We start from the raw sequence: 72089 nt of genomic DNA, 5'->3' as shown, positions 1-72089 counted from the left end.
CTGTAGCAGGCATCGTCCGATAGGACTTGTAGTCCCATCGGACGACGCCTGCACACAGAGACACACACAGCAATGACGCCTGCAGCAGACCCCAGCACGGCCAGCGGACCCACCGCACCGCCCGGCGTAGCCCCACAGCACATCCCGGCGCCGACACATGCCGGCGCAGGCACCGGCAGATGCCGGCATCACGGCACATCTCGGCGCCGACACATCCCGGCGCAGGCACCGGCACATGCCGGCACCACAGCACATCCAAGCATCACGGCACATCCAAGCATCACGGCACATCCCGACGCGGCACAATGGCAAATCCAGGCACAGCACCACGGCACATCCCGCAGACTCCTCTGCGCCCACCCATCCCAGAACACAGCGTTCACATCCCTATCTACTACCTAGCCCTCTGCTGGATGTCCTCATATGAACTCGAGCGTGGGAACTTTTCACAGGCTCCAGTTCATGAGGACATCCAGCAGAGGGCGCATCACCGCAACTCAAGGTAACTACAGGTCACCCTGCTTTCCATTCATTCCCCTGGTTTTTACAGGCAGGTGCAGCTGCATTAACAGGCTTCTGCTTGTAAAATTAGTTAACCCTTTCAGATGGATTTGCAACGTGGGACAGAACGACAGAAGGTATGGAATATTGTTGTTTGTTTTTTTTTTACTTTGTTTCAGGTGACAAGGGTCTTCAGGTGGATTAAGAGTCTAATAAAATATTACAACAACATCTGTCTTTATTTAATTAAAATACTTTGTAATAATGTGTGTTTTCTTAACCATTTCATACTATTGGATTAATAATGGATAGGTGTCATAATTGACGCCTCTCCGTTATTAATCTGGCTTAATGTCACCTTACAATAGCAAGGTGACATTAACCCTTCATTACCCCATATCCCACCGCTACACGGGAGTGGGAAGAGAGTGGCCAAGTGCCAGAATAGGCGCATCTTCCAGATGTGCCTTTTCTGGGGTGGCTGGGGGCAGATGTTTTTAGCCAGGGGGGGGGGCAATAACCATGGACCCTCTCCAGGCTATTAATATCTGCCCTCAGTCACTGGCTTTACCACTCTGGTGGAGAAAATTGTGCGGGAGCCCACGCCAATTTTTTCCGTGATTTAACCCTTTAATTTAATAGCTAGAGGGCCCAAATTTTGCACATACACACTACTAACATTATTAGTGTGGAATATGCAAAAAAAAAAGGGATATGAGATGGTTTACTGTATGTAAACCATGTCTCATATCCTGTCGGGTTTGGGAAGGAGATAGCAAAAGCCGGCAATTGAATTGCCGGCTTTTCTCTATAACACCGTTGCGTATTTCTTGCAAGTCACACTGCTGGTTCGTGAGTAATCCATATTTTTCTCGCCCCCATAGACTTTCATTGGCGATTTTTTTGCGCAATACGGTGACAAACGCAGCATGCTGCGATTTTCTACGGCCGTATAATACAGATCCGTAAAATACGGCTGATAGGAGCTGGGCCATAGAGAATCATTGGGCCGTGTGTAATGCGTATTTTACGGACGTATTTTCTTGCGCTCATACGTCCGTAAAACTCGCTAGTGTGACGCCGGCCTAACTGTCCTAAAACCTCTGCCAAACCCGTCACATTTTTGCCCTATGTAATACATTTGTGGTCTTCCCTAGAAATATTAGACACTTTCCCATTCATCTATAAATTAGCTTAATAAACTTGGAACTAAATTAATTAATACAATTGATAATTATCAACGGCTCATTCACACGTTATATTTTCTTATACTAGTGATGATGATATTTTTATTTCTATAGCGCCAACATTTTCTGACCACTTTACAATTAAGCAGGGACATGAACAGACAATAAATATATCACAAAGTGACACAGATCAGCAGGTACAGGAGGAGTGAGGGTCCTGCTCGCAAGCTACAATCTATAAGGAAATAGGGTGGGATGTGCTATCCGTGCTTTTCACAGATAACACTTGTGCCTAAAATAGTGAATGGGGCAGTTCACATGTCCGGGATTGTTTGTAGTCCATACAAAATCATGGAGATATGTTCCATACTGATCCAAACGTCAGAACAAAATTGTCAATGCAAGTCTATGGGTCTGTGTAAAAATCGAACAGAACTGTCATCTTAGTGATGTCCGAGTCCGATCTAAACGTCAGATCAAAATACACATATAGCTCAGCCGTGAGACCACCATCGATCCTGGTCAAGTATCCAACATCTTTGGCTGTGAGGCTATGTGCACACGTCAGGATTTCTTGCAGAAATTTCCTGACCAAAACCGGACATTTTCTGCAAGAAATCCTGTGCGTTTTTTCATGTTTTTCTCGCATTTTTTGTGTGGATTTTTTTGCAGATTTTTCCGGGGGTTCCAAATGCAATAATATGGTGGGAAATCCGCAAAAAATCAGCAAAATTAATGAACATGCTGCGTTTTTTACCGCGATGCATTTTTTTCGCGGGAAAAAAAAGTGACATATGCACAAAAATTGCGGAATGCATTCTAAATGATGGGATGCATATGTATGCGTTTTTATAGCGAAAAAACGCAAAAAATCCGGAAAGTGTGTACATACCCTGAAACAACCCCATATGATCAGGTTTCCTCTACCAAAACTTGACAGTTCCTTCAATGATTGCAGCCATTGGCCCCGTTTTCCCTTGTTTCTTCCAGACCCATTTGCACCCATCAGAGACTAGTCTGTTGCCTTTCATCTCATCGCTCCAAATCACCCATCTTCAATCTTATACTGTCCATTTGTCATACGTTTTTGCAAACTCAAGCCAACGCTTCTCATCACAATAGTGAAGTTGAAGTCTCTCACCTTATTTGCAGCTTCCAGACTTGTGTAACGTCTGCAGGACAATTGATTGATTTTTGTATGGTTATCCTGAGGAAGGAGTCGGTGGAATCTGAAACGCATCAACAATAAACAATACATTTGTGTATAAGACAGCCAAGATGATTGTCTATAAAATGATGGGAGTCTCACGTTGGAAGCAGTAGTGGATGGTGAGATATGGAGCCTGAAAGTCAAAAGGTCAAAACATTGTTACTCTTTTGCTCGTCAGTGTGTTTGTCTTAGGGTATGTGTCCACGGGCCGTTTTACATCCGGAATAGCAGCGGATTGAACGCTGAGCAGAGCCGCAGCATTCAATCTGCCGCGTCCAGATGTTACAGCATAGTGGAGGGGATTTTATGAAATCCCGTCTCCACTATGCGTGCTAATACGCACCCGGCGGCCCTGCGATTCCGGACATGCGCCGCGTCTTTTTAGATCGCAGCATGTCCGTTTACCTTGCTGCGCCGCTGCAAGGTAAATCACAGGGCCCTATGTGTGGGGTGCGATGATGCCGGATGTGTGCAATGAACACATCCGGCATCATCGTGTCTCCAGAAGGGGGCGGGGCTTAGGGCAGAGCGAGTTTTCCGCTCCGTCCAAAGCGCCGGCCATCCTGAACGTGGACACGCACCCTTAGGATCTTCTTGTGTTTTTAGGGGGTTGATTTGTGGTCTGTTTATTTTATACTTATTATTGGTAATTTTTTAAATATATTTATTTGTGTTAATAATTTTTGATATATTATATTACTACTATATTTTTAATACAGATTGTTATATGGAAAAAAATACATTGAAGAAAAAAAACCTGATATAAACAATAGGTCATTTTCTCATGAGGCCTTCAGCGTAACCTCATTATAATGTGATATTTGCAGGTGATTCATGTTTCGTCCTGAAGGTTTAGAGCTGGAGTGGCCTCTGCTGGTAACACCTAGTACTGCACAACAGATGGAAGCATTTTATTGGTTTCGCCAGTAGGTGTCAGTAGCGCTCAGTGTAACGGCATCACAGAGAGATAAGGAGACGTAATATCAGAATCTGGGGAGATAGTGAGAAAGTACAGGAGGAATATATATATATATATATATTTACATTTTCATATTTTGCATAGTTCATTATTTTTACCTTCCAAGCAGCAACCGAATAATAATTATTGCAGATGTGACTGAGGGTTAATAATGATCTGGTGAAAAAAGAAAAAACAGCTCCGACTCTAGGGGCATTGTAGCACGGAAGCCAAGGGATCAAATGTAGAAACAATTCAGCGTCTTAAAATGTCGATGTTTATTAGAGAACTAAGTACAAAGTTCAATGCATAGTATTTACATAGACAGTCTTGAATGTTTGCATTGAATTTTCTAATAAACATCACAATTTTAAGAAATTGGATCTTTTTCTACATTAATAATGATTTCCCGATCTAAAATGAATATTTTCTGTGTGTATAAAAAGTGGTTGTCACGCTGTGTTGTCCAGCCTGCTCTCCATTGTAGACTCTACAACGAGGGCTATGGACGGGGCGATCCGCACCGCTGATCGGCATGGGGTCTCTTAGGCCGCGTCCGACCTCCTCCCACTTCAGGACCACTGGTTAGTTCTGAGGTCCCCCAGGGTCACAAATACCGACCTGATGTTGACACCCCAATCGGCATAGCACAGGGCAGCCCAGAACACCTGGACTCAAGCGCTCCAGCACTCAGCCTCCCTGGTAACTAGGATTACAGGCGCACGCCACCGCGCCCGGCGATTGTCTAGTGCTGCTATTACTGACTAGAGGCTGCAAGGAGCCGTGACGTCATCGGGAGCCACAGCGCCATCTAGTGTCTGCAGGATGAACCTGCCATAAAGTCAGTAACATAAGTCAGTATACCGCTGCAACATGGTCACAAATCACAGTAACATCAGAAATAACCTCAGAAATACTCTGACACCGGAGTCTGATACTTGATTCTGATACCTGACTTTCACATATCAAAGTCACAAATGAAAGTCAAACCTCAGAAATACTCTGTCTGATACCGGAGTCTGATACTTGACTCTGATACAGGAAATTAGTAAAATTAGTAAAATTAGCAAAAATTAGTACCTGGGATCACTTGACCTTGTGGTGCAATGGTAAGGCCGACGGCTGTAGTCTCTAGACGCAGGATCCATTTTTTGTCGGCCGGATCCTTTTTTTTTTCCGCCGGATTGGTTTTATCTTTCTGCCGGATCCGTTTTTTCCACCGGGTCCGTTTTTTTCCGCCGATCCGTTTTTTTTTTGCCGAATCCGTCGTTTTTTCGCCAGTCGGTTTGTTTTTGCGCCAGATCCGTTTTTTTTCGCCGGATCCGTATTTTTCCGCCGATCCGTTTTTCCGCCGGATCCGTATTTTTCCGCCAATCCGTTTTTCCGCCAGATCCGTTTTTTTTTCCGCCGGATTCGGTTTTTTTCCGCAGATCCGTTTTTTTTTTGCCGAATCCGTTTTTTTTCCCGCCAATCTGTTTGTTTTTCCGCTGGATCCGTTTTTTTCCCGCCGATCCGTGTTTTTTTGCCGAATCTGTTTTTTTCCGCCAATCGGTTTGTTTTTGCGCCGGATCCGTTTTTTTACACCAGATCCGTTTTTTTTTTCGCCGGATCCGTATTTTTCCGCCGAATCGTTTTTCCGCCGGATCCGGGTTTTTTTCCGGCCGGATTCGGTTTTTTTCCGCAGATCCGTTTTTTTTTGCCGAATCCGTTTTTTTTTTCCGCCAATCTGTTTGTTTTTCCGCCGGATCCGTTCTTTTCCGCCGATCTGTGTTTTTTTGCCGAATCCGGTTTTTTTCCGCCAATCGGTTTGTTTTTGCGCCGGATCCGGGTTTTTTTACCCCAGATCCGTTTTTTTTTCGCCGGATCCGTGTTTTTCCGCCGATCGGGTTTTTTTTGCCCCGGATCCATTTTATTACAAGCCAGATCCGTTTTTTTTTCCGCCGGATCCGTTTTATTTTTCTGATCCGTTTTTTTTTGCCGACTTTGTTTTTATCCCGTCAATCCGTTTTTTTTGTGCCGGATCCGGGTTTTTTTTACGCCGATTCGTTTTTTTTTTTGCCGAATCCGTTTTGTTCCCGCCGATCGGGTTTTTTTTGCGCCGGATCCGTTTTTTTACAAGCCAGATCCGTTTTTTTTTCGCCGATCCGTTTTTTTTACCTAATCCTTTTTTTTCGCCGATCCGTTTTTTTTACGCCAGATCCGTTTTTTTCCGCCAGATCCGTTTTTTTTCCGCCGATCCGTTTTTTCTTTTTGCCGAATCCGTTTTGTTCCCGCCAATCGGGGTTTTTTTTGCGCCGGATCTGTTTTTTTGACAAGCCAGATCCGTTTTTTTTCCAATGGATCCGTTTTTTCCGACGGATCCGTTTTTTCCTGCTGATCTGTTTTTTTTTGTGCCGGATCCGTTTTTTTCCCGCCGGATCCGTTTTTTTCCGCCGGATCCGTTTTTTTTCGCCGGGGATGTGCATGTCTTCAGTGCCATCTCACAGATCTGCGGAGCATCATTTCTCTCTGTAAGTTATACCTTGATTCAACTTGGCCAAGTGTTTTTGCAGTACCATTATATCTCCATCCATGATTTCTCAAGCACTTTTCCAAAATTGTGTAGTCAAGCTAAGTGAATTCACTATCTACCTTTCTGTTATTTCATAAGCAGTTGCGATGATCGGCATCTTCTCTGAAGTACTGATGAAAACACAATCATTTTACTTCTTTTCAAGAACAGGTTAGTGCTTCTCTTGATTTCTGTTCTAACTTGGCTTGTCCCATGACTTCTATCTCACGAATGCTACAAGGGGTTTTCCATTCTCTCCCAATGATGTAGCAGCATGTCTCCCCAGTGTCAGACCGGGGTGTTTAGAGCCCAATAGACGAATGCGAAGGGTCACCCCACAGCTGCAAGAAAAGATTTTCTTTTTGCTCTTATGCTCAAGGACCAAGTGTTCTACCATCTGAAGTTGCCTGCACTATTACAATATATTTTTGGATTCCATACGGCAAACAGCATAATAGAAAAGAAATCTAAATGGCTGATTCTCCTTTTGGTTAGTGACGTCACATCTGTGAAAATATCGAATCAAAATTATTCAAAAAGTGATACACACTATATAATCATATAATTAAAAAGTAAAGGCTGTGACACCAAAAAATGAGCTCTCACACAGATCCGGAAATATAAAAAAAATATATTAGAATATGGCAATGAAACAAGCAGAATAAAAATGTTCCCACGTTTAGTTTTTTTCTAGTAAACACAAGTAAAGCTCTACTTATTGTTGTGCTGCTGTAGTCATACTGACCTGGAGAAGGACGTCAAAGGGAACCTGTCGGCAGGATTGTGCACAGTAACCGACACACAGTGTCAGGTCGGCAGCGTCATACTGATTACAATGATACCTGGTGATGAAATCTATCTTGTTGTTTCTTAATCTTTATTCTCAGTTTTGTGGTGCTGATATGCTCGAGTCCTAAGACGGGGTTCATGTATGTGGTGCTCTGATTAGGTATTCATAATGCAGACTGCTGACAGGTCACTGATCCCTTGGCGATCCCCGACAGCTGCTACTGCGCAAGCGGCGCCATATTTGATGAGGATTTTTAAAATCTTCTCTAGTAAGATGGTGACGCTGGCGCATGCGCAGTTGCAGCTATCGGATCTCTATACAAACCGATAGCTGCTATTGCACAGGTGCCCCAAGTGCCACTGACAAAATTGATATTTTATTTTTGCTCAAGGAAATCTGCAAAAGGGATTAAGTGCACAGTAACCATGCGATTATGCTGCAGTGCAGGGGCCAAGGCTGGCATCTGCCTGCAAAAGCGTTTCTTTTTTTTATTCACTATGTGATTGTATTCATTATGGAAACTAGGGGGCGGGTCAGTGAGGGATCAGTGACCTGTCAGCATTTTGCATTATGAATAGCTAATCAGAGCATCACATGAAGACCCCCACAGGCCGCCCCGAAGCACAAGCATATCATTAACTCAATACTGAAAATAAAGATTAAACAACAACCACAAGACGGATTTCAGCACCAGGTCTCATTGTAATCAGTATAATGGCGCCGACCTGACACTGTGTGTAGTTTGCTGAACACAATCCTGCTGACAGGTTCCTCAGAGCACGTGGGGAACGGCATTAAAATAAAAGCCATAAAATTGTGACAAAATTGAATTTTCAAATTGCACCCCATTTTGCTTTTTTTTCTGCTTTCCACTTGAACCTAATATTAAGTGCAGCCATTAGAACTTACAAATTGTCCTGCAAAAAGATAAGCTGGTCATAAAACTATATGAATATATAAAGCTATGGCTGCGAGAATGGCGGGAGTGGAAAGCGATAAACCAAAAATATAAACTTTTGTTATTTTCCCCTTTTTTTCTCAAACTTCCTTTGTCCCTTTTTTGCTTCTTAAACGGGCTGCTTCACATTAATAAATGATATTGACTGTGTACAGAAAGTAAATCTATGGCACTTACTAGTATTTTGTAATTGTCCACATTGCCTCCTTTGTTGGGTTGACTCATCTTTCTATTGCAGTATACACTTCTCATTTCCATGGTTACAGACTACCCTGCAATACAGCAACACTTGCATTAGGCTGCTTTCACACTAGCGTCGGTACAGGGTCGTCGCACTGCGTCGGCCCGACGTACCGACGCATACTGTGAAAAAAATGCCCGACGTGGCAGCGGAAGCAGTCTTACGACGCTTCCGCTGCCCCATTGCAAGGTCCGGGGAGGAGGGCACGGCGTTTCGGCCGCGCATGCGCGGTTGGAAATGGCGGACTAGATGCACAAAAAAATGTTACATGTAACATTTTTTTGTTGCGGCGGTCCCCAAAACACGACGCAACCGTCGCATGACGGTTGCGACGTGTGGCAATACGTCGCAATTAGTGTTGAGCGATACCTTCCGATATCGGAAAGTATCAGTATCGGATTGGATCGGCCGATAATCAAAAAATATCGGATATCACCGATACCGATACCCGATACCAATGCAAGTCAATGGGACCAAAATATCGGAATTAAAATAAACCCTTTCTTTCCTTGTAGGTTCATTCTACATGAAGGAAAACAGCTAAGAATAATGTAGGATGTATTGGGGGAGGTGGCGGAGACATTAAAGGCACAGAGGTTTAGCCCAATCAAATAGAATAGCAGAAATTTTAAAAAAAATTTAAGACGTTCGGAGTTACAAACATATTGACCATGTTAAGATTTTTTTTAATTTGTCAGATATTGATCTTTCACTACTTCCATGCCCTTCACCTTCTTTTTTACTTCTCCCACACTTTCTTCTTCATCATCCTCAGCAGCATCTTTGACATCAACTTCTTCTTCACCTTATTCATCTTCTTCTTCATCTTCTACCTATTATTTTTTTTGTTACATTCTTCATATTCTTTTTATTAAACTATTATTCTTCTTCATATTCTACTTCTTCATCATATTCTTATTTGTGACAGGCATTCCTGTAGTTGTTGTCTATAAAAGTTTGAAGATTACACCTTCCGTTCTGCCTGTCACAAAAGAGTTACATTTGTCTGCGTTCAGTTAGGCCTGCAGCATCAGGCTTTATCCAGGGGCACCACGAGGAGGAACGGACTCACCCCCATACACTGCTTAGTCTTCTTCTGCTTATAATTTAGATAATATCTTTTGCTCTGATGTTTAGTCTTATGCTTAATGTTCTTCTGCTCTTTGTTCTGCAGCGTCTTGTTCTTCTGCTTCTCGGTCTTCCGTGTCGTCGTCTCCAGGGTCGTCGTCTCCGGGGTCGTTGTTGTCATCGAGGTGGTCTTCAGGGTCGTCGTCTCCAGGGTCGTCATCTCAGGGGTTGTTGTCTCTGGTGTCGTTGTCATCTTAGGGGTGGTCTTCAGGGTCGTCGTCTTTAGGGTCTTGAACTTGGAAATGTAGCAGAAGGTACATGAAGGCTGAGAAAATGCCGAGAACCAGCTGATGGAACTGGAACCCGGATGGCTACCCAAAGGTCCAAGAGCCAATGGAACTACCGAGGACCAGCTGACGTTACTGGAACCCGGTTAGTAAGCAGGATGTACCCGTGCCAGAAAGCACTACCAAGGACCACCTGACGTTGGTGGAACTCGGATACCCAGAAGGAGGCACCTAAGCCAAAGGCTCTGCCTGGAACCAGCTGACAGTACTGGAACCAGGATGGGGGCCTATTCAAGATTGTCATCCTACAGCCCCTAGCGGTGTTGGAGCCCAGGGTCAGCAGGAGGAGCAGAGTGCAGGCCGAAGCCTGCACTGGAGGCACTTTAATATCTGATGGAGTGTCAGCGTGGCGGTCGCAGGACACATTGTCGGTTACACAGCAGGGGAGCAGCTGACGTTACTGAACTCCACTAACACAGGAGCAATTGTTTTTCTCAGCACTTCCAGGCAGCAACTAGCGGTGTTGGAGCCCAGGGTCAGCAGGAGGAGCAGAGTATAGGCTGAGGCCTAATTGGAGCAAATTGAAAGTGAACCTTTAAACCCCCAGGCGTTAGTAACTAGAAGAGCCAGCTTGACTGTGCTCTCGCATCCGATGCAATATGCCAGTGTGACGTCGGCCTTAGGTCATTAGCAGAACAGAGGGAACAGGTAGGGTGATAGACAGACATACATTTTTTAATTTTATAAGATATTACTTTACAATATGTTATTAAAAGTAATTAATATTTGTGGCTTGAGGTGGAATGCTTTTGTGTAACACAGCAAAAAAATATATTGGATAGATCTGAAACTGCATGCAAACAATATTTTCAACTCAATTTTATTTTCCACGCGTATTTTTACTCTTTATAACACTCATTGTGTTGTAAGACACACATAGTGCAGTACCTCATGCCACTGGGCGCATTCAGGATGTATACATCGAGAAGTCAGGAAGAAAATAAGGAGGGAGGAAGCTTGCGCACTACACTGCCAAAACATGAACCAAAAATATCAGTCATGTGACCCTATGGGACATCCTGCACCTGCAAGGGAGATATCAAGACCGTCATATGACATGACGGTCCTGATAAATGTTCCCCCAACAGTGTATTATGAAATGTACGGAGACAAGAGGCTGGCCTACATTACAATTAACAGGAGAAAACTGTGATGAGTTATGAAAAAGGTGGAAAGGGTATGCAAAGATTTTAAAAGAAATAGCAAATCTAGGTTTATACATATTTGTACAACAGTAACAATAAACTTTACCTTGATTTTTTCCAGCACACAGCAGCACTCCCTGCCATTATCGGCCTAACCGACCGCTGCGCTCTGCAAAATGTCTTTCGACTAACCTCTGCACTAATCCGTACCTCCCACTCCCGACTCCAAGACTTCTCCCGTGCTGCGCCAATCCTCTGGAATGCTCTACCCCAACATATTAGGACCAGCCACAACTTGCATAGTTTTAAGCGCTCGCTCAAAACAAATTTGTTCAGAGCGGCCTGTCACGTTCCCTAATCAAACTCATTTTATGTTTGTGTGTGTGTGTAGCCCATTCACTATCTCCATCTACCCCCCACCCCCTGAAGATGGCTGGACCATCATTGTAAATAAGCTTCTGTACGTTGAATCTCCCCACCTCATTGTAGATTGTAAGCTCTCACGAGCAGGGTCGTCTTATTGTGCTTTATTACTGTATTGTTAACGTTGTTACCTATGACTGCTGTGTTTGAAACTGTTAAACTGTAAAGCTCTGCGGAATATGTTGGCGCTATATAAATAAAGATTATTATTATTATTATTATTGGCAGTGGAAGTTGTTAAAAAAGGGTTTTAAGTGCTTGATGGACACCTAATTTTTAACTTGGAGCATGTACATTAGGGTCCTGTTTTGCACATGTACTGAATGGTAGAACACTTGATCCTTGAGCATAAGATCAAAAAGAAAATCTTTTCTTGCAGCTGTGGGGTGACCCTTCGCATTCGTCTATTGGGCTCTAAACACCCCAGTCTGACACTGGGGAGACATGCTGCTACATCATTGGTAGAGAATGGAAAACTCCTTGTATCATTAGGCCGGTTTCACACGTCAGTGGCTCCGGTACGTGTGGTGACAGCTTTCTCACGTACCGGAGACACTGACTCACGTAGACACATTAAAATCAATGTGTCTCTGCACATGTCAGTGTGTTTTCACGGACCGTGTGTCCGTTTGAAAAACACGGAGACATGTCAGTGTTCGTGGGAGCGCACGTATCACACATCATTAAAGTCAATGGGTCCGTGTAAAACACGTACCGCACACGGATGCTGTCCGTATGCCATCTGTGTGTCCCTATGGGAGGTGGAGCCGCATATTCATCACTGTAATGAGCAGCACTATGTGACCGCTCATACAGGACAAGCTGCGGCGCTGAGAGGACGCATCGAGGGAGCTGGGTGAGTATTTTATTTCCAGCGGGCGGGCGCACAGTAGGTGGGAGGGGGTTGGTTACAGGGTACTTTATTTTAACCGGAAAAAAAAAATAAAAAAACAATGATTTTTCATTCTTTCTCTCCAGCGAATGCTGCTGGAGAGAAGAAATGAATAGCGGCTTCAGCACCCAAAGCAGGGGACAGCGCTTACTGTAGCGCTGTCTCCTGCACGGTTCGTGTGCCACACTGATGTGCCACGTGAGCTCACGGACACACGGACACTGATAACTCCGGTACCGATTTTTCCAGTGCCGGAATTATCTGGACGTGTGAGACTGGCCTTAGTGAGATAGAAGTCATGGGACAAGCCAAGTTAGAACAGAAACCAATAGAAGCACTAAACTGTTCTTGAAAAGAAGTAAAATGATTCTGTTTTCATCAGTACTTCAGAGAAGATGCCGATCATCGCAACTGCTTATGAAATAACAGAAAGGTATATAGTGAATTCACTTAGCTTGACTACACAATTTTGGAAAAGTGCTTGAGAAATCATGGATGGAGATATAATGGTACTGCAAAAACACTTGGACAAGTTGAATTAAGGTATATCGTACAGAGAGAAATGATGCTCCGCAGATCTGTGAGATGGCACTGAAGACATGCACTTCCCCTGCAGAATCAGATCGTGTAGGACACTCCCATAGTTCCTGTTTTTGCTGCCCAGAAGGACCACGCCTCGCAGACTGTGGACAGTGGATTAGTGAGACCCCTAGTGGTCATGAATTTGCAACCAGTTCTTGGGTGGATGCAAAGAAAACAATTGTATAAAGTCATTTGAGCATTAGACCCTTTCCTATGACTTTAAGTAAATGTACAGTCACTTGGAATTAGATATATAGTAAATCAGTGGCTCCCACCCAATTTCTTTGGCCATGTGATGTAAATACACAGCATGTCTGAAACTATTTGCTAACAAGGCAGGGGGATAAGAATGTCAGATATTAACCCCTTCGCGACATCCGCCGTACTAGTACTGCGCTGCCGGCACTGCATTTGTGCCAGCCGCAGTACTAGTACGGCGGACCGATCACCGCGGTCTCACGCTGAGCGCCGCGGTGATCGGGTGCGGGTGTCAGCTGTATATGACAGCTGACACCCCGCAGCAATGCCCACGATCGGCGCTATCGCCGATCACGGGCATTTAACCCCTCTGATGCCGCTGTCAATAGTGACAGCGGCATAGAGGGGGATCGCGCAGGGACGGGGGCTCCCTGCGCTCTCCCACAGGAGCAACGCGATGAGATCGCGCTGCTCCGGTGACCTGGAAGGAGTCCCCGGATCCAAGATGGCTGCGGGACTCCTTCCGGGTCATTTACTGACCTGGCTTGCCGGCGCCTGCAAGAGCTGCTGAGAGCAGGCGCCGGCAAGCCTCTGCCCTTGTCTGTGAGATCGGTGATCTGACAGAGTGCTGTGCACACTGTCAGATCACCGATCTGTGATGTCCCCCCCTGGGGCAAAGTAAAAAAGTAAATAAAAAAAAAAAGTCCACATGTGTAAAAAAAAAATTAAAAAAAAAATCCTAAATAAAGAAAAAAAAAAAAAATATTCCCATAAATACATTTCTTTATCTAAATTAAAAAAAAAATCACATAATAAAAGTACACATATTTAGTATCGCCGCGTCCGTAACGACCCCACCTATAAAACTATATCACTAGTTAACCCCTTCAGTGAACACCGTAAAAAAAAAAAAGGCAAAAAACGCTTTATTCTCATACCGCCAAACAAAAAGTGAAATAACACGCGATCAAAAAGACGGATATAAATAACCATGGTACCGCTGAAAACGTCATCTTGTCTTGCAAAAAAAAAGCTGCCATACAGCATCATCAGCAGAAAAATAAAAAAGTTATAGCTCTCAGAATAAAGCGATGCAAAAACAATTATTTTTTTATATAAAATAGTTTTTATTGTGTAAAAGCGCCAAAACATAAAAAAATTACATAAATGAGGTATCGCTGTAATCGTACTGACATGAAGAATAAAGCTGCTTTATCAATTTTACCACACGTGGAATGGTATAAACGCCCCCCTAAAAGAATTTCAGGAATTGCTGGTTTTTGTTCATTCCGCCTCCCAAAAATCGTAATAAAAAGCGATCAAAAAATGTCATGTGCCCGAAAATGGTACCAATAAAAACGTCAACTCGTCCCACAAAAAACAAGACCTCACATGACTCTGTGGACCAAAATATGGAAAAATTATAGCTCTCAAAATGTGGTGATGCAAAAATTATTTTTTGCAATAAAAAGTGTCTTTTAGTGTGTGATGGCTGCCAACCATAAAAATCCGCCAAAAAAACGCTATAAAAGTAAATCAAACCCCCCTTCATCACCCCCTTAGTTAGGGAAAAATAATAAAATTTTAAAAAATGTATGTATTTCCATTTTCCCATTAGGATTAGGGTTAGGGCTAGGGTTAGGGCTAGAGTTAGGGCCAGGGTTAGGGTTGGGGTTAGGGCTAGGGTTAGGGCTGGGGTTAAGGTCGGGGTTAGGGCTAGGGTTAGGGCTGTGGTTAGGGTTTCAGTTATGATTGGGGGTTTCCACTGTTTAGGCACATCAGGGGGCTTTCCATACGCGACATGGTGTCCGATCTCAATTCCAGCCAATTCTGCTTTGAAAAACTAAAACAGTGCTCCTTCCCTTCCGAGTTCTCCTGTGCGCCCAAACAGTGGTCCCCCCGAACATATGGGGTATCAACGTTCTCAGGACAAGTTGGACAACAACTTTTGTGGTCCAATTTCTCCTGATGCCCTTGGGAAAATAAAAACGTGAAAAATCATTTTCGTGAAAAAAAAAATATTTTTTATTTTCACGGCTCTGCATTATAAACTGTAGTGAAACACTTGTTGGTTCAAAGTTCTCACAAAACATCTAGATAAGTTCCTTGGGGGGTCTAGTTTCCAATATGGGGTCACTTGTGGGGGGTTTCTACTGTTTAGGTACATCAGGGACTCTGCAAATGCAACATGACGCCTGCAGACCAATCCATCTAAGTCTACATTTCAAACAGCGCTCCTTCCCTTTCGAGCTGTGCCGTGCGCCCAAACAGTGGTCCCTGTTGTGAATTCCGCTCTTGGGCTCCCTCCGGTGGTTATAAGTAGCATTTTTGTGAGTTCTGCTCTTGGGCTCCCTCCTGTGGTTTTGAGTGGTATGGCTGCTTCTTGGATTTAGCATCAGCAGCTGTTTTCACTGATCGTCTTTCTGGCTCTGCTATATTAGTCTGGCCTTTTCCCTAATTCAATGCCAGTTGTCAATTGTTGAGCTTGGAGTCATGGCTCTCTGAGGATTTCCCTGTCACTCTGACCATTTCAGCAAAGCTAAGTCCTTGCTTGTCTTTTTGCAGTTCACTTGTTGTGGACTTTGTTGTTTTGCACTTTCTATGTTTTGCTCATTTGTCCAGCTTATCAGTATGTATCTAGTCAGCTAAGCTGGAAGCTCTGGGCAGCAGAGTTTGCCCTCCACACCTTTAGTCAGGTGTGGAGATTTTTGCATTTCTCTGCGGTGGACTTTTTCTAGTTTTTATTACTGACCGCACAGTGTTCTGTCCTGTACTAATTCTTTCTAGCTAGTAGTGGCCTCCTTTGCTAAATCTTGTTTCATACTATGTATGTCATTTCCTTCTCCTCTCACAGTCATTATTTGTGGGGGGCTGTCCTATCCTTTGGGGATTTTCTCTGAGGCAAGATAGCTTTCCTGCTTCTACCTTTAGGGGTAGCTAGTTCTCCGGCTGTGATGAGGTGTCCAGGGAGTGACAGGAACATCCCACGGCTACTGCTAGTGTCTGTGTTAAGATCAGGAACTGCGGTCGGTATAGTTACCACCTGCTCAGAGCTAGTCGCATGTCGCTCCTTAATCACCAGACCATAACAGGTCCCCCCCATATATGGGGTATCAGCGTACTCAGGACAAATTGCACAATAACTTTTGTGGTCCAATTTCTCCTGTTACCCTTGGGGAAAAAAAAATTGCGGGCTAAAACATCATTTTGTGGAAAGAAAAAATGATTTTTTTAATTTTCACGGCGCTACATTCTAAACTTTAGTGAAACAATTGGGGGTTAAAAGTGCTCACCACACATCTAGATAAGATCCTTAGGGGGTCTTCTTTCCAAAATGGGGTCACTTGTGGGGGGTTTCTACTGTTTAGGCACGTCAGGGGCTCTCCAAACGCGACATGGGTTCCGATCTCAATTCCAGCCAATTTTGCATTGAAAAGTCAAATGGCGCTCCTTCCCTTCCGAGCTCTGCCATGTGCCCAAACATTGGTTTACCCCAACATGTGGGGTATCGGCGTACTCAGGACAAATTGTACAACGACTTTTGTGGTCCAATTTCTCCTGTTACCCTTGGTAAGATAAAACAAATTGGATCTGAAGTAAAAATTTTGTAAAAAAAAAGTTTAATGTTCAATTTTTTTTTAAACATTCCAAAAATTCCTGTGAAGCACCTGAAGGGTTAATAAACTTTTTGAATGTGGTTTTGAGTGCCTTGAGGGGTGCAGTTTTTAGAATGGTGTCACTTTTGGGCATTTTCTGTCATATAGACCCCTCAAAGTCACTTCAAGTGTGAGATGGTCCCTAAAAAAAATGGTTTTGCAAATTTTGTTGCAAAAATGAAAAATCGCTGGTCAACTTTTAACCCTTATAACTCCCTAACAAAAAAAAATTATGTTTCCAAAATTGTGCTGATGTAAAGCAGACATGTGGGAAATGTTGTTTATTAACTATATTATGTGATATATCTCTCTAATTTGAGGGCAGAAAAATGAAAAATTTGAAAATTGCTACATTTTCATAATTTTCGACAAATTTCTGTTTTTTTCACAATTAAATGCAAGTCATATCGAAGAAGTTTTACCACTATCATAAAATACAATATGTCACGAGAAAACAATGTCAGAATCACCAGGATCCGTTAAAGCGTTTCAGAGTTATGACCTCATAAAGTGACAGTGGTCAGAATTGTAAAAATTGTCTCTGTCACTTAGGTGAAAACAGGCTTCGAGGTGAAGGGGTTAATTTAACCAAAATCAGGGGGAAAAAAAAAAATATCAGACTTGATAAAGGCTCACTAGTGACACCTCTAGCACAACATTTTACCATTATGGTCGTCCCGAAACAGGAAGATATAAATTGGTAGTAAAATTCTGATGACAGATTACCTTTAAGAAAACACTTGTCGGTGTTTTGTTTTGGTTTGTTTTTTGGGGGGCGTGGGGTATGGTTGTGCACAAGAAGATCAAAAATGATAAAATTGCTAAAAAAAAGTAAATTCCGGCTGTGATTAAGTCAGCACAGCTGTATGTATGGGGCTACAGACAGGTCATGGTGCCCGAGCTCACCCGTCCTTTGCTGCAAGCATCAGTACTGGGCATGTTATGTCAGCATCAGACCCATACAATGAGGCAATGGAAGAAGGGGCCCTGGTTTGAGGGTTCATGTTTTCTTATATCTTATGTGGACTGCCGGGCTCAAGCGTCACTTACTAGGGATGGTGCAGGATGCACTATGGTAAGAAGACAGGCCGGCAGAGTGATGTGCAACATTCAGCTGGGAAACCTCAGATCCCAGCAATGATATGATGTGGATGTGACAGGTACCATCAAACTAAACATTATACAGCAAAAGTAAGTAGCCCCCTTTGCAGTGATGGAATTTCCTAATAGTAGTGGCCTCTTTCAGCAGGATAATGCCCGTACCACGCTGCAAAAACTTCATGTCACGTTGTGACGTCTTCAGTAAGGAAGGGGGGGCCTAAAACTGTCCCTGTAACTGGGACCCTAACTTTCCCTGTCCCGGAGGTACTCTTGAAGGTAGAAGTCTCCAACCTTACTATGCTCCTGTTAAACTCTGTTCTGTCTCCTCCTCCACTCTGGGACAGAAATGTAAGGTAAACAGGACACAAAGACCAAACAGGGATAACAGTTAGGCTAGGTTCAGATTGCGTTAGTGCAATCCGTTTAGCGCTAGCGGATTGCGCTAACGCAATGTCTTTTTCGGGGCCGCGTTTAGGGGTCGCGTTAACGTCCCCGCTCTCGCAGATCCCCGATCTGCGAGAGCGGGGAACGGACCTCTGGCGCGCCACGAACGCTGCAAGCAGCGTCCGAGGCGCGCTACAAAAGACCGGCACATCGCTAGCGCGTGCCGAAAATGACACGCGCTAGCAATGCGCTTTAACATTGCCGGCAATGGGAGCGCTAACGGACGCGGTGCACGGCGTTAATTTCGCCGTGCAACGCTGTCCGTTAGCGCTCTCCCATTAACGCAATGGGAACCTAGCCTAAGCAACAGAAATACAAACACTCACCAAAGGTAAAGAGGCATATAGGGAAGAATAGGAATGTACCAACCAAATGGGAATAGGACAATGAGGAAAGCATACACCCAAAAACAGCATGCAACAATCTCCAGCAGCAACAACGATCTACAACTCAGCACAGAGTCTCCAAGGAGCTAGGAAGGAAAGATTTCATTGGCAATGCAGAGAAGGTCTGGCCAGGTTTAACAGGGAGAGGCAATGACCAGATCAGAAGCAGCTGAAAATGGAGCTTGCAAGTTTCTGACCAACATAGAAAAAGTTGTTAACCTCTTCAGCACCAAATTAATTTAACATGGGACACAAATACACAGGCTAAATGGAAGATCTGCGATTCACAATACGTAGTGATCTTCTAACCCTAAATCTCCCAGGAGGACTTGACAGGTACATGACAAAAGTTCAAAGTGATGACTTGGGCTCCAAACTTCCCGGATGTCAATCAGATTGAGTGTTTGGGACGTGCAGGAAAAAACGAGTCTGATCCATGGAGCCCGAACCTCACAACTTTAAGGGTAGGGGTAGTTGACATCAGATTAGCCACCTGCTGGAACACGTGCCCCGATCTCCAGATGTGACGTCACCTGCTCCGCTTGCTTCTCAATTCGACAGTGAACGGAGCAGAACGAACCCAATCTGCTGATAATATCTTGGTGCCAGATGCCAGCCATGTTTTTCTTACGTTATACAGCTATGTTTATTGACCTTTCGCCAAAAATCATGTTGTGCAAGTACTGCTCCTTTGTAAGAGAACACACATATATGAATGAATAAAAAATATACTTTATTTACAGGGTGGCACAAAACATTTCACAGTTCACTAGCAAAAATCTTCTTCCGGAGGTAGTTAATCCACGTTTCCTTTGTTCCAAGGTCCATTGAATTCCATTCAAAACTAGGGATCTGTAATAGAGAACTAACATGTAACTGCGGGAAGTCATCTATAGAAATTGTCTCAGAGAAAATTATATATATATATATATATATATATATATATATATATATATATATAGTGCCTTGCTAAAGTATTCGGCCCCCTGGAACTTTTCAACCTTTTCCCACATATCATGCTTCAAACATGATTTGAAGCATATGTGGGAAAAGGTTGAAAAGGGGCCTGAATACTTTCGCAAGGCACTATATATATATATAAAACACACAGACTGACATAGGAGAAGATACTATTATACAGACATGAGGAACCCATCATGATTAGTGTTGAGCATTCCGATACCGCAAGTATCGGGTATCGGCCGATACTTGCGGTATCGGAATTCCGATACCGGGATTCCGATACTTGCCGCGTATCGGATACCGGAATCGGAAGTTCCAAGATTCAAAATGCAGAAATTCAGCCAATGAGAATGATTCCAAGTGTGGGCACATCCTGTTTAGCATGGAGGGCATGAAACTACTGGCAAGGCTGTGATTGGCTGCTGAAATGATGTCATGATGCAGTTTAAAAGTCGCTGGCGCCATTTTGCGATCACTCTGCTGTGAATTCAGTTAGTGACAGGACGCTGTTTGCTGACTGAGGGACAGTTTAGAGATAGCAATTTGCTTCTTTGTGCTTTCCAAAGGCTAATTTAGCAACCGCTGTGTTCACCTACTATTCACCTTGCTTTTGCCTTGTAGCGCTGTTTTCACAGCGATCTGCAAGGTCTGTGTGTGTGTGTGTGTGTGTGAGTGCAGCCCACTCTCTAGTCTGAGTGCAGCCACATAGGCCATCCATAGCTGGTTGTATTCAGTTCAGGGAGGGTGGTTCATTGCCTCATACTGTTCTTTTTTTTTTTTTTTTTTTTTCAAGTAGTGTAGTCTGCTGCTAATTTATTCAAAAAAATCCTATTAGTGTCTTTCCACCCGTCTCCAGCTAATTTGTGGAAAAACACTACATAGGATAAAGTAGAGGAGGGTTTTTGGGCCTTGCAGCGCCGTTTACGGCTGTCTGCACGGTCTCCGTGTGATTGCAGCTCGCCCTGTAGTCTGTGAGCAGCCATAGCCTGGTTGTCTCCAGCTCAGGGTTGTTCACTGCGTCATACCGCCAAATCAATTTTCATTTTGTTTTAAGTAGTGCAGGCTGCTGCACATTTTTTCAAAAAATTCCTATTAGTGTCTTTCCACCCGTCTCCAGCTAATTTGTGGAAAAACACTACATAGGATAACGTAGAGGAGGGTTTTTGGGCCTTGCAGCGCCGTTTACGGCTGTCTGCACGGTCTCCGTGTGACTGCAGCTCGCCCTGTAGTCTGTGAGCAGCCATAGCCTGGTTGTCTCCAGCTCAGGGTTCTTCACTGCGTCATACCGCCAAATCAATTTTCATTTTGTTTTAAGTAGTGCAGGCTGCTGCACATTTTTTCCAAAAAATCCTATTAGTGTCTTTCCACCCGTCTCCAGCTAACTTGTGGAAAAACACTACATAGGATAACGTAGAGGAGGGTTTTTGGGCCTTGCAGCGCCGTTTACGTCTGTCTGCACGGTCTCCGTGTGACTGCAGCTCTATCTGTTGTCAGTTCAGCCCCCAAAAAAGAAATAAATAATAAAGTTCACCAAACACACCATTTACACCACTTTACATTTGTGTAGGCCACATTAGCTCATATTAAAGTCTAGTCCACACTTTAGAAAATTAGTGTTTCTTATACCTGTTAGGAGGAGTTGCTCAGGAATAAGCACACAAATCCGTTAGTACTTTTCTGCTTATCTTTATCAGTCAACCAAGATGAAGAAGGCAGTGAGTAAGGCACGTGGGCGTGGGAGCCGGCGCGGAGCAGGGAGGGGACGTGGGGATTCTGTGCCTGCTGCGGGCACCGGTGACTCATCAGCACCCACTTTCACCAGGCAACAGTCATTCATGCGCAGCTTTGTGTCAGAGCGCCGTACACCGCTGCTGCGTGAAGAACAAATTGAAGCTGTTGTCGGATGGATGGCAGCTAATGCATCAACTTCCATTAGTGCCACATCCTCTCAGACACAGAGCACTGGAGAGCAGCCATCTGTCTCTTCACCACCTGCCAAATTGCCCAGGCAGATAGAGAGCCCAGGACAGGAGCCGTCTCTACTTCTGTTCTCTGAATCTCTTGGCTTGGAAACAGGGGGCCAGCCAAGCAGCATTGGAGAAATGGAAGAAGAGGCAGGGTGCAGTGATGCCCAACAGCTTTTTCTGTCTTCCTCTGAAGAGGCGGGTGGGCCAGTGGCTCCGGTCACCACATCGCAGGCCGCATCAGCTGATGATGACACTCAGGTGCCACTTACTGGTGCGTGCTCTGCTGCTGAGACTACCCAGGAGGAGCAGTTGGGGGCAGAGGGTAGTGTAGATGATGAGGTCCTTGACCCATCTTGGCGTGAGGGACAGGAAGGTGGTGGGAGCAGCTCTGAGGAAGAGATTCCCCGTACGGCCCAAAGAGGGAGAGGGAGGGGGAAGACTGCGGATCCTGCAGCCTCCGCTTTGGCACCCGTTAGGAGCATGTCTCTTTCAAAAGCAAAAAAGGGCGCTCCCAAGACTTGCAGTGCCTGGTCCTTTTTTGACACAGTTGCAGATGACATTTGCTGTGTCAGATGCAAGGTGTGTCATCAAAAAGTCAAAAGAGGTCGAAATGTCAGCAACCTCAATACCTCCAACATGTGGAAACATGTGCGCAACAGGCACCCGGCGGAGTTAGAAAAACACACTGAAGAGGTAGGCCAACCAACAGCGGCAGCTACCACCTCTTCAGCTCGTGTTGCCTCTTCCTCTAGCTCACACGCAGCTGGTTCGGCTTCCTCCCAGGATCGCCGTGGAAGAACCTCTGGCCCTGTTGTCCAGAGACCCGCTGTAATTCCACCCGCAGCACCACTTTCCCAGTCATCCACACACTCCCAGCCCAGTCTACAGCCATCGGAAGTACAGGCATGGGAGAAAAGGCGGCCTTTCTCGTCAAACCACCCACGAGCACAGGCTCTGACTGCAGGCATTGCCAAACTTCTGTCACTGGAAATGCTGTCATTCAGGCTGGTGGAGACTGACAGCTTCCGTGACTTGATGTCATTGGCAGTCCCACAGTACAATGTGCCCAGCCGCTTTTACTTCAGCAGGCAAGCCGTCCCTGCCCTGCACAAGCATGTGGAGGGACACATAAAACACGCGCTACTGAACGCCGTCAGTAGCAAGGTCCACCTCACCACCGATGCGTGGACCAGTCAACATGGACAGGGGCGATACCTTTCCCTCACTGCCCATTGGGTTAATGTCGTTGAGCCGGGTACAGACCGTGCGAGTGGCGCAGGACGTGTCCTGCCCACTCCAAGGATTGCAGGAATCCATTCTGTACGCATTGACTCCTCCTCTTACACCAGTTCCTCAGAATCATCGCTGCAGGAGCCGTCACAGTCCACCTCCACATGGACCCATGATGAACGTGTACCTGTTACGACTGACATGAGCACAGCCGTGGCCAAACGTCAACAGGCCGTCTTGAAATTAATTTTTTTGGGGAATCGTAGCCACACAGCGCAGGAGTTCTGGAATGCCATCAAGCAGGAGAGCGATGTGTGGTTTGTGCCAGCGAATCTCCAGCCAGGCATGGTAGTGTGTGATAATGGCCGAAATCTGGTGGCAGCTCTGGGCCTCGGCAACCTCACTCACATCCCATGTCTGGCACATGTGCTCAATTTGGTCGTGCAGAGCTTTTTGAGGGACTATCCGGATCTTGATGCACTGCTGCACAAGGTCCGCCTAGAGTGTGCTCACTTGCGGCGTTCCAGCACGGCAAAAGCGCGCATTGCGGCTCTGCAGCGCCGACACCGCCTGCCGGAACATCGCATCATATGTGACCTACCTACCAGGTGGAATTCCACGTTACATATGTTGGAGCGGTTGTGTGAGCAGCAGCAAGCTGTAATGGAGTACCAGCTGCTTCAGGCGCAAAGAAGTCGCAGTCAGCGCCGTACAGACTTCACAACCACAGAGTGGGCCACTATGAATGACGTCTGCCAGGTTTTGCGTCCCTTTGATTATTCCACGCGGATGGCGAGTGCAGATGATGCACTAGTCAGCATGACTGTCCCCCTTATCTGCCTGCTTGAAAAATCACTGCAAGCGCTAAGGGATGATGTTGTGGAAGAGGTGGAGGATGAGGATTCACCATTTCCATCATCTTCTGGACAGTCAGCGCCACGTGGTTCCTCACAAACACGTAGGCAGGGGACAGTTTGTGAGGAGGATGAGGAGGAGTCAATGGAGGAGGAAGACATCCGTCCAGAGGAGGGAGTTACCGAATTGTCCAGTACTCAGTGTGTACAGCGAGGGTGGGGTGATGACGAGCGGGCAGAGATCACGCCTCCAGCAGGGGACAGCGTTTCTTGGGCAGTTGGCAGTCTGCAGCACATGGTGGATTACATGCTGCAGTGCCTGAGAAATGACCGCCGCATCGCCCACATTCTCAACATGTCTGATTATTGGGTGTTCACCCTCCTCGATCCTCGCTACCGGGACAACGTAGAAAGCCTCATCACACCGTTGAACCGGGAGCGAAAAATGCGGGAGTACCAAGACACACTGGTCAATTCCATCATCTTCTCCATTCCAACTGAGAGAAGTGCTGCTAGTGCATTCCAAAGCAGCTCAGTGCGTCCAGGCAGTGGTGGAGGCTCTGCACAAAGAGGGAGCAGAAGCAGTGCCTCTGCCCAAGGCAAGACCAGTATGGCCCAACTGTGGCACAGTTTTCTGTGCCCGCCACAAAAGTCTACACCATCACAGACGGCTCCAGTCAGCAGGAGGCAACGGTTCCGTCAGATGGTGACAGACTACATGTCTTGCCCTCTTGCTGTACTCCCAGACGGCTCTTCCCCTTTCAAGTTTTGGGTCTCAAAGCTGGATACATGGCCAGAGCTAAGCCAGTATGCATTGGAGGTGCTGTCTTGCCCTGCGGCCAGTGTATTATCGGAACGTGTCTTTAGTGCTGCAGGTGGTGTACTAACTGACCGTCGCATGCGACTATCCTCCGATAACGTTGACCGGCTTACTTTCCTGAAAATGAACAAGGCCTGGATCTCGCAGGAATTTGCCACTCCTCCTCCTGATTAAATAATTAGGTCACTGTATACGTTATCCAGGTCTCCTGTTGTGTTCATCTTTCTACCACCTGAACTTAAATTCCTGGGCTCCAACACCGCCAGTTGAGGCTCAGAAGTGCCGTCTGCACAGTCAAAACATACGACCCAGTGTTATTGGGTTTCAGTAACGTCAGCTGATCCCCAGCTGTGTAGCCGGCAATGTGTCATGCGACCGCCACGCTGACACAACAACTGAAATGTAAGGGAATCTGTCCCCCCCCCCCAAGGCGTTTGTTACTGAAAGAGCCACCTTGTGCAGCAGTAATGCTGCACAAGGAAAAAGGTAGCTATTTTGGTTTTGCTCCTTGCACACGCAAAACTTAACACTTATTAAATGTGTTCACTGATACCGTAAAACCGTCCCGGAGGTGGGACTTTCCTTCGTAATATGACGCAGCACAGCCGTCATTCCTACCCCCCCGGCGCCGCGCCCCGGCTCATCAGCGTTGTTTGATTCCGTCCCGGAGCCTGCGCTGTTATGTTATCCCATGGCCAGGCACACTTAGCGCTGCCCGTCTTCTGGCATCATTTGGTGTCAGGCTGGCTGCGCCTGTGCGGCCGCGCTGGCCGAGAGCCCGCCTCGCAGTGTCTTCTGATTTAATCCCACTGGGGGCCTGGGATCCATGGACATGCGCAGTGCATATCTGAACCTCCACCTCTCACTCATCTCCCTATGGCTTCTTCAGACTGTTCGGTGTCAGCTGGTCCCTAATAGCATGCCACTGCCGTGACACCGCACAGTCTTAAGAAGCCGTAGGGAGGGGAGTGAGAGGCGAGGATATGCACTGCGCATGGCCATGGATCCCAGGCCCCCAGTGGGATTAAATCAGAAGACACTGCGAGGCGGGCTCTCGGCCAGCGCGGCCGCACAGGCGCAGCCAGCCTGACACCAAATGATGTCAGAAGATGGGCAGCGCTAAGTGTGCCTGGCCACGGGATAACATAACAGCGCGGGCTCCGGGACGGAATCAAACAACGCTGAGGAGCCGGGGCACGGCGCCGGGGGGGTAGGAATGACGGCTGTGCTGCGTCATATTACGAAGGAAAGTCCCGCCTCCGGGACGGTTTCACGGTTTCAGGGGACACATTTTATAAGTGTTTAGTTCTGTGTTTGCAAGGAGCATGATGAAAAGAGCCACCTTTTCCTTTTGCATCTTTTGTGCTGCACAAGCTGGCTCTTTCAGCTACAAACGCCTTGGGGGGGGTTAAAGGTTCCCTTTCGACTTTCTCAGGCTTCGGCCTACATTGTGTTCCTCTGCTTTTCCACCTGCCCCTGGGCTCCAACACCGCCAGTTGCCGTCCAGAAGTGCTGTACGCACAGTCAACAGTCCATCCTCTGTTATTGGGGTTCAGTAACGTCAGCTGTTCCCCTGCTGTGTGTGTGGCAATCCCTCCTACCTCCTCCTACCCCCTCCTCCTCCTCCACCTGTCCCTGGGCTCCAACACCGCCAGTTGCCGTCCAGAAGTGCTGTACGCACAGTCAACAGTCCCTCCTCTGTTATTGGGGTTCAGTAACGTCAGCTGTTCCCCTGCTGTGTGTGTGGCAATCCCTCCTACCTCCTCCTACCTCCTCCTCCTCCACCTGTCCCTGGGCTCCAACACCGCCAGTTGCCGTCCAGAAGTGCTGTACGCACAGTCAACAGTCCCTCCTCTGTTATTGGGGTTCAGTAACGTCAGCTGTTCCCCTGCTGTGTGTGTGGCAATCCCTCCTACCTCCTCCTCCTCCACCTGTCCCTGGGCTCCAACACCGCCAGTTGCCGTCCAGAAGTGCTGTACGCACAGTCAACAGTCCCTCCTCTGTTATTGGGGTTCAGTAACGTCAGCTGTTCCCCTGCTGTGTGTGTGGCAATCCCTCCTACCTCCTCCTACCCCCTCCTCCTCCTCCACCTGTCCCTGGGCTCCAACACCGCCAGTTGCCGTCCAGAAGTGCTGTACGCACAGTCAACAGTCCCTCCTCTGTTATTGGGGTTCAGTAACGTCAGCTGTTCCCCTGCTGTGTGTGTGGCAATCCCTCCTACCTCCTCCTCCTCCACCTGTCCCTGGGCTCCAACACCGCCAGTTGCCGTCCAGAAGTGCTGTACGCACAGTCAACAGTCCCTCCTCTGTTATTGGGGTTCAGTAACGTCAGCTGTTCCCCTGCTGTGTGTGTGGCAATCCCTCCTACCTCCTCCTCCTCCACCTGTCCCTGGGCTCCAACACCGCCAGTTGCCGTCCAGAAGTGCTGTACGCACAGTCAACAGTCCCTCCTCTGTTATTGGGGTTCAGTAACGTCAGCTGTTCCCCTGCTGTGTGTGTGGCAATCCCTCCTACCTCCTCCTACCTCCTCCTCCTCCACCTGTCCCTGGGCTCCAACACCGCCAGTTGCCGTCCAGAAGTGCTGTACGCACAGAGCCAAACACCTCGCCAATGTGTTAGTGGGGTTCAGCACCGCCAGCTGTTCCCCTGCTGTGTATACGGCAACGTGTACTGCGACCGCCACGCAGGCACAACAAGTTAAATTTAAGGGAACCTGCCCCCCCCAGGCGTTTGTTACTGAAGGAGCCACCTTGTGCAGCAGTAATGATGCAAAGGGAAAAAGTGCCTCTTTTCGTGGTGCTCCTTGCACATGCTGAACCTAACACTTATGAAATGTGTCCCCACACAGCGTTAAACCGTCCGGTAGGTGGAACTTTCCTTTGTCGTGTGACGCAGCACAGCCATCATTTTTACCCCCTTGGCGCCGTGCGCCGACTCCTCAGCGTTGTTTGAATCAGTCCCGGAGCCTGCGCTGTTAGGTTAGCCCTTGGCCATGCACACATGTTGCGCTGCCCGTCTTCTGACATCATTTGGTGTCAGGCTGGCTGCGCCTGTGCGGGTGCGCTGGCCGAGATCCCGCCTCGCAGTGTCGTCTAATGTAATCCCACCGCGGGCCTGTGATCCGTGCCCATGCGCAGTGCATATCCTCGCCTCTCACTCCCCTCCCTACGGCTTCTTCAGACTGTGCGATGTCAGCTGATCCCTAATAGCATGCCACGGCCGTGACACCGCACAGTCTGAAAAAGCCGTAGGGAGGGGAGTGAGAGGCGAGGATATGCACTGCGCATGGGCACGGATCACAGGCCCGCGGTGGATTACATTAGACGACACTGCGAGGCGGGGTCTCGGCCAGCGCACCCGCACAGGCGCAGCCAGCCTGACACCAAATGATGTCAGAAGACGTGCAGCGCAACACGTGTGCATGGCCAAGGGCTAACCTAACAGCGCAGGCTCCGGGACAGATTCAAACAACGCTGAGGAGGCGGCGCACGGTGCCAAGGGGGTAAAAATGATGGCTGTGCTGCGTCACACGACAAAGGAAAGTTCCACCTACCGGACGGTTTAACGCTGTGAGGGGACACATTTCATAACTGTTAGGTTCCGCATGTGCAAGGACCATAATTAAAAGAGCTAAGTTTACCTTTTCCAGCATTAGTGCTGTACACAATGGCTCTTTCAGCTACAAACGCATGGGGGGGGGGGGGGTAAAGGTTTCCTTTCAACTTGCTCGAGTGCAGGCTTCGGCCTACACTCCGCTCCCCCTGCTCCTCCTGCTGACCCTGGGCTCTAACACCGCCAGTTTTGGCCCAGATGTGCTAGCTGCACAGAGAAAAACACCAGCCAATGTGTCAGTGGGGTTCAGCACCGCCAGCTGTTCCCCTGCTGTGCAGCCGGCAACGTGTCCTGCAACTGCCACGCAGGCACAACAGACCCAAAGCTGCCGCCAGTGCAGGCTTCGGCCTACACTCTGCTCCATCTCCTCCTCCTGCTGACCCCGGGCTCTAACACCGCCAGTTGGGGCCCGGTACTGCTAGCTGCACAGAGAAAAACACCAGCCAATGTGTCAGTGGGGTTCAGCACCGCCAGCTGTTCCCCTGCTGTGCAGCCGGCATCGTGTCCTGCAAAAGCCACGCAGACACCAGAACTGAAATTGAAGGGAACCTGTCCCCCCTCCCCCAGGCGTTTTTACGTTATCCAGCCACCTTGTACAGCGGTAATGCTGCATGTGTGCAAGGTGGCTCATAAATGTATTCTCCTCGCACATGTGGAACTGAAAACACGTCTGAAATGTGTCCTCTGTGTGACCATTTAACCGTCCCGGTGGTGTGACTTTCCTTTGTAATGACACGCTGCAACCCCCTTGGTAGCGCTGCCCGTCTTCTGGCATCATTGTTTGGCTGGGTGCGCCTCTGCGGCCGCCCTGACCCACACAACGCCCCTCGGTGTCTTATTTATTGGGACTGTGAGGGTGTGATTGATGGGCATGATCGGTGCATCAGTTCGCCTGTCCCTCATCTCCTTCCGCCTTCTTCGGACTGTGCGGCTTCATGGCCGTGGCATGCGATAAGGGATCAGATGACGCCGCACAGTCTGAAGCGGGTGTAAGGACCCGAGTGTGAGAGGCGAACATATGTGCTGCGCCAGGCCCTGAATCCCAGCCCCGCAGTGTTTTAACAATGTTAAGACACTGCGGGGCTGGGATTCAGGGCCATCGCGAAACGCACCGGCCGACAGTAAATGATGTCAGAAGATGGGCAGCGCTAACAGCGCTAGGCCAGGGGATAACACGACAGCGCAGACTCCTGTACAGCAAATAACAACGCTCAGGAGGCTGCACCCAGCACCAAGGTGGGATTCTTGACATCTGTGCTGCGTCTCATTACAAAGGGAACTCGCGCCTCCAACACAGTTTGACTGTATAAAGGGCTAAATGTTATACGTGTTTCATTCAGCGTGTGCAAGGAGAAAAATTAAAAGAGCAACCTTTGACTTGTGCAGCACTACTGCTGCATAAGCTGTGGCTCTTCTACTTTGTAACACCTGAGGGGGGGTTAAAGGTTACCTTTGAAATTGGTTCAATTAGGCTTCGGCCTACACTCTGCTCCCCCTGCAGAGCCCGGGCTCCAACACCGCCAGTTGGGGCCCGGTACTGCTAGCTGCACAGAGAAAAACACCAGCCAATGTGTCAGTGGGGTTCAGCACCGCCAGCTGTTCCCCTGCTGTGCAGCCGGCAACGTGTCCTGCAACTGCCACGCAGGCACAACAGACCCAAAGCTGCCGCCAGTGCAGGCTTCGGCCTACACTCTGCTCCATCTCCTCCTCCTGCTGACCCCGGGCTCTAACACCGCCAGTTGGGGCCCGGTACTGCTAGCTGCACAGAGAAAAACACCAGCCAATGTGTCAGTGGGGTTCAGCACCGCCAGCTGTTCCCCTGCTGTGCAGCCGGCATCGTGTCCTGCAAAAGCCACGCAGACACTTGCTCTTGTACCTTCTGCTCCCCATCCTGGTTCCAGTACCGTCAGCTGGTTCCGGGCAGAGCCTTTGGCTTAGGTGCCTCCCTCTGGGTATCCGAGTTCCACCAACGTCAGGTGGTCCTTGGTAGTGCTTTCAGGCACGGGTACCTCCTGCTTAGTAACCGGGTTCCAGTAACGTCAGCTGGTCCTCGGTAGTTCCATTGGCTCTTGGACCTTCGGCTACCCATCCGGGTTCCAGCACCGTCAGCTGGTTCTCGGCAGTGTCTTTTGCTCTTGTACCTTCTGCTCACCATCCTGGTTCCAGTACCGTCAGCTGGTTCCGGGCAGAGCCTTTGGCTTAGGTGCCTCCCTCTGGGTATCCGAGTTCCACCAACGTCAGGTGGTCCTTGGTAGTGCTTTCAGGCACGGGTACCTCCTGCTTAGTAACCGGGTTCCAGTAACGTCAGCTGGTCCTCGGTAGTTCCATTGGCTCTTGGACCTTCGGGTAGCCATCCGAGTTCCAGTTCCATCAGCTGGTTCTCGGCATTTTCTCAGCCTTCTTGTACCTTCTGCTACATTTCCAAGTTCAAGAGACTAAACACGATGACCCGGAAGACCACCCCTAAGATGACGACGACACCAGAGACGACAACCACCGTGATGACGACGACCCTGGAGACGATGACCCTGAAGACCACCCCGATGACGACGACCCCGGAGACGACGACCCTGAAGACCACCCCGATGACGACGACCCCGGAGACGACGACCCTGGAGACGACGACGACGACTTGGAAGACCGAGAAGCAGAAGAACAAGAGGCTGCAGAACAAAGAGCAGAAGAACATTAAGCATAACACTAAATATCAGAGCAAAAAATATTATCTAAATTATAAGCAGAAGAAGACTAAGCAGTGTATGGGGGTGAGTCCGTTCCTCCTCGTGGTGCCCCTGGATAAAGCCTGATGCTGCAGGCCAAACTGAACGCGGACAAATGTAACTGTTTTGTGACAGGCAGAACGGAAGGTGTAATCTTCAAACTTTTATAGATAACAACTACGGGAATGCCTGTCACAAATAAGAATATGATGAAGAAGTAGAATATGATGAAGATAATAGTAAAATAAAAAGAATATGAACAATGTAACCAAAAAAATAATAGGTAGAAGATGAAGAAGAAGATGAATAAGGTGAAGAAGTTGATGTCAAAGAAGCTGATGATGAGGATAATGAAGAAGAAAGCGTGGGAGAAGTAAAAAAGAAGGTGAAGGGCGTGGAAGTAGTGAAACATCAATATCTGACATAAAAAAAAAAAAAATTAACATAGTCAAATTCTTTCTAACGCCGAACGTCATAAAAAAAAAAAAAAATCCTGCTATTCTATTACATTGGGCTAAACCTCTGTGCCTTTAATGTCTCCGCCACGTCCCCCAATACATCCTACATTATTCTTAGTTGTTTTCCTTCATGTAGAATGAACCTACAAGTTTATAAAGGGTTTATTTTAATTCCGATATTTTCGTCCCATTGACTTGCATTGGGATCGGGTATCGGTATCGGATTGGATCCGATATTTTGACGGTATCGGCCGATACTTTCCGATACCGATACTTTCCGATATCGGAAGGTATCGCTCAACACTAATCATGATATAATATCCTAAAACACAACTCGAATTGTAACCAACCTGAACTACATAGTACCCCAGGATCTCCAAATGTCTCTTCTTCATGGCATTTAAGCCTTTAATCTTGGAAGAGTTTCTGCAAAATGCCACTGGATTAAGAAAGTCAATGGCAACTCTATAAAGATGAAAGAAATAATATGTTAGAGTCCAACAAACAAAATCAAGAGGAATTGAATTCTACTCAAATTTTTCAAAAAAAACATCCATTTGCCCAAACCGCTATTTTTCTGAACCGGAAAAAGCCATTCATTTGTAAAAAAAAAAAAAAATTATACTGATTTTACTGCTCATCTCTCTAGCTCCTCTGTTCCTCAATGGAGAAACCGCCCTTTTCTCCTCCTCGATTAAGATAGGAGATGACAGTTGGTGCTTTTAAAATTCTATGGAGGGGGGGAGAGGAGCTAGCGGAACACAGACATTCTGCTATATCAGTCTCCATAGAACTTTGTGAGCACTAACTGTCATCTCCTATCTCAGTAACGGGAAAATCTGTATTCACGGAAAACAGATTTTACTTGGAAGTTGAGAATTTTGAGAATGAACGATCAGTTCAGGAGGAGAAAGAAGCAGATTTCTATGATCAGACATATTACAAAGTTTCTTATTTGCATGTCTTCTATGGATTTATGTAAGAAAACTTAAAATGAAGGCTATTTTTTAAGAGAATGAGGCTGCGTCGTGATCTAGCACCACATGTCTACACACAGAATCACCGACCTCTGGGCTCCTTGAGGTAGAGACTTGTTATCACACATCTGACTGTCCTGGCCCCACTGGACTTCGGCCACATTGGCGGACAGCTTGTTCTCCTCTATGTAGGCGATAGGCTTTTTATTTTTGCTCAGGATGCACTCGAAGTCTATAGAAAGCAAGCATCAAATGTTAGGAGAATCACAGTCCAACACCTTCCAAAAACCCTCCCTGGGTCCACTCAGCGAGCTCCTGGTGTGTGCAGTGCTCAGGTCACATCAACAGCCAATTAGTGTCATCAACTTGACCAGAGCCGCTGAGCTCACTTATGGTCAACATAATGGCAACAGCGGCAGAGGCTCAATGCTGGACCTGGGGAGGGTGAGCCAGGCGCACTTTGTTTGTTTTTAAAACAAACTACAATCAATTGGACACTTGTTTTCAAAAGCCGGAAAAACACTTTAAGGGTATGTGCACACATCCGGAAAGTATGCAGAAATTTCCTGAGAAAATCCTGAGGTTTTCCGCAGGAATTCTGCACGCGTTTTTATCACGTATTTTGCGCGGATTTTTCGCTTTTTTCCGGAGGTTCCCAATGTAATAATATAGTGGGAAATCCGCTTAAAATCCGCAAAATTAATGAACATGCTGCGTATTTTTCCGCATGCGTTTTTCGCGGAAAAATACGCAACATGTGCACAAAAATTGTGGAAACCATTATAAATGATGGAATGCATATGTATGCGTTTTTTAAGCGTTTTGGTTGCGAAAAAATGTGCAAAAAATCTGCGAATAATCTGGAATGTGTGCACACAGCTTAAAAGGGTTTTTAAAAGTTATCCCCTTTCTATAAAACAGGAGGCAAGTTACTGATCTCTTGGGGGTGTCTGACCGCACTCAGCCATTTCAAGCAGTCCGGTAAAGAATAAAAGGAGTGGGCGACCCCTGCTCAATTACGATTCTGTGCAGAATATTGATTGACTGTATAGACTTTTGTTTTAATTTTTTTTATGGCAACAACCGTATGAAGAACTAAACAAATAAAGGAACTGCGGGCTTTTAGACAACGATCACCAGTGGGTCCTCCGCTAAGAAACGTGATATAATATGAAGTAGATGTGTGTGGAAGTCATCCTGTGATATCATATACTAAAATGCAACTCAAACTGTCCCCACCCTGAATTACATCCCCCCAGGATCTCCCATTGCCTCATATGTCAGTGTTTTGCTTGTGGCTGTGTTGCTTTTATTTGCACAAAAGTTATTAAACAGTCACAATATTTGATGAATTTTGACATATCTTTAAATTATAACATTTCTTTCCAGAGCAGAGCGGCGTTTGTGATTTCTTAGTGCAGCAAAATATATATTTTTTTACATTTCACAATCTTACCTACTGTGTAATAATATGGAGTAGTCACAAACATCTTGGCATAATTAACTCCCCCAAAGAGATCTCCGAGAAATAAGTGGATTTGATGGTATATGGATCTCTTACTGTTACCTTCTGAGCAAAAAAAGAAAACAAACAAAAAACAACTTTTTAATATTCTAAGGATTATTCCTTATTGCATATCCATAAATCGCACAATATACTTTTGCAGTGGAGAATATTAAAGGGATTGTTCACTTTCAGAAAAGTGGACCCCAAACACTCTAAAATAACAAACAGAGCAGGTACATGTCCTCCCCGGTTTCAGTGCCGGTTCCCTCTCGCTGCTCCAGTCTCAGTTTGGGCTGCAGAGATGACGTTATGTCCGACAGCCCAAATCACCGCTGTAGTCAATCACTAAGGCTGGTTTCACACTTGCGTTTTGATCTGCAGCGTTTTAAAAAAAAACGCGTGTGGTGAAAAAACGCATGTAAACGCGGCAAAACACCACGTTTTTTAGACGCATGCGTTTTTGCATGCAGAAAAAAAAACGCGGTGTTTTGCGGCATTTACATGCGTTTTTTCCTGCGTTTGCGTTTTTTAAACGCAGGCTGAGAAGTGTGTGACAGCTGCCAATCATCAAAATCAACTAGAAAACCCACTAAAAACAGAAATAGCTAGGGTTAGGGTTAGGATCCCTAGTAACCCTAGGGATCCTAACCCTAACCCTAGGGATCCTAACCCTAACCCTAACCCTAGGGATCCTAACCCTAAGGGTTAGGATCGTAACCCTAACCCTAAGGGTTAGGGTTAGGATCCCTAGGGTTACTAGGGATCCTAACCTAAGGGTTAGGATCCCTAGTAACCCTAGGGTTAGGGTTTTCTTGTTTTTTCTTGTGTTTAGGGTTAGGGTTTTCTTGTTTTTTCTTGTGTTTTTCTATAAAAACGCATGCGTTTTTAACGCAAGCAAACGCATGTGCTTAAAAACGCATGCGTAGACAGCAATGCATTTTTTTGCCGCGAATAAACGCATGCGTTTTTTGCGGGAAAAAAACGCAGCTAGAAATTACTGCAGGTTGCATTTCTGCAAATGAACGCACGCGTCAAAAAACGCATGCGTTGCCGAAAACGCGTCAAAACACACGCTAAAAAACGCATGCATTTTTTTAATGTTAAGTACAGAAAAAAAAACGCATGCGTTTTTTAGCGCTAAAACGCTGCAGATCAAAACGCAAGTGTGAAACCAGCCTAAGCTCAACGAGGTAGGCGGCAGAGCCTCTGTGCTCAGTGATTGGCTGCAGTGGTGCTGAGCACTGTCAACGCAACATCACTGTTGAGGCCGGTTTCACACGTCAGTGGCTCCGGTACGTGAGGTGACAGTTTCCTCACGTACCGGAGACACTGACACACGTAGACCCATAAAAATCAATGCATCTGTTCAGATGTCATTGATTTTTTGAGGACCGTGTCTCCGTGTGCCAAACACGGAGACATGTCAGTGTTCGTGGGAGCGCACGTTTTACACGGACCCAATAGAGTCAATGGGTCCGCGTAAAACACGGACCTCACACGGACATTCTCCGTCTGGGGTCCGTGTGCGTGCAGGAGACAGCGCTACAGTAAGCGCTGTCCCCCCCACATGGTGCTGAAGCCGGTATTCATATCTTCCCTGCAGCAGCGTTTGCTGTAGAGAAAATATGAAGAATAGTGTTAAAAATAAAGATTTAGGTGTCCGGCGCCCCCCCACCCCCTGTGCGCCCCCCCACTGCGCCCCCCGCTGGTCAGAAAATACTTATCCGCTCCCTCGCTGCTTCCTGGTCTGGCCGCGCCTCCTACTGTATGCGGTCACGTGGGGCCGATCATTTACAATCATGAATAGTCGGCTCCGCCCCTATGGGAGGTGGAGCCACATATTCATGACTGTAAATGATCGGCCCCACGTGACTGTATGCAGGAGAAGCCGCGGCCAGACCAGGAAGCAGCGAGGGAGCGGGTAAGTATTTTCTGACCAGCGGGGGGGCGCAGCGGGGGGGCGCAGCGGGGGGCGCACAGGGGGTGGGAGGGCGGCGGACACATGGATCTTTATTTTAAACACTATTCTTCATATTTTCTCTGCAGCAAACGCTGCTGCAGGGAAGATATGAATCGCAGCTTCAGCACCATGCAGAGTGGGTACCACACGCTCCGTGTGGTACCCACTCGCCATACGGGCGGTACACGTGTGCCGCACGTATGGCCTCTGTGAGTTCCCAGGCACACGGACACGGATTACTCCGGTACCGATTTATTCCGGTACCGGAATTATCTGGACGTGTGGGACAGCCCTCAAACACTGAGACCAGAGCCTCAGCTGGGAGCCGGCACTGGAATTTGAGCGCTGATTTTTTTTTTTTTTATCATGTGTCACTCAATTTTTTTTGTTTTTTCTTAAGCATACAAAAACAACTAAATGAATAAAACGAGCCCCGCACCTCTATGCTTCATCTGTCGACAGTATTCTTCATGAAACCATGGGACTTGGTATTCCGGGCACTCGAGACAAACCGCCCGATTTAATTGCATCAGGCGCATTCGTATCTTGGCACTTTTGTCAGGCAGAAAAGCTAAAAAATAATATAATTAGTGAAGAAAGAGAAAATCTACAACACACAGAAATCAAAAGCGTTCCCAACATGTGATACTGAGCCTGCGCCGTACATAGCGGGTGCCAGCGGCGTTACACAGCCAGCACCCGCCTGTAACACTATGACTGGCGCTAGCCTCGATTGCCCACTGTACCCCACCCCCCAAGAGACCATGGGGTGGCCATGGGTTATTAGTGCAGTGGGGGTCTATTAAAGGCTATTATTGTCATCAGATTAGTACTCCTGTAAAGTTTTAGGCATCATAGGAGACTGAGATTTTTACTTTGTACTACTATCCAGTTTTAAAATACAAAAAAATCCCAAAATAAAAATTACATTACATTATATATATATATATATATATATATATATATATATTTTTTAGTGTTTTTTTTTCTTACATATGTGAACCCTTCTATATAAAAGGTTTTAAGTACCCCAAAATGGTGACAATCTTGTTTGACCTCCCAGAACCATGTATGACCTTGTCAACTGATCGTGCATCTTTATTTCAATGGAGTAAAGGATCAGGTTGGTTGATATCAAAGATCCTCATTTCCCAAACATTTGATAAAAAAAACAAGGCCTAATACATTGGTTCCAATAATGGAACAATGGGAAAAACAAAACAAAAAACTTCCAGATCTCAGAAAAAGTCACAAACTTAAAAATGTTCATGCACAAAAAGTTCTGATTTTCTTGTTGCCACTGAAATATAAAGAACCTAACCCCCACCATTGGTGAAAAAAAAGAAAAAGGAACTAAAACAAACAAGACAACTATAAACGTTCCGACTTGAAGAGTCACACTGCTGGGTTATTGTTTAAAAAAAACCAAACAACAACAATGGCAGAATTGCGTCTTTTTTTCACCATTTCACTGCTCTTGGAATTTTGTGTGTGCATTATACGGTTAACTGAATTCATTACAATTTGTCTTGTGCAAAAATAACAAATTAATATTGAAAATTGAAAGTAGAATGATAAAAAAAATAAACAGAAAATAAATAATAATTAAAAACAAAACAAAAAAAATTGCCCAGTTGTGTAAGGGTTAAATAAAAGCTTTATTAAATTTTATAGGGTATTAGGCTTTTTGTGCCGGGTCTCGCACCAGGATGGGTAATGCAGGTAAAGCTGCAAAGAAATATTCGATTTATATTAGCCGACCCTGATGACAGATGTTGGGGAAATGAGGATGGGGCATATTTGCAAAGTGATCCCTTACCCCATTAAAATAAAGATGCACGCTCAGAAGACACGAGCATACATGGTGCTGGGAGATCAGAGAAGACAAAGCCTCTCATATGTACGGCCAGCCTAAGTCCTAGGGGCAACATGAGCAATATAGAACCTAAATGGATAAAGGTGGAGCATTCGCTCACATGACACTTACTGTCCAGTTCGGAATCCAGTTTAGTTAGGAAACGAATATTGAAAATGGCTTTAATCAGATCTTCTGGGAAATACTGTGCAACAGCAAGAGTGAAGCCCACCAGAACCAAGAGATGAGGAGGGAAGGAGTCTGGAAGGTAAAATAACACAACCACTATCTTATACATTTTTTTTTTTCATTCCTGATCTGATATTAGACGAAGCTGAAGTATTAAAGAGTTTTCATTTTTAGTTCATAAATCAATAGCACTCATAAAAATAAGTCTTATCAGACAAATCGGCTTTTTTTTTCCTCTCCTCCTGGACTGATCTTTCACGCTCAGTTCATGAGTAAAATCTTCCATTACTGAGATAGGAGACAGCTGGTGCTCATAAAGTTCCATGGAGAAGTGTAACTGACGATTCAGAAGAACTTACAGCGGAAAGTCTGTGTCCGTCTCCACCTCCTCTCCATAGAATTTTATAAGCACCAACCTATCTCACAGTAATGGGAAAATCTGTCTATATAGAGAATGGAGATTGAAAGGAGGGGAAGTAGCACATTTCTCTCATAGAATATATTACAAAATCGCCAGTCACTCTTTAAGAATAAGGTATGTTAGCAGGAGGAGGAATCAGCCCGACCCCTCTGGGCAAATTCCATTCATTTTTACGGATCTGTTCACATCTGCACCGGCGGCTCGGCTACTGGTTACGGAGTCTTTAATGGAAAAGATACTGCTGTCAGAAACCAATGGGAAATGACAGCCGCCGCTGGGATCAGATGACACAGAGGTGAACGGAGCCTTATGGAATGTGTCTGTTTCCTAGGGCTTAAAATGCGTAAATGCGGCGATGTCACTCAGCTACAATACCTTCATTTTCTTTGTGAAAAAGGAAGAAATAGATTAGAAAATGGTAGAATTCTTGCGCAGAACATGTTTTTTTTTTGTTTGTTTTTTTTAAGGGGAACCGGTGTAGAGCAATGACTGCTGTACGTGGCAGCCTGTATTCTGATGATAGGTTGGACAGCGGCAGGGAAAAGAAATAATCTGCAGCTCAGGATCATAATATGGGATGACGTAGCAACTTTATTAACAATTATTTTAGACAAGGTCCCAATCCATAAAGATAAGGAAATTATAACATTAGGGCTACATTTTTTAGATGAAAACGGGACAATTCTTTTTTTTTCTCTTTTCTTCACTTGCCCGTGTGACCACAGTCTATAATATGGGAAATTCATCACTGAAATTCTGATGTGATTATCTGCACAATAACCACAATGTACTAAAAATAATAAAAAAAAGTTGTGGGGTTTAGGTTTCCTAATCTGCAGCTTGTTAATGATAATGTGGAATTTTTTGCATATTTTCACTTTTTGCAACGCGGAGGCGGAAATCACAGTTAGAAAAATGTGTCTCTTTAATCTTCCAGGGCTGTGATTACTCCTGGGGTGAAGCGTGGCCAGATCTCCACTTATACTGAGAATACAATGAATACTTACTTAAATTAGCGAGAATATGCTGAATACACATTGTAAAGAATTCTTCTTCTCGCGGGGGATCATAGCCCAGATTGACAAAGGCAAATAAAACTCTGTTCAAGTCTGTGGGATGGATCTTAAAAAAACATACAAAAAAATACATTATTAATCTGACAAATAGTCTTTACTAACACAGTGTGTACATGACATAGTCCAGTAAATGAGAGGGATTTCTGCAATCACAGCATTGATGATCTTTCCTAAGGATACCCCATCAGTGCAAATCACAGCTCAGAGGAGCACTACACCCATCAATCTGCTACTGCTGGGTCATCAGTGATAGCTAATGATAAAGTGATCGCAGAGAAAATGGTCTGTTTGCCATTAATGTGCTGGATCAGATTTTCATCCATTTTTAATCTGTAAGTCCGTTGTTTTTTTGCTTTTTCCTCCATTGTGGCATTTTATTTTCTTGTATTTTTTTTTCACAGACCAATAGACTTGCATCAGAGAATTTGATCCATGATTCAGATCAAAAGTGGCCATATCTCAGTTTGGTTTTTTGCAGGCACTGCAAAAAAACAAAACATACATGTAAACAGCCCCATAGACTATAATAGGTATGTAATGACCAGAGGTCCGAATAAGATCCAGTGAGTCACAAACCAAGACTAAGGCAGAAATCTCCAACGGTATTTTTACTCAAAGGCAAAATAATAAAGGTAATATGGAAAATATTTAAGTATATGCACCCCAAAGATACACCAGCTCAGCAGCAGCTGAAATCACTGTGCCACTCCAAGGTCTCCTGAGAACTGTATGCTACAAAGACTAGTAAGAAATTTACCTAACAGGGCAACTAAACAGGAACAAGTGTAAATTGATTGTAGTGTTATAAAGGGAGCCCCTGGAATGGCACACTGAGTATAACTTACACAACTCTAATATAAGATACACCTCTAAGTAACAAGTAAACACTATGAGCAGGGATACCCGGGTATCTATAACTTATGGTACCGTATCTTAAGATGGATCTCCTCTCAGGTAGGAATCCGCACAGGCTGCAGCCCAGTCTATATCTTCAGCGCCAATAAGTTACAGCAAGCTCCTCTTGTCTGATCGGCGGATGCCGAGCCCAAACGCCGGGGACTTAGTTAGTGGCCTCACGATATTGTCTCTTCTTCTGTAGCTCCTAGGAATGCTTCCACGACAACCCGTCCGTCTCTGTATCAGCAATCTGTCAGACTTGTTCTCCAATCAATGCACAGGTATTCCACAGACTCTCAAATACGTAGTGGGTTTGCAGTGAAGTTTCAGTCTTCCAAAATAAAAGGTTAGCAACAAAAGTGTCTCACAGAGTTGAACAAAAGGTTAGCTTTTCTCCAGGACAACGTTAGCAATGCAAAGTCTCTCAATAGCTTCTTTTTCTCCAAAAAAACTCACAGTAAAATCCACAGTCTCTTGGTTATATCACATTCACAGCAGCTTCTGCTCTCTCTTCCCGCCTTTCTCTCTCTCCTCTCACTTCCTTGTTTCACTTTACACACGAGATACCAGACCCCACCCCCCAGCACACATTGTCTCTCGGAGTCTTCCAGGGTCTGTTCTCTGCTGCAGCAGGCAAAAACCACAGGGTCCTAGTGCCCTCTCAGTGGGACTACAGTTCACCCTCTTACATGCCACCCCACTAGAGGTTGGCGTCCTCGACATACCTTCCCACTCAAATTCATCTTGAGCATATCGCTGAGGCGGTATTCCGGCCGTAGATCGTGTAGTTCTCCTGAGTCCTACCTCAACAGGCGCAACCTTAGAGGGAGCTAAAGTCTCTTCCGTGGTCGTGTTAGTGGGCGCAAGTGGAGTTGTCTCCTCCTGCGGCTCGATGTCCTGTGATACAGCGTCAGGACCAAGCAGTTGTCCTGATGCACTCTCCTCAACAACATCCTCCATATCCCCAACATTCTCATCACCCGAGGCCAGATCGGTCACAGGGGGCAAATAAGCAGGCGCAGGAGTAAGTACACCATCAAACTCAAGATCATTCAGAGTTCCCGCCCCTTGGAACATGGCCTCTGGCTCTAGGGGAGTCGGCGCCGAATCTTCAAACCAGCACCGTTGTAACATGTTACGATGCAAATTACGGGTTGGCCCCCCTGTCCCCACCGGTTCGACCTCGTACACTGGAATCTCAGGGTTCACCTGTTTTTTTATCAGATACGGTATCGCCTCCCATCGGTCACTCAACTTTCCTGACCGTCGTTTTGTCCTCACCAACACTCTGTCTCCCGGAGAGAACAGCTCTGTTTGTACAGGTCGCGTGTCTCTATGGACCACTTGGCGAAGGCGGTCGCCCACCACCTGATGCACCACCCTCAACCGCCGCCGATGCTCTCGTATCCACTCGGATGCAGTCCGAGGGGGGGCAGAGGAGGGATCTGGCACGTTCAAATCCTCAATGTCTCGGCCAGGTCTACCAAACATTAACATGTGTGGTGAGTAACCAGTAGTACTGTGCACCCTGTTATTGTAAGCCCACATCAATTCGGGGAGATACTCAGGCCAGCATGTCTGTTGCTGACTCTCTAAGGACCTCAACATTTGCAACAAGGTCCGATTAAAACGCTCACACGCCCCGTTACCCTGAGGGTGGTAAGGCGTTGTTCTCGACTGCTCGATACCATAGAGCTGGTGCAACTCTTTCATCAGCGTCCCCTGAAAGCAGGCCCCTTGATCTGAATGTATTCTCTGCGGACACCCGAACACTTGGAAGAAATGTCGGCACACTGCCTCAGCCGCTGACTTGGCCGTCTGATCTCTTGTCGGCACCGCTACAGCATACTTGGTAAAGTGATCTGTCATCACCAGGCAATAGGAGTACCCTGACGTAGAGTACCCTATCAACACGTAATCAATCATGAGTAGCTCCAGTGGAGCTGAAGTCTTAATAGACTGTGTGGGAGCCCGCTGCTCAGGGCTTTTGTTGAGCCCACAAATTCGGCACTGCCGACACGCGTCGGCCACCATCCCTCCCAACTCAGGGCAATAGAGAACTCGCTGCAACCACTGAAGTGTCTTTTCACTTCCAAAATGGGCCCCCTTCTCATGCGCCTCACGAGCGACCACTGGACCCATTCCCACAGGAATTATCAGTTGGTACTGATGCTGCAGCTCCGATGGCAGGTACACCTTACGATACAAAAGACCTTGTTCCACACACAATTTATCCCATTGTCGAAGGAGTTTCATTCCTTCCATGGACAACTGAGCCTTGTCCTCTGCACTGGGCCAGGTTTTGTTTTGTACCCAACGGCGCACAAGTGCAACGTCCGGACACTCATCCTGGACTCTTGTCCAATCTGAGGATGTTTTACCCAGAACACAGGGCATCCCGGTGGCCACCCCACTTGAGTGTACCACACTTTGGAAGATAGGTATCTGCCCCAAAGCTGGAGTTTCAGTGTCCTCAAGTTGTTCGTCAACATCTTCCCCTGATGACCCAAGGGGCGCTCTTGACAATGCATCTGCATTGCCGTTTTCTCGACCAGAGCGAAATTTAATGCGGTAATTGAACTTGGCTAGTCTGGCGACCCACCGCTGCTCTAACGCTCCCAGTTTTGCATTCTCTAAGTGAGCTAGCGGGTTGTTATCTGTCATGACTAGCACCTCAGCTCCTGTTAGATACTCGGCGAAGCGTTCTGTCATTGCCCACACCAGGGCCAGCAATTCCAGCCGGAATGAGCTGTAGTTAGCCGGATTTCGCTCGGAGTCTCTTAAAGATCTGCTGCCATAAGAAATCACTCGCTCTTGGCCGTCCTGCACCTGTGCTAGTACTGCCCCCAACCCATGGAGACTACCATCGGTATACAACAAAAAAGCGGTGTCAAACCGGGCGTAGGCCAGCAATGGGGCACTCGTTAGGGCGGTTTTCACTTCATCAAATGCCTTTTTCTGTAGGGGCCCCCATGGTATGGGGCGATTTCGAGGACCCAGCGCTGTCCCTCTCAAAAGTTCATTCAAGGGACTCACCACTTGTGAGAATTTAGGCACAAACCGCCGATAGTATCCTGCTAGGCCCAGGAAGGCCCGCACTTCTCGCAGGTCACAAGGAGGTGGCCACTCTTGTACCGCCTTGATCTTACTGTCTAAAGGTAGTACCCCGTCCGGGGTCACCAGATGCCCCAAATATTCAATCTGGTTTCGTAACAGTTGACATTTTTTTGGCTTTATTTTCAGACCGTAGCTCTTGAGCCGCCGGAGAACTTGACGCAGCTTCTCCAGATGATCTTCAAATGAGGTTCCGAACACCACAATGTCGTCTAGATATATCAGGACTGATTCAAAATTTAGATCGCCCAAGCAATGTTCCATCAGGCGTTGGAAGGTTCCCGGGGCGGTAGCGAGGCCAAAGGGCATCCGGTTGAACTCAAAGAGCCCCATTGGCAAGACAAACGCCGTCTTGGCCCGATCTTTTTCAGCCATTGGGACCTGCCAGTACCCGCTTGCCAAATCCAACGTTGAGAAATACCTGGCCCGACCAAGGGCCGACAGGGATTCTTCAATACGGGGTAAAGGATATGCGTCCCGTACGGTGTGGGCGTTCAATTTTCGATAGTCCACACAAAATCGGAGTGTCCCATCCTTCTTGCGGACCAAGACTACAGGAGCCGCCCAGGGACTCCGGCTCTCTCGGATCACTTGGTTGTCCAGCATACTGGCCACCATGCTCTTCACCTCTTGATAAAGCGCTGGAGGAATTTGCCGATATCTTTCTCTAATGGGTGGAGTATCCCCCGTTGGAATCTCATGCTCAATCATCTGGGTACACCCGAAGTCCTCTCTGTTGTGAAATTGGATTCTGGGCTCCCCCGGTGGCCACTTGTGGAATTGTACTTGTGTGCATCATCCCCTCTGTTCACCTGCTCCTATCAGGATGTGGGAGTCGCTATATAACCTTGCTCCTCTGTCAGTTTCATGCCGGTCAACAATGTAATCAGAAGCCTTTCTGTGCATGTTCCTGCTACTAGACAACTCCCAGCTAAGTTGGACTTTTGTCCTTGTGTGTTTTTGCATTTTGTTCCTGTTCACAGCTGCTGTTTCGTTACTGTGTCTGGAAAGCTCTTGTGAGCGGAAATTGCCACTCTGGTGTTATGAGTTAATGCTAGAGTCTTAAAGTAATTTCTGGATGGTGTTTTGATAGGGTTTTCTGCTGACCATGAAAGTGCCCTTTCTGTCTTCTTTCTATCTAGTAAGCGGACCTCGATTTTTGCTAAACCTATTTTCATACTACGTTTGTCATTTCATCTAAAATCACCGCCAATATATGTGGGGGCCTCTGTCTGCCTTTTGGGAAAATTTCTCTAGAGGTGAGCCAGGACTGTCTTTTCCTCTGCTAGGATTAGGTAGTTCTCCGGCTGGCGCTGGGCATCTAGGGATAAAAAAACGTAGGCATGCTACCCGGCCACTTCTAGTTGTGCGGCAGGTTTAGTTCATGGTCAGTATAGTTTCCATCTTCCAAGAGCTAGTTCTCATATATGCTGGGCTATGTTCTCTCGCCATTGAGAATCATGACAGTTTGACCGGCCCAAAAAAAAAGGGTTAAATTACTGGCTGAGAAAGGAGAGAAAAAAGAAGTCTGCTACAATTTTTTTTTTTTTTTCCCTCTAGTTCTGAGTGTGCTCTTAATTGAATCACTTGCTAGTCTGCCTATACTGCAGCCTTCCTCTCTTTCTCTCCTTCTTATCCTTGAATGGCTCTGTGTTCACCTGTTTCAAATGGATCTTCAGAGTGTAGCTACAGGTTTGAATAATCTCGCCACAAAGGTACAAAATTTGCAAGATTTCGTTGTTCATGCACCTATGTCTGAGCCTAGAATTCCTTTGCCTGAATTCTTCTCGGGGAATAGATCTCACTTTCAAAATTTTAAAAATAATTGCAAATTGTTTTTGTCCCTGAAGTCTCGCTCTGCCGGAGACCCTGCACAGCAGGTCAGGATTGTAATTTCCTTGCTCCGGGGCGACCCTCAAGACTGGGCTTTTGCATTGGCACCAGGGGATCCTGCGTTGCTCAATGTGGATGCGTTTTTTCTGGCCTTGGGGTTGCTTTATGAGGAACCTCATTTAGAGCTTCAGGCGGAAAAGGCCTTGATGTCCTTGTCTCAGGGGCAAGATGAAGCTGAAATATACTGCCAAAAATTCCGCAAATGGTCTGTGCTTACTCAGTGGAATGAGTGCGCCCTGGCGGCGATTTTCAGAGAAGGTCTCTCTGATGCCATTAAGGATGTTATGGTGGGGTTCCCTGTGCCTGCGAGTCTGAATGAGTCCATGACGATGGCTATTCAGATCGATAGGCGTCTGCGGGAGCGCAAACCTGTGCACCATTTGGCGGTGTCTACTGAGAAGACGCCAGAAAATATGCAATGTGATAGAATTCTGTCCAGAAGCGAGCGGCAGAATTTTAGACGAAAAAATGGGTTGTGCTTCTATTGTGGTGATTCTACTCATGTTATATCAGCATGCTTTAAGCGTACTAAGAAGCCTGACAAGTCTGTTTCAATTAGCACTTTACAGTCTAAGTTTATTCTATCTGTGACCCTGATTTGTTCTTTGTCATCTATTACCGCGGACGCCTATGTCGACTCTGGCGCTGCTTTGAGTCTTATGGATTGGTCCTTTGCCAAACGCTGTGGGTATGATTTGGAGCCATTGGAGGCTCCGATACCTCTGAAAGGGATTGACTCCACCCCATTGGCTAGTAATAAACCACAATACTGGACACAAGTGACTATGCGTGTTAATCCGGATCACCAGGAGGTTATTCGCTTTCTGGTGCTGTATAATCTACATGATGTTTTGGTGCTGGGATTGCCATGGCTGCAATCTCATAACCCAGTCCTCGACTGGAGAGCTATGTCTGTGTTAAGCTGGGGATGTAAAGGAACTCATGGGGACGTACCTTTGGTTTCCATTTCATCATCTATTCCCTCTGAGATTCCTGAATTCTTGTCTGACTTTCGTGACGTTTTTGAAGAACCCAAGGTTGGTTCACTACCTCCGCACCGGGAGTGCGATTGTGCCATAGACTTGATCCCGGGTAGTAAATACCCTAAGGGTCGTTTATTTAATCTGTCTGTGCCTGAACACGCGGCTATGCGAGAATATATAAAGGAGTCCTTGGAAAAGGGACATATTCGTCCTTCGTCATCTCCCTTAGACACAAAGAAAAAACCGGCTCCTAAGAAAGACGGCTCTTTGAGGCCGTGTATTGATTATCGACTTTTGAATAAAATCACGGTTAAATATCAATATCCGTTACCACTGCTTACTGATTTGTTTGCTCGTATAAAGGGGGCCAAGTGGTTCTCTAAGATTGATCTCCGTGGGGCGTATAATTTGGTGCGAATCAAGCAGGGGGATGAGTGGAAAACCGCATTTAATACGCCCGAGGGCCATTTTGAGTATTTGGTGATGCCTTTTGGTCTTTCAAATGCCCCTTCAGTCTTCCAGTCCTTTATGCATGACATTTTCCGCGATTATTTGGACAAATTTATGATTGTGTATCTGGATGATATTCTGATTTTTTCGGATGACTGGGACTCTCATGTTCAGCAGGTCAGGAGGGTTTTTCAGGTTTTGCGGTCTAATTCCTTGTGTGTGAAGGGTTCTAAGTGTGTTTTTGGGGTTCAAAAGATTTCCTTCTTGGGATACATTTTTTCCCCCTCTTCCATCGAGATGGATCCTGTCAAGGTTCAGGCTATTGGTGATTGGACGCAACCCTCTTCTCTTAAGAGTCTTCAGAAATTTTTGGGCTTTGCTAACTTTTATCGTCGATTTATTGCTGGTTTTTCTGATGTTGTAAAACCATTGACTGATTTGACTAAGAAGGGTGCTGATGTTGCTGATTGGTCCCCTGATGCTGTGGAGGCCTTTCGGGAGCTCAAGCGCCGCTTTTCTTCCGCCCCAGTGTTGCGTCAGCCTGATGTTGCTCTTCCTTTTCAGGTTGAGGTCGACGCTTCTGAAATCGGAGCTGGGGCGGTGTTGTCGCAGAGAAGTTCCGACTGCTCCGTGATGAGACCTTGTGCCTTTTTTTCCCGTAAATTTTCGCCCGCCGAGCGGAATTATGATATTGGGAATCGGGAGCTTTTGGCCATGAAGTGGGCTTTTGAGGAGTGGCGTCACTGGCTTGAGGGGGCCAGACATCAGGTGGTGGTATTGACTGACCACAAAAATTTAATTTACCTTGAGTCTGCCAGGCGCCTGAATCCTAGACAGGCGCGCTGGTCGTTGTTTTTCTCTCGGTTTAATTTTGTGGTGTCTTACCTACCGGGTTCTAAGAATGTTAAGGCGGATGCCCTTTCTATGAGTTTTGAGCCTGACTCCCCTGGTAATTCTGAGCCCACAGGTATCCTTAAAGATGGAGTGATATTGTCTGCCGTTTCTCCAGACCTGCGGCGGGCCTTGCAGGAGTTTCAGGCGGATAGACCTGATCGTTGCCCACCTGGTAGACTGTTTGTTCCTGATGATTGGACCAGTAGAGTCATCTCTGAGGTTCATTCTTCTGCGTTGGCAGGTCATCCTGGAATCTTTGGTACCAGGGATTTGGTGGCAAGGTCCTTCTGGTGGCCTTCCCTGTCACGAGATGTGCGAGGCTTTGTGCAGTCTTGTGACGTTTGTGCTCGGGCCAAGCCTTGTTGTTCTCGGGCTAGTGGATTGTTGTTGCCCTTGCCTATCCCGAAGAGGCCTTGGACGCACATCTCGATGGATTTTATTTCGGATCTGCCTGTTTCTCATAAGATGTCTGTCATCTGGGTGGTGTGTGACCGTTTCTCTAAGATGGTCCATCTGGTTCCCTTGCCTAAGTTGCCTTCTTCTTCCGAGTTGGTTCCTCTGTTTTTTCAAAATGTTGTTCGTTTGCATGGTATTCCGGAGAATATCGTTTCTGACAGAGGGACCCAATTCGTGTCTAGATTTTGGCGGGCATTCTGTGCTAGGATGGGCATAGATTTGTCTTTTTCGTCTGCTTTCCATCCTCAGACTAATGGCCAGACCGAGCGGACTAATCAGACCTTGGAGACATATTTGAGGTGTTTTGTGTCTGCGGATCAGGATGATTGGGTTGCTTTTTTGCCTTTGGCGGAGTTCGCCCTCAATAATCGGGCCAGCTCTGCCACCTTGGTGTCCCCGTTTTTCTGTAATTCGGGGTTTCATCCTCGATTTTCCTCCGGTCAAGTGGAATCTTCGGATTGTCCTGGAGTGGATGCTGTGGTGGAGAGGTTGCATCAGATTTGGGGGCAGGTGGTGGACAATTTGAAGTTGTCCCAGGAGAAGACTCAGCTTTTTGCCAACCGCCGTCGTCGTGTTGGTCCTCGGCTTTGTGTTGGGGACTTGGTGTGGTTGTCTTCTCGTTTTGTCCCTATGAGGGTTTCTTCTCCTAAGTTTAAGCCTCGGTTCATCGGCCCGTACAAGATATTGGAGATTCTTAACCCTGTGTCCTTCCGTTTGGACCTCCCTGCATCCTTTTCGATTCATAATGTTTTTCATCGGTCATTGTTGCGCAGGTATGAGGTACCGGCTGTGCCTTCCGTTGAGCCTCCTGCTCCGGTGTTGGTTGAGGGTGAGTTGGAGTACGTTGTGGAAAAGATCTTGGACTCTCGTGTTTCCAGACGGAAACTCCAGTATCTGGTCAAATGGAAGGGATACGGTCAGGAGGATAATTCTTGGGTCACTGCCTCTGATGTTCATGCCTCCGATCTTGTCCGTGCCTTTCATAGGGCTCATCCTGATCGCCCTGGTGGTTCTGGTGAGGGTTCGGTGCCCCCTCCTTGAGGGGGGGGTACTGTTGTGAAATTGGATTCTGGGCTCCCCCGGTGGCCACTTGTGGAATTGTACTTGTGTGCATCATCCCCTCTGTTCACCTGCTCCTATCAGGATGTGGGAGTCGCTATATAACCTTGCTCCTCTGTCAGTTTCATGCCGGTCAACAATGTAATCAGAAGCCTTTCTGTGCATGTTCCTGCTACTAGACAACTCCCAGCTAAGTTGGACTTTTGTCCTTGTGTGTTTTTGCATTTTGTTCCTGTTCACAGCTGCTGTTTCGTTACTGTGTCTGGAAAGCTCTTGTGAGCGGAAATTGCCACTCTGGTGTTATGAGTTAATGCTAGAGTCTTAAAGTAATTTCTGGATGGTGTTTTGATAAGGTTTTCTGCTGACCATGAAAGTGCCCTTTCTGTCTTCTTTCTATCTAGTAAGCGGACCTCGATTTTTGCTAAACCTATTTTCATACTACGTTTGTCATTTCATCTAAAATCACCGCCAATATATGTGGGGGCCTCTGTCTGCCTTTTGGGAAAATTTCTCTAGAGGTGAGCCAGGACTGTCTTTTCCTCTGCTAGGATTAGGTAGTTCTCCGGCTGGCGCTGGGCATCTAGGGATAAAAAAACGTAGGCATGCTACCCGGCCACTTCTAGTTGTGCGGCAGGTTTAGTTCATGGTCAGTATAGTTTCCATCTTCCAAGAGCTAGTTCTCATATATGCTGGGCTATGTTCTCTCGCCATTGAGAATCATGACACCTCTCCATGTCGGGAAAAGGTCTCTTGATGTTCCCACAAAACTCTCTCCAACTGCTCCAACTGCACGGGGGTCAGCTTCTCCCGATCCACTCCCATCTGCTCCATGATCACATGACCATTCCATTCCTCCGTAGGAGGCTCAGTCCGGCCTACCTCGACCGCAAAGGTCCAGGATGACTGTTGGTCTGGTCGCAGTTCGAATCCTGCATTTTCCGGCACCTTTTCTGCCGGCACGAACAGTTCAGCCAGTATGGTTCCAGCAGGAATTGCAACAGCTTCATCTAAAACATTGATGCATCGGACCGGCACTCGTCCATTCTTCACAATCGCCAGAGACCGGGCCACATGTACCTTGGCAAATGAGGAACCCTCTCGGGCGGGCTCAAGTAGCACTTCAAGCCCATTCAATCTCTGTGCAGCTCCCACAGGCAGCATTAAGAGCTCCTCTTGTCTTGGTCCCAGCAGGATCGGGGCCCTCGATGGCACTCGGACCCGGCCCACCCGGCCGCCTGGGACCGCACTTTTCAGCAAGTCGCAACTCAGCACTAGACGGTGTAGAATTCTCTGTGTGGGTCGGTGTCTTGTCGCACGGGCCCAGTATCGGGGTCCTTCACTGGCATACATCTGGTGATTCAAGTCTCGCAGCACGTTCATTCCGAGCGTCACTTCCATCCCTCTTCTAGGGGGGTGATCCACCAGTACTACCCCTTTCTGCCCCAGCTCTTGACCAAACATTTTTAGTTGCATCCACGCGATTCCCTTGACTGACAGTTGACCATTATTTGCGGCGGTCAGTCGTATCACTCGGCCATCCTCTGGAATCACTAGTCGACTGAAGTATCTCTCATATACTTCTAGTGGCATTATAGTACATTCGGATCCCGTGTCAACCAAGCACCTCATCTTCCGCCCTTCAAATTCTGCTTCTATCACTGGACTACATGCAAACAAATCTTGCTCATTCCGTCGAGGGCTTTGTGTGGGTGGGGCCGCTGCTGCTTGCCCTCTCATGGCAGCGGCCGGAAGTTTAAAGCCGGCGACGGGGTTTCTGGGGCTGCAAGCGTCCGGCAGTAACGAGAGATGTGTCCCTGGCGCCCACACTTCCAGCAGGTGATTGCTCCTCGTGGACGAGGGCTTGACTCATTCTGATAGGACGATCTGGCCGTCTGTGGGGTCACCGTTCCAGGGGGTGGGGCAGGAGGCCCCCGTGAGGGGGTAGAGGCGGGATCAACTGTCAGTTGAGACAATTTCAGCTTCAACTCCTTCACCTCAGCACGCAAAGCTTGTACCACGCTCACCAGCCCCTCTCCCCCTGACCCTGATGACCCACCTTCTTCCAGCTGGGCACTGTTCACTGACCCCTCGGGCACATGGGTAGATTTCTCTTCCCTTTCCACTGCAGCTCGGTAAATCTGCCAGAAGGATAATTCTGGTGCAGCCCGGGCCATTTCCAACAGTTTGTCCCGGAGAAGTCTATTAGCTAAACCGGTGATGAATTGATCCCGGAGCAAGCGGTCTACTTCCCGGAACGCTCCCATGGCCCCCTGGTCTAGTCGCTGCATCTCATTCAGCGTCTCTTGCAAGATATTAGAGTACTGCATCAGGGACTCACACTCTCTCTGGGGACGATTAAAGAATAGGGACCGAAGCTGGGCCACACGCGCTCGGCCCCCCAAACTCCCCTCTAACAGTTCCAAAATCTTTTCTAACGTATCCCTCTCTGATTCTGGGCGCACCATCACCATACGTCTAATATCGCCCTCCAGTGCATTTAATGCCAGCTCAGCGCGTAACGCGGGGGTCAAATTACACATGCGCAGAATACTCCGGATTCTCTCAGCCCAATCTTGCAACGCCATATTGCGCCCGTCGTATTTCGGCATGTGCTGAAGTAAAGCTCCTACAGGCACATACCCTCCCGAAATCGCTGCGGCTGCCAGGGGAACCCCAACCCCCGAGGAGGGTGCGGATACAGCGGGGTCATTTCTACCCTCGCCCTCGTCCATGACAAACACTGGATCCTGCCGACTACGCCAAAAATGTAATGACCAGAGGTCCGAATAAGATCCAGTGAGTCACAAACCAAGACTAAGGCAGAAATCTCCAACGGTATTTTTACTCAAAGGCAAAATAATAAAGGTAATATGGAAAATATTTAAGTATATGCACCCCAAAGATACACCAGCTCAGCAGCAGCTGAAATCACTGTGCCACTCCAAGGTCTCCTGAGAACTGTATGCTACAAAGACTAGTAAGAAATTTACCTAACAGGGCAACTAAACAGGAACAAGTGTAAATTGATTGTAGTGTTATAAAGGGAGCCCCTGGAATGGCACACTGAATATAACTTACACAACTCTAATATAAGATACACCTCTAAGTAACAAGTAAACACTATGAGCAGGGATACCCGGGTATCTATAACTTATGGTACCGTATCTTAAGATGGATCTCCTCTCAGGTAGGAATCCGCACAGGCTGCAGCCCAGTCTATATCTTCAGCGCCAATAAGTTACAGCAAGCTCCTCTTGTCTGATCGGCGGATGCCGAGCCCAAACGCCGGGGACTTAGTTAGTGGCCTCACGATATTGTCTCTTCTTCTGTAGCTCCTAGGAATGCTTCCACGACAACCCGTCCGTCTCTGTATCAGCAATCTGTCAGACTTGTTCTCCAATCAATGCACAGGTATTCCACAGACTCTCAAATACGTAGTGGGTTTGCAGTGAAGTTTCAGTCTTCCAAAATAAAAGGTTAGCAACAAAAGTGTCTCACAGAGTTGAACAAAAGGTTAGCTTTTCTCCAGGACAACGTTAGCAATGCAAAGTCTCTCAATAGCTTCTTTTTCTCCAAAAAAACTCACAGTAAAATCCACAGTCTCTTGGTTATATCACATTCACAGCAGCTTCTGCTCTCTCTTCCCGCCTTTCTCTCTCTCCTCTCACTTCCTTGTTTCACTTTACACACGAGATACCAGACCCCACCCCCCAGCACACATTGTCTCTCGGAGTCTTCCAGGGTCTGTTCTCTGCTGCAGCAGGCAAAAACCACAGGGTCCTAGTGCCCTCTCAGTGGGACTACAGTTCACCCTCTTACAGGTACCTGATCTGTGAGAAACACTGAGAACATGTATGAAAAAAACCAGACGTCTGAGACCTAAGGGCGCAGTCAGACGACCATATAAATTGGACTGTGATTGGACCACAATGCAAAGACTGTCCAGCGGCTCTACCGACCTGAGCATGATGGCTGTACAGGAAAACATGAAGCGGTCACGCTCAGGTCGGGAGAGCCGCCGGCCAGTCTGTGCATTGTGGTCCGATCACAGTCCAATTTATTCGGTCATCTGATTGTGTCCTAAGAGTACAAGTATTGACTGGTAGAACAGTAACACCAAATCCTTCATTTAAAGGAATTGTCTCATCTATAGTGGCCAAAAGTGCTTGTAAAAACAATTTACTTCTTACTTTAAAATCCTCTCCGTTTGCAATAATGGAAGGAGTTTTAATTCTATAGTTTACTGCTCATTGTTTAGGTTACCAGCCACTCCTGCAGCTTGTCAGAAGTGTCCAGTTTCCCAGACAAGCAGCATGCACATCTGCCTCTGCAGGCCATCTGGACCTTAGGAGCGCACCACTGTCCCCTGTCCCCTTACCCCATTGCAAGCGAAAAATCGGGAGGCAGGGGAGATGGGTGCTACCAAAGATACATGATGAGAGAATCCCTTTAAGGATTTCCTGGAGGAATAACAGAGGAACAACAATGAAAAGATGCCCCAGAATAATTATTACATGGGGGTACTATAGTGTAACACACAGGACTGGTGCTCTTTAAGCCGCCCCTAGACAGCTGTCAGGTGCACGCACTGAATAGACCTTTGGCCACCAGATGTTTAGTTTGGGCCAGTGACTGGCCTTCCAATCTGAACCCACGGGGCTTCTACCTTTGTGACATTCTCCATGGTGACTTCTGCGATCTTGTCGAGAACCGGAGGACACAGAGTATTACAGTAACTAATAACCAGCGCCAGAAACGGTGCGTTCCTCCAGGTGACCTGGTGCAGCAGGCGCTGGCAGGTGAGCAGGATGTCGTCTATCAGCATATTCTGCAGCCACTGCCCGTTCATCACGTACGTCAGCTCATTCAACAGATGATCAATGTCGTCCATATTCTTCACTCTCTCCAGTCCGTATCGGCTCACTTTATGGAGGAGTTTCTCATACATCCCGGATTTATTCTGCCTGGACAGCTGGGCGGGCTGTAACCACCGGATGACGCTGTTCGCGATGCTATTCAGGTCGCTGAGGTCACACTGGGGAATGACGTCGTCAATCTTTCTAAGGACGGCTTCATCCACTCTAGTAAGGGTCAGCAGCGACAGTGACCTGGTCATCATAACCACCATAGATGGGACATGAGACGTCTTCATAAAGCTACGGGAAGGGACATTTCAGGCACCAAAAACAAGTCACCATCTCAGAATCAAATCATTTATACATGTGACAAAGGGAACAAAAAGAAGCCACCAAAACCCTCAAAACACATTAATGTGGGCTTTATTTTTGTGGTTTCCCCAGGCAAAAGATAAAATAAAAGGTCCATAGAACAAAAATGTCACGTATTTATTAAAAACAAACAAACAAAAAAACACACTTTGTGATGAGTGTCACTCCAAAATTACTAATTAAAATAAGCCTTATAAAATAGTCCTTATACAACCCATATGTTTGTAGTAATAAACTATTATTGTTGAGCATATTTATGTTAAAATCCGGGTGTCCGTTGTTGGCACGGCCAAGATATTTTTTTGCCTCCTGTGTTGATTGACAGCGCTCGCTTGGAGAAAGCACACAATGTAGCAGCAGGAGCCAGCGCACGCGCTCACAGATCTCTCTCCTCTCTGCTGCGGCCATGCGATTTTCCTCCCTCTTCTTTCTTTAACGCTTCTTGCTCGCCACACTTCTGCATCTTTCCGTGGAGCGAGCAGCCACAGCAGAGGAGAGAGGTCAGTGAGCGCGGTCAGTGAGCGCGCACAGGCCTCTGCAGTTACACTGTGCGCATACACGCTGGAGGACTCCCCAATGTCACCTTGACCAGTAGCGGACATACCATTGGTGCAACCAGTGCAGCCGCACAGGGGCCCGAGAGGTCCGGGGGCCACTGCTTTCCCCAAACCAGGTGGCATTGTGCATTATAAGGAGCTCTCCGGCTGCAAATGGTCCATATATTGTTCTTGCACAGGGGCCTCTGCTGTCTGTGTCCGCTCCTGGCCCTCACGGTATACCAGTCATATGTTTGTATTCTTAATAGTGACCTTGTCTTACCCGCATGGTAAACCCAGCGCCATTCTAATAGGGCCGTCCACATGTCCCTTTAACCCGATTACTCGCCACACATGCATGGAAATTGCACTTACGCAGTTAGACGTTTCTGTAGATCCGCAAACAGTTGATAGTTTTGGCAGGGCAGGCAAACCACGGCATCTGTGAGCTTACATAGATACAGGCGATGGTAATGATCCAGATTGTCCTGGATGGCGGAGCAGATCCTGAACGGAGAGAAAAACAAAAAGATCACACATCATCAAGCAACATAACGAGACTCCATCCACCGCCGTGCCACGTCCTCATCCAGAAGGGACGCTCCCACGCAGGGTGTCGTGTGTGGCAGAACATATCTCACCCAGACCACAAGCCCCACTGATGTACATATGGGTTTTTGTAACTTTGATGGCAAAAACGACACAACACACTGCGCCAGTGTCATCAATAGGTTAGGAAACGGCCGACAGAGTCTCTAATAAGTGGTGGACGCTCCTTGCTCCACTGTAAAGATGCTTCAAGAATGTGCATGAACGTCGAGTGTGCACCATATAAAATGGCTCATAGGTTTGTAAAGGCCCCATATACCGTGAGGGTCGGCCAAGCGTTCATCTGGCCATCAGCTCGCTCTCACTCTATTCCCCCCATGGACATGAATGCTCAGTAGGGTGCTCATGCATTGAGGAGTGGAGAAATCCACCATCGGACTCATCGGTCTGTACATCAAAGGGATCAGGAAAAAAACATTAAAAAAATAAAACCTCTCAGTACTTATTTGCTAGGAGGAGAATACTAAGAGTCTGAAATAGCTGATTACAGGGAACAACAGCATCCATCTGAACAGTAAATGGAAATATAGCAGGATTCAGACGTCCATATATTATGATCCAGGTACGGACCGAATTGGCCGAGGATCTCCTGGCCTCACACATGTATAGTTGGGTCAGCAGACCCTCGCCGGGGTGCAGCCCGTACCCGGACCGTGATAATATGGACAATATCAGATTGGACAGGAAGGATCCAGCTCCAAACCATTCACGGCTTAGAGGATCCACTTACTTCTGAATGAGGATTGGGTTCTTGCACTCGGCCTCCGCCATGGTCTCCAGCACGTACACCAGACTGATGTGATGGATCTTACCTGCCAGTATGACAAGGTCGTCTTCAAGCCTGGAGGGAGCAAAGGAGCTCAAACTTTACAAATCCAACATTTGGCACTTGTTTCCAGTACTGAATTCCTAGATTAGACTACAAAATAATCAGGAGCTTCCTCTAATTAGGGAATACGAGTTCTATTTGAGTATTATCATTGCATTACGGGATTTTTTCTGTTGGTTCAGGGCTGATATGTAGTATCCCTTTAAGGGGCCGATTCATCACATCCCTTTAAGGGTCCCACTCACCTATTTCTTATCTCTTGAGAAGCCATCGGAAATAAGGCACAAAATATTTTTCCGAAATGATCCGCATTATTCCATAGGTTTGATATTTCGAGCAGAGACAATTTTGCCATCACCTGAAACTCGTACTGCTTGAAAGCCATTTGCCGGTAGAGGCCGCTGACGATGCACATGGTGTCCGTGCTCATTTTATTCTTGTCCCGCACAAAAATCTGATTGCATTTATCCAAGAGGGGCTGGTAGTCATACTTCATAAGGCACAGAAACTGGACGACCCGGCGCACGCTGTGCACATCTATGTAGTTATCCCCCTCCATTAAGGATTCTGCCTTGCTGATCAGTCAGTGCTGCAACCGCTTAGAGGTGACCGGGAATGTCTTCATCATAAGGCTGGACAGGTATCTGGAAAAGGATTAAAAAGGATCATGAATGTGATCTATAGCACATATGAAGTGTGTGATATAGAGAGTGGCTTGCAAAATGAGTTAACTGAGAGTCCATCAGTGAGCTTATCCTGACACCCTACGCAGAAAGCAGCCAATCAGAGGTGTGGGCCGGGTTATACAGAGCTCAGTATTTAGAGCACTGCAAGATCTGCAGCAGAGAAAACAGGAACTTTATCAAAACTACAGCAAGCAGCCGAGTAAGTGACACATCGCTGGAATCAGAGTCTCTGCCCCTCCATCATACTGCACTCAGATGGGTCAAAATCAGACATAACCCACATTTTTTCCCGCAGAGTCCGATAAAAAGATTAAATAAATTTTGGACATGTGCACAGCCCTATTGAATATCATAGTTACGAGCGCTACAAGTGAAAACTACACATAGCACTCATCTGAGAAAATACGTCTTATGCACGAGCCCAAATAGCAAGTTAATCAAATTAATCTCCCTGCTCTAAGTATCAGCAGAGAGGTAACGCGGGATCGGCATTGGCTTCAGCAGGGAAGTTATACTTATTTTGTTATTTTACAGCATTTCCAGATTTGGCTTTTAAAAAAAAAAAAAAAAAAAAACAAACAGTTAAGCACGTTAATTTTTTTCCCTTTTCAGCATTCTAGAATTTTTTTTTCATTGTTTTCATTCGCGTGTCACCACAGGTCAATATGGTCTTATTTTTGTAGACAAGTACTATTTTGCCTTACGCATTTATTAGTAATATTTTTAACATCAGACAGTAAATGGAAGTCTTAGGGTATGTGTCCACGGTCAGGTTTGCTTCAGGCTTTGGTCAGGATTTTATGCAGGTAAAATCCTGACCAAAAATGCACCTGAGGTCACTGGCAGGTCACCTGCGGTGTTCCTGCGTGTTTTGCTCATAGTAGCAACATGCTGCGTTCTGAAAAAACGCTCCGCATGTGCGTTTTCGCAGGAAAAACGCATGCGTTTTTTAATGCACAGTGGAGACGGGATTTCATTAAATCCCCACCACTATGCTGGAACATCTGGACGCTGCGTTTGTGATGCTGCGGCTCAGCGCTGCGTCAAAAACGCAGCGTTTCCTGAACGTGGATACATACCCTTACATTTAAAAAATGATGTTTTATTTTTATTTATTTTTTTTTATTTAGTGTGTGGGGTGATGACATTGAAGGATAGTTGCACCAGTCTCTGCCTATAGAAATCCATGGGTGAAAAAGAAATTAAAACAAATATACATATGCAAGATTCAGTAGAAAAATAACAACAAGGCTGGAATTTGGGGGCGTGTCCTATTAGAACACCAGAGGCAGAGCTGACGGAGCCAAGATGGCTGCTCCCATGAGCTGTATTTACCACGACTTTGGCGGAACTAAAATGACTGTTTAACAGTCCTATTGCTTCCAAAGGTAATTTATTGTATATTTAGTTATATGTGCTATCTCTCCGCTGTAAAATAACTTGATATGTTTGACAGTGATGCGTCCACTTTAAGGGGTCAATGGGGACCACTCCTCGTTAGCTTCTTAAAGGAAACCTGTCAGGTCACTCAGGACTCGCAAACTGCTGACATGATGGTTTACTTGCCATAATCCAGCAATAAAATCATGCCCTTCCTGTAGCATAAAGTTATGCATATCCTCCACATTTGTATTGCCCTCATTCACTATCCGGATAGTTCTATGAAAACAACACCTCTGGTCAGAGATAACTCACATCCTGAGGAGGAGTTTTCCCCTTTGGAGTCGACCCATCACCAAACATATCAGGTTATACTACAATAGGGAAGTAGTAGATATAAGTAAATAGGAATAAATTACCTTTGGAAACATAAGGACTGTGAAGACAATTATTTCAGCTCTGAGAGAGCCACTGTGACCTGACAGGATCCCTTTAAATCACTTCCAGTAGTCTTAGATACTGGTGACCGCTTACCTAATATTTTGTATGTTCTCCAGGCCCGTGTTCAGGGCATTGGCTACCTTTCCCATTAACGGACTGCTGCCCAGATCTAGTTTTTCCAAACAAACTGAGAATTTCGACAACGTCTCCGGTTCAAACCTGAAACAGGTAAAAACATGCAATCAATCATATAAATACAAAATAACAAACAATGCGCCATACAGTTATATAGGATAAAATCCAAAAGATTTCTTTATAAAAAAGTTATTTATTGATCTAACTTTTTAGGTTTCGTTTTTCCAGTCCGCAGTTGCAAAAGTGCAGGACTCCACTGTCCTGGCTGTGCATCTTGTCTCATGTTTACGATGCTACAATGAAATGCTATGACGTGTATACTAGTGGGAGAAGAGGGATACAATGCGGAAAACCTTTGGGCAACACACAGCATGACGAACCTCAAGAGCCAAAGAGCTAATGCTGGGCAACTAAATGGCAAAATGGCTGCTGGGATTGGTAATCAAACATTCCACCAGCCTTACTTTTCCAGTCTTCTCCAGCCTTCCATTAGCAGCTGCTGCACCAAAGAGTCGTGCGCTTCCACATTAAACCTTGAAATACAGAATACAACAATGGTAAACGAGATGCAACATAAGGACCGAGCAATGGAGCAAGTGGCTCGTACCTTATAACGGCATACAGCGTATTCACCAGGGTGGTGTCGCTCATAAAGTCAATTTTATTTTCTGCCAGGATCCGAAGAGCAATAAATTCCGGGTGATTTCGGACGGTTTCATGATTTGCGTTTGCACTCGGCTTCCCCTTCTGAAGCTCCCATAATGTATTGATGGCGCAACCCACATGATGTACTGTAAGCTTAGACTTATGGATGCCAACGAGTTGAAAAATCTGGAATTGGTTTGTGCTAGTCATCAACTGATCCAGGAGCGGATCCGAACTGATACTACGCATCTGAAAGAAGCGCAGAGAAAGAGGCAAAGCCCTCCTCCAGCAGAACATGTCTGGACTGTACGAAAGGCTTAGGACCTTAGAGAAATAAAAATATTCTATGTCTTTTCTTCCAACATCTTCTTAGAAAGTGGATATTCCTCTCTTCGGAGAAGATCTTGTTACTTCAAGATATGATAAGACACTTTGATTAAAGCCATCTGTAAAGGAAGAGATAAAAAAGGAATAATAATAATAGTGGACCCACAACTTATATGTAAGGCTGTGTTCTTTCCACATACAGATTATACAATCAGCATTTTAACATACTTATTATATGGTATTGGTATACAGGGGGTGCAGAAGTCGGTGTACAGTTTAAATAATAGTTGAATGTTATCAATTGTGCATGATTTTCTTAAACAAACCTCATTTTTTATAACTTCCCAAATAAAAATCAAGTCAATCTGGGTAAGGTCTGGTGACCCTTCTGGCCATGCAACCGGCAGGACAGCATCTACCTATCCACATAGTATAAAAATAATAATATGAATAGACATTTATGCCAGCATATGCACCCCTGTATATTAGAATATGAAGCTTAAAGTTATTTGTCCAGAGCATTTTTTAGCATCTGGTGATAAAAACAAACCTATTGAGGCATAAGGACATCAAAGAAGATCGCACCCTACCCTCCCTTTGAATGATCGGGTGGAGAACGTGTCAGACCCATTTCATCCATGTAATTACATGGTGAGTTTAAAGGGTGATTTCTAGTTTAGTAAATCGTCCCCTCTTCTAAAGATAAGGGTTGACTTACTGGCTGCTGGAGTCCCAACTTCTCATACCCCAAAAAAATCTCCAAAAAAGAACACTGGAGCTTATAAACCAAGCTTAGCACTCAGCTATTTCCAGCAGTCCCATACACAATGAATGGTGCGGAGGTTGAGCATGTGCACCTACCGCTCATTTCGAGATTGGACTATGCCAAGCCTCGTTCCCTTTATCAAGAGCCCCATCCTCAGGATCGCCAGGGATCCTAGAACCCCAAAGACCAGCATGCTATGGGAAGGAATAATGCAATATCTTTGGAATGTTTAAAGCCTTAAACTTACACTTCTGCCCAGTAAGAAGGAGAGTGATCTTTAGTATCATAATCAGCCCGCCTTATACAGTGGTGGTATATAACTAGGATATGTCACCTATGCCGATTGCCTGGAGGTGAAGTCACTGGGACCCCTACAGAATGCTAGGAAAGCACTGAGCCATTTTATTTATAGTAATCCTTGCTGGCTTTCTTCGGGTTACCATTAAAAGAAACCTGTCGCTTGATTTATGCTGCCCAAACAATAGGCAGCATTAATCAGAGCCTGGCTGCCTGATTACAGCCAGTGATATTTTTTTCAGAGATAATATACTTTAAAGATCCGGCCGTGGACCATAGCAATAGAGAAACCAAGTCCAGAAAGTCCAAGTGCCACAGCAGGTGATTGACGGGTCCCACGACTGCGAATCACCTGATGCAGTGCTGCAAAATACCAAGAAGAGTCAGACTAGTCTCACATCCAACTATGGTCCTCAGCTGAAGACCATGGCTCGGTCTGCCTATGGTGAAAGACCTGAAGAGAGAAAATACAAGAGGTGCTCCCTGTGTAACACTGTGGGCAACAGGTCAGGGCTAGTGATGAGCGAATATACTCGTTACTCGAGATTTCCCAAGCATGCTCGGGGGTCCTCCGAGTATTTTTTAGTGCTCGGAGATTTAGTTTTCCTCACCTCAGCTGAATGATTTACATCTGTTAGCCAGCATAAGTACATGTGGGGGTTGCCTGGTTGCTAGGGAATCCCCACATGTAATCAAGCTGGTTAAGAGATGTAAATCATTCAGCTGCGGCACGAAAAACTAAATCTCCGAGCCCTAAAAAAATACTCAGAGGACCCCTGAGCGTGCTCGACAGGGCCGCCATCAGGGCATGACAGCCATTACTGCTGTATGGGGCCCGGTCAGCAGCAGTACACAGAGGGGCCCGCAGATCTGGGGCCCCACTGTTGTGGTTCTACTGATCGGGCCCCATCATGCACTAAAATACTATGCACTGCGGCGCACATGTCGGTGCTGGGGCCCGGGAGCCGTCTTGGAGCTGTGCAGGCCGTCTTACCTAGTCGGCTGCGCAGCTCCTGCTCGGCTGTAGCTAGAATGTATGGGCTCCCTGCAGGTCCTGACTACAGCCCATCCATTCTAGCCAGTAGCGTAGGGGGGATCGCCCCGGGCCCTGTCACATGCAGGGGCCCGCAGGGAGCCAGGGCAGGGCCACTTCTATGACGAGGCAGAACACATAGGAGCAGAGCAGTATAACGTCTGCTCCCGTCTGACAAGCTGCACGCTGGCTACTAGCACAGTGGCTGGCTGCAGTCTCCCCCTGCAATGAATGGTTTCGCCCCCTCTGACCTGATCATGAAGCTTTTCCTGGCTGCAGTTTTCCTCACTCTGTGCACGCTGGGATTGGCTCAGGCACGCTGGGTCCTAGTGCCCACACTCTGCATTTCACTGACACTTCCTGGTCCTGCAGTGCAAACGTTATCAGTAAGTGCTGGGGATGGGACATTTTAGGTTTATTAAATTCAGGTATGTCACTATGAGACCGTTGGGGTATTGTGGGGGCTGAAAGTGAGTGAGGGGGGACAGGGTACTTGGGGGTGAATGTGAGCCCATGGGGGTATTGTGGGGGAGGGGAGACAGGGCACTGGGGGGTGAATGTGAGACCATGGGGGTGTTGTGGGGGAGGGGAGACAGGGCACTGGGGGGTGAATGTGAGACCATGGGGGTGTTGTGGGGGCTGAAGGTGGGTGAGGTGGGACAGGGCACTGAGGGGTGGTTGTGAGACGATCGGGGTATTGTGGGGGAGGGGGACAGGTCACTGGGGGCTGAATATTATAATGTTATGATAGTATATGTACGGGGAGGCTGGAGATGGGGGGTAGGGGGCCTTTGATACGTACCACCTGGATATTTTATGAGTGTTAGTATAAGGAGCCCGCATACAGTAACCAAGAGCTGCATCACATTTACAGCACCACTTCCAGGTGCTGAAAATCCGCGTCCCCTGCCCCCTGTCTGATACTCACCTTCTGGCGTCTTCATCTGTTTTAGTCTCCGCTCGGCTCCGTCTCCTGCAGTTTGTGGCCTGTCCGAGGCGCCAGTGTTTCATGGAGCAGCGCAGAGGTCACTAATGAGTGTGAGTCTGTGGGAGCCTCGTTCTGGCCTCTTTCTCACTCTCAGGCTAAGTGCACACGGTGCGGATTGGCCGCTGCGGATCTGCAGCAGTTTTCCATCTGGTTTACAGTACCATTTAAACCTATGGAAAACCAAATCCACAGTGCACATGGTGCGGAAACGCTGCATTGTATTTTCCATAGCATGTCAGTTCTATTTGCAGATTCCGCAGCATTTTACACCTGCTCCTGTATAGGATTCCGCAGGTGGTAAAACGCAGGTGAAATCTGCACAAAAAACACAGGAAATCCGCAGTAAATCCGCAACAAAGTGCACATAGCCTCATAGTCTTACATTGAGCGCTTGTGACATAGCTTCTAACTTCTGGCCTGTCAGAAGCTGCGCTCACAAGTTTGAGCAGCGGCACTGCAGCAGTGCCACAAAATACTGAATACGCCGGAGGATGAGTAAATGTCCATCATACTGTGTATACGGGAGCTGCAGGTCCATCATACTGTGTATAAGGGAGCTGCAGCAGGTCCATCATACTGTGTATAAGGGAGCTGTGAGTCCATCATACTGTGTATAAGGGAGCTGTGGGCTCATCATACTGTGTATAAGGGAGCTGCGGGCCCATCATACTGTGTATAAGGAAGCTGTGGGCTCATCATACTGTGTATAAGGGAGCTGTGGGCTCATCATACTGTGTATAAGAGAGCTGCGGGCCCATCACACTGTGTTTAAGGGAGCTGCGGGCCCATCATACTGTGTATAAGGGAGCTGTGGTCCCATCATACTGTGTATAGAGGAGCTGCAGGCCCATCACACTGTGTATAAGGGAGCTGTGGTCCCATCATACTGTGTATACAGGAGCTGCGGCCCTATCATACTGTGTATAAGGGAGCTGGGGGTCCATCATACTGTGTATACGGGAGCTGTGAATCCATCATACTATGTATACGGGAGCTGCGGGCCCATCATACTATGTATAAGGGAGCTGTGGGCCCATCATACTGTGTATAAGGGAGCTGGGGGTCAATCATACTGTGTATACGGGAGCTGCGGGCCCATCATACTCTGTATAAGGGAGCTGGGGTCCATCATACTGTGTATACGGGAGCTGCGGGCCCATCATACTGTGTATACGGGAGCTGCGGGTCCATCATACTGTGTATACGGGAGCTGCGGGTCCATCATACTGTGTATAAGGGAGCTGTGGGCCCATCATACAATGTATACGGGAGCTGCGGGCCCATCATAATGTGTATACGGGAGCTGTGGGCCCATCACACTGTGTATAAGGGAGCTGCGGGCCAATCACACTGTGTATACGGGAGCTGCGGGCCCATCATACTGTGTATACGGGAGCTGCGGGCCCATCATACTGTGTATACGGGAGCTGCGGGCCCATCATACTGTGTATAAGGGAGCTGCGGGCCCATCATACTGTATATATGGGAGCTGCGGGCCCATCATACTACATATAAGGGAGCTGCGGGCCCATCATACTGTGTATACGGGAGCTGCGGGCCCATCATACTGTGTATAAGGAAGCTGTGGGCCCATCATACTGTGTATAAGGGAGCTGCGGGCCCATCATACTGTATATATGGGAGCTGCGGGCCCATCATACTACATATAAGGGAGCTGTGGGCCCATCATACTGTGTATACGGGAGCTGCAGGCCCATCATACTGTGTATAAGGAAGCTGTGGGCCCATCATACTGTGTATAAGGGAGCTGCGGGCCCATCATACTGTATATATGGGAGCTGCGGGCCCATCATACTACATATAAGGGAGCTGTGGGCCCATCATACTGTGTATACGGGAGCTGCGGGCCCATCATACTGTGTATAAGGAAGCTGTGGGCCCATCATACTGTGTATAAGGAAGCTGTGGGCCCATCATACTGTGTACAGGAGAACTGTGAGGGACATCATACTGTTTGACGGCAGCTGCCGGCCCATCATACTGTGTATAGGAAACTGTGAAGGCATATTGTGCATATGGGAGCTGTTGGCCCATTACACTGTATACGACAAGCCTACAACCTGCAGTAACCACCGATCGACCAAACCGCTGCATGACCAGCTCTACCCTCACCTACTGTATTCTCACCCATCCCTTGTAGATTGTGAGCCTTCGCGGGCAGGGTCCTCTCTCCTACTGTACCAGTTATGACTTGTATTGTTCAAGATTATTGTACTTGTTATTACGTATACCCCTCCTCACTTGTAAAGCGCCATGGAATAAATGGCGCTATAACAATAAATAATAATAATAATAATAATAATAGGGGAGCTCTGGGGGGCATTCTACTTTCTATAGTGGAGTTCTGTCAGCATTATACTGTGTATAGGGGAGCATTGGGCTCATTATCTATAGGGGAGCAGTGGGAACATCATACTGTGTAAATAGGGGAGAAGTGGGAACACCATACGGTGTATGGGGGAGTTATAGAATCATTATACAGTGTATATGGAAGCTTTAAGCTCACCATACTGTATAATGGAGCAGTACAAGGGGGAACTTAGGGGACATTATTAAATGTTAAGTGGGCACTTAAGCATCATTGTTATAGGGGCACTCGGAGTATTGTGACCATCAAAGTTGCATATTATCACAATATGGCGGTAAAATCAATGTTCGTTTTTGTATAGAGATTTATTTTCAATAACAGTAGGGTCATATTCTGAGGTTCCCCTATATTCACAATAAGTGCTCAACCGTAGCTGTAATCAGGGTTAGCTGGTTAAGGGCCCACTCAGATGTTTCGCGCCCCCCTAAGTTGAAACCCTAGCTACGCCTCTGATTCTAGCAGTCTCAGTAGTGAATGTGCTAGAATGTAGGGGCTCCTGTCAGGTCCTCTCAGCAGCCCATACATTCTAGCTGCTGCTTCACTGCTGGAAACACTAGACGGACGGGAACGACTGAGGTAAGTATAAAAAACATTTTTATTTTTGTTTTTTTAAATGGGTGAGGTGGGTGAGAGTGAGCCTGCAGATGATGAAGTGTGGTTGAGGGGGCACTGCGCATGATGAAATGATAGGGAGCTGCAGATGATGAAGTGTGTTTGAGGGGGCACTGCGCATGATGAAATGATAGGGGGCTTCAGATGATGAAGTGTGTTTAAGGGGGCACTGCGCAAGATGAAATGATAGGGGGCTGCAGATGATGAAGTGTGGTTGAGGGGGATCTGCACATGATGAAATGATAGGGGGCTGCAGATGATGAAGTGTGTTTAAGGGGGCACTGCGCATGATGAAATGATAGGGGGCTGCAAATGATGAAGTGTGGTTGACGGGGCACTGCACATGATGAAATGATAGGGGGCTGCAGATGATGAATTGTGTTTGAGGGGGTACTGCACATGATGAAATGATAGGGGGCTGCAAATGATAAAGTAAGGGTGATGGGGACTGCATGCACATCAAGTGAGTGTGAGGGACGGTGGACAGCAATTGATTTGTAGGTGGGGGTGGGGAGAGCCAATGGTATATTGAAGGTAGGGAGAGCAAATAATGAATTTTGAGGGTGGGGAAGAGCAGTTGATAATGAATAGAGGGTGGGAGAGAGAGAAGACATGACAATGAATTGAGGCAGAAGGGGCATGTAACTATAATGAATCGGAGTTAGGGTTAGAGCGGGAGGTGCATAGTGGGATCGTTGAGGATAAAGTGACTGGAAATAAATTGGGAGAAAGAGTACAGGTGCTAATTAATTTATATATTAAATGGGGAAAGTGGCTATGTATAGCTAGAAGGGGCTCAGTGGCGTATTATAATTTATATTTGGAATGGTGGGTTGCATAATAACCAATTACAGTATATATTAATGGTGGGTGAATGTCTGTATTCAGATGGGTAGTGTAGAAGAAAGGAAAAAAGTGGGGAATGTGCTCTGAAAGCGGTGCTCTAGATAACTGTTATTTTATGCAGAGACGAGTCCTGGCTGAAAGAAGTGATGGCGGTCTGCGCTGGACTAAAAAGAAACGCAAAGATGAAGGACTTCAGCTAGAGACATCACTGGTGAGTCAGTATGTTACCTGTACACTGACACCATACGCTATATACTGTATACAGAGCTCCTGTGTATCATGTCACTAGTGATCCCTGTATTACCTATACACTGACACCATATACTGTATACAGAGCTCCTGTGTATAATGTCACTGGTGATCACTATATTATCTGTACACTAAACACTGTATACAGAGCTCCTGTGTATAATGTCACTAGTGATCCCTGTATTACATGTACACTGACACTATATATAGAGCTCCTGTGTATAAGGTCACTGGTGATCCCTGTATTACCTGTACACTGACACTATATATAGAGCTCCTGTGTATAATGGCATCGGTGACCACTGTATTACCTGTACACAGACACTGCATACTAAGTACAGATCTCCTATGTATAATAGCACTTATGGTGATAGTATTTTTTTTTTTATTAATGATCAGTATTGTACTATTCAGTCACAATGTGGTGGTAATATGTTGTCCGGCCATGGTGTGGCGGTATTTGTTCCTTGTATGTGCTATTATTTGGTCACTATTTGGTGGTAATATGTGGTCTGGTCATGCTGTGGTGAAAATTTGTTCCTTGTACGTGCTATTATTCGGTCACCGTGTGGTGGTAATATGTGGTCTGGTCATGTTGTGTTGGTATTTGTTCCTTGTATGTAGTTGGTCACCATGTGGTGGTAATATGTGGTCTGTACATGCTGCTTTGGTATTTGTCCCTTGTATGCGATATTGTTCGGTCACTGTGGTGGTAATATGTGGTCTGCACATGGTGTGGCAGTATTTATTCCTTGTAGATAGTATTATAGGTCACTATGGTGATAATGTGGTGTCTGGTCATGGTGTTGTGTTATTTGTCCCTTGTATGTGGAATTATTGGTCATTTGAAAAATTGAAAAATAAATAAAAATATACCTAAATTGTATTGCATATTTTAACAAATGTTTAATAAGTTAGAGTAGAGTAGGGCCCGGCCAAAAGACTCTACCTTGTCATCGTGGCAGATTAAAAAAACCTTTTGGCCAAAACAAAATCTGCTGGCTATGTGTGTGATCTGGTGATGGGAACTGTTAATGTGTGATTGGTGAGAAGTGTAGTTTTTCCAAGAGTCAGCGGTGGTGCTGTAGACAGTTCGAGGGTTGGAGGCGGGGCTGGGGTGGAGCCTGGGCGGAGTCTTAATGGGGCCCCGAAAATGTTGCCAGTATGGGGCCCCGAAATTTCTAGTGGCAGCCCTGGTGCTCGAGAAATCTCGAGTAACCAGTATATTCGCTCATCACTAGTCAGGGCAAGTCAGAGGGTTGGTCGCTCATCTGAACAGGTTGTGTGCGGCACAACTATGTAAAGAGTTAGATATTATCCAATATCCGCCGTATGCAGACCAAATGGAAAGAGGACACAACAAGGAAAGGAAAGATCAGTGAGGTGGATCCCGGAACAGAGGATAAATAAAAATGTTTGCGTAGAACCTACTCCTCCCTTAAGCATACCTGAGGATTAACCTTAGTAGCAGCAGCGCCCGGGATCCACTGCACTCCTCTCTACTTTAATGGTGAAAGATCTATAACATGAAACTGTCTTCCACAACCTCACCTTTGTATAGAGTTCGGCTGTTCTTCGCCCAGTATTAAGCCTCCTACACAGCTGTTTCTGTTTCAGTCAACGACTGTATTTTAACCTTCCTATGTAAATGATGATCATTCCCCCCCGTTTTGTATAATGGTTTATACACCCGGCTATAATCCTACATCATCCATGACTTTGTGCGAGTGTACACAGAAGAATACGTTCTTTGATGCGATTTCGAAGGATGCCGAATCCTGATTTGATTTCCTTCTTTTTCATTCTCTTTGCATTTTGTTCATTTATAATAATAAAGTATCAACACTTCTATTTATTAAAGCATTCTAACTTTGCAGTATTTCTTTCACACACGTCTAAAACTCTTAAAAATCACAACTAAATTCTCCCAGCGATTCCTACTGGCCACCGACCGCGAGCGGTCTGACGAATCAGCAAAAGGCAAAGCGCTGGAAATTTAGCTCGCGGCGCCTACGTCTAATAACGCCATTTTTGAAGTCCTTATGACATTTAATTGTATTGAATTGTTATTGTTACTAATTATTATTATTATTATTATTGTTATTAATTATTGTTACCACAGGTCCTGGACCCCGTCCTCCACCCGTTACCACAGGTCCTGGACCCCGTCCTCCACCTGTCACCAGGGCATATGCGCTTGTTACTGGCCATGATTTGTCACAGTCACCCCCAGAATCTGTGTCACACCCCACAGTCTGATGACCCTGCAAGTCACTCTCTGTCTGGGTGTCAGCTCCACGTGTTTTATCCAGCAGACCACTATCAGTCGTATTGTGGCACACTTCAGGTGACGTCAGGTCAGTTAGTTGGACAGTCGCACCTTTCCCTCTGGTCAGGCCTGCCTTCTCAACATTACTAACTGACATCCACATTATATCCACAAACACTTCAGCCTTTTCCCACAGTGCTACCAAATCTTGTCCTATTACCATAGGATACGGCAAGATCGGGTCTACAACCACCTCATGGTATGTGGAAACCTCCGCTGCGACAATGTAGATAGTGGCTACCTGGAGATATTCAGTGTCGCCAGGTGACACAGAATCTCCTGGACGGGTTCCCAGCACAGACGCTTCTCTCCCCGGGTCTATCAACCCTTGCACACACTTTCCATCCAGCCAAAAAGGACACAGTCGTGACACCTCACTGATTGCCGCCCCTTTTTTGGCTCCGCCCCCTTTCTGGGCAAGTGCTCCGCTTTTTGATACCACCCCGGTTCGAGATTCAGCCCCCCTTCGGGATTCCACCCCTTTTTGGGCCATTACCCCTATTCGGGTTACCGCCCCTTTTTGGGTCTCCGCCCCCTTTTGGGCAACCATCCCCGTTTGGGCCACCGCTCACTATTAGGGATACTCCCCTCCCTGGGATACACCCCGTGGACTCCCCCACGGCACTCAGGCCCCAGTTCACACAGTACACCCCAATGTCTCTGGGCTTGTACTGGCCTTTTAAGAGTCTGCACAAAAATATTTTTTTTTTTTTTTTTTCTCTATGTCACTTTCACCAGCTCCTGCTGGTACCGCCACAGCTCCCGCTGCAGTCACACACAACCGGCACCTCCAGGTGCTGCCAACCACAAGCCACTACAGCTCCGCCTGCTGTGGAACCTCTCGCTGCAACCACGGCTACTCTCCACACGGCTCTGCACGGCTCCACCGCTGCCGCTTGTCACCTTTGTGACCCCGCCGAGTCACAGCAGACGCTTGTCAATTTCGTAACCCCGCCGAGTTACCGCTAGACGCTTGTCACCTTCGTGGCTCTGCCACAGCAATTAACTCCACGTGTGCTAGCGGGATTGTTGCCAAAATTATCCACCAATTGTAAGGTTTCTCTCACTGAGAGTGTTGGGGGACACTCACTTGGCCGCGATATTCAAGCACACGGGCACGGGTTTATAAAACAAAGCAGTCCATGCGGTTTATTAAGCCTCATAAACCGGGTTACGCACAGTTCATAACATGAAACACAACAGGCACCAACTGGTAATATTTACTTGCAGCTTCTAACACTTCAGTGTACGGCTTTGCCTCACGGACACTAACACGCTGGTCCTCCCTTAACCAGTTCCCAAGGGAGACCACATAGTTCATAGACTTCACAAGCACTACGGCCTGTACGATACCTGACGGGAGCTCCGGCTCCACCTGCTGACTCCTCGCCAGTCCACACCTCCGGGTAAGCTGCCTTACAGGGATCACCAACTTGCCTGGCCGGCACACACTAGTCAGTCCAGACCTCACCGAAGGACTCCAGCTTCCCCAGTTCCACTGTGCACGGCTCCGGGATCCGGTCCTCCTACTAGGACCTCCCACGCCAGCAGGTGCTTTCCAGGAAGCCTCCTCCCAGGCTTCCAACACAGGAACACACCGAGCCCTCAGGAACTCCCTCAGGGATTTTGCACTTGGACCCTTCAGGTCCAAACACTGGAACCACACAGGAACATGTGACCCACACTCAGGGCTGCCACTAGAAATTTCGGGGCCCCATACTGGCAACATTTTCGGGGCCCCATTAAGACTCCGCCCAGGCTCCACCCCAGCCCCGCCTCCAACCCTCGAACTGTCTACAGCACCACCGCTGACTCTTGGAAAAACTACACTTCTCACCAATCACACATTAACAGTTCCCATCACCAGATCACACACATAGCCAGCAGATTTTGTTTTGGCCAAAAGGTTTTTTTAATCTGCCACGATGACAAGGTAGAGTCTTTTGGCCGGGCCCTACTCTACTCTAACTTATTAAACATTTGTTAAAATATGCAATACAATTTAGGTATATTTTTATTTATTTTTCAATTTTTCAAATGACCAATAATTCCACATACAAGGGACAAATAACACAACACCATGACCAGACACCACATTATCACCATAGTGACCTATAATACTATCTACAAGGAATAAATACTGCCACACCATGTGCAGACCACATATTACCACCACAGTGACCGAACAATATCGCATACAAGGGACAAATACCAAAGCAGCATGTACAGACCACATATTACCACCACATGGTGACCAACTACATACAAGGAACAAATACCAACACAACATGACCAGACCACATATTACCACCACACGGTGACCGAATAATAGCACGTACAAGGAACAAATTTTCACCACAGCATGACCAGACCACATATTACCACCAAATAGTGACCAAATAATAGCACATACAAGGAACAAATACCGCCACACCATGGCCGGACAACATATTACCACCACATTGTGACTGAATAGTACAATACTGATCATTAATAAAAAAAAAAATACTATCACCATAAGTGCTATTATACATAGGAGATCTGTACTTAGTATGCAGTGTCTGTGTACAGGTAATACAGTGGTCACCGATGCCATTATACACAGGAGCTCTATATATAGTGTCAGTGTACAGGTAATACAGGGATCACCAGTGACCTTATACACAGGAGCTCTATATATAGTGTCAGTGTACATGTAATACAGGGATCACTAGTGACATTATACACAGGAGCTCTGTATACAGTGTTTAGTGTACAGATAATATAGTGATC

At 46.7% G+C, this 72089-nt stretch overlaps 1 pseudogene across 1 annotated transcript; it reads right to left on the bottom strand.

Annotated features, from left to right (window-relative positions):
* Positions 1-19350: 19350 nt before the first annotated feature.
* Positions 19351-59923, bottom strand: LOC143784338 (FAST kinase domain-containing protein 1, mitochondrial-like; annotated as a pseudogene). Its single transcript, XR_013217765.1, has 14 exons — positions 59444-59923; positions 59301-59369; positions 58795-58920; positions 56440-56838; positions 56096-56206; positions 55132-55263; positions 53659-54148; positions 39178-39292; positions 37693-37821; positions 36145-36276; positions 33695-33808; positions 32329-32470; positions 31612-31726; positions 19351-19490 (listed from the first exon to the last, which is right to left on the bottom strand). The product of XR_013217765.1 is annotated as an FAST kinase domain-containing protein 1, mitochondrial-like (transcript).
* Between the last annotated feature and the right edge of the window lie 12166 nt (positions 59924-72089).

The sequence above is a fragment of the Ranitomeya variabilis genome, chromosome 7 (assembly GCF_051348905.1).
Source record: "Ranitomeya variabilis isolate aRanVar5 chromosome 7, aRanVar5.hap1, whole genome shotgun sequence".
NCBI classification, from domain to species: Eukaryota; Metazoa; Chordata; class Amphibia; order Anura; family Dendrobatidae; genus Ranitomeya; species Ranitomeya variabilis.
The sequence above is the reverse complement of the archived record's forward strand: the minus strand, read 5'-3'. Positions and strand labels throughout refer to the sequence as shown.